Here is a 71,032-nt window from a genome sequence, read left to right as displayed (position 1 = left end):
AACTGCAATAAACATCTGCCATCAAGAAAAGTATCGAGAAAAATCAAAGAAGAACCCACCAAGAGAGAACAAAAATAAGGAGCTCTAAGTATTATATTCTCTATTTCCTTTTCTCTTGTATAAATAGACAAGAGTCACAGGGCGTATATGTCACAGAAAACTCAGAATATACAGACAGATTCTACAGATTGGGGACGTTTTTCCATCCCCCAGGTGCTAGGAACCCCAAGAAAGGAGAGAAGCGAGAAAAAAAAAAAAAGGCTCTCACTAAGGGATTCTCTAAATTAACTGGAATGAAGAGGCACATCAAAAAAATTCCCTATCAATCTCCATGTTCAATACCAGCTTCAGCTTCCCTTAAGTCAGCATCATTCAAATCTAATAAATAGTCACAAAGCTCCAGAAGCTGATCAGCCATTGGAGGAATACCTGGGTTGCGTCTATCATTGTACGCATGGGCATTGAAGGTGATTTGCCATATGTCATGCCTAAATTCTTCGCTTCTTTTATACTCCATCCTCCTCACCTTTTCACGGATTGTGGACAGATCCATCGGTCGGTTTATGATATCAAGGTAGTCAGGAGCATCCTTCTTGGAAACTGGCTTTAAAAAAAGATAGGAAATCTCTTGCTTCTCCTTGAGAGTCTCCACAATGCTTTCCAGGATGTTTGACAAGCCAACCTGAAATAAAATCAAGATGAGCTTTACATGCAAATCTACATTTTCAACCAAGATTAAAGAAAAACACCAACATGAGCAGATAGATTTGCTGCTTTACTAGATTCCAGTCCAAGCAAGATTAAAGATAATGCAAAGCATCCCCAGTAAACTTAACAGCTATCATGCCAATCCAGTCAAAATAATAACAATGTAGAATTAAAGAATTACAAAGATGGAGTACAAGCCTACAACAAGATCACATCACTCTTGTGCATTTGTTTGAGATTGTGTGATTGGCAAGCATCTAAACAAAAAATGGCATTTTTTGACAGAAATGTCAGATGACTAGCAAAATATTGTTTTCAAAGCAAAGCAATTACCCACACCAAAGAACCTCCTTCCGCCCCTCCCCTCCCAAACAAGAAACATCAAAAGAAAATTGCCCAACAAATTTAAGTTAAGATAAACAGTCCTTTTAGCTCTTCAACCAAAGTCAGAGAAAAGTAAAATTACACAAGACTTGATCTTGGAATTTCTCAGCCCATTCCAACCACTCTGTAAACATGTAACGAGACCTTTTGCGCAGTTCCCTAGCCTTACTCCTACTATAAGAATCAAAACTCATAGGCACAAGCTTACACCATTGCACTCTTAGGAATGAATTAAAGCCTAACAAAATAACCCCAGAATAAAAACAACCATACTAACACCTCAACACACACATCCATTGAATGATGGTAGCAAGCTCCAAATCATTGCTCAGGTTTTCACAGGGTGGGGGGAGGAGGGGTGAGGGTGAGAGTCCTATGGATGAAGCAGATTTCAACATCTATAATCATACAAAAAACAAAATATTCCCCAATGTGAGGAAAGGTTATTTAACATCATGGAAAAACTTACCTCTCCTCCTCGTCTGCGCTTTGTTGCTGGGCCATAGCCAGCACTGTATCTTCCGGTATCAGGTCCTGGTTTCCTCTTTGCTGTTCTGTCTGGTATCCTCCTGTCATTTCTTCTGGGAGGAAAATCATCCAGGTAATCATCTCTAATTTCAGGTCTTTTCTTCTTTTTCTTCTTCTTTTTTGCCTTTTCACGTTCTTCTTCTTCTCTCTCCCTGCGGATGGTTTCTTCATATCGTCTTATCTCGGAAAATCTATCCCGCTCTTCCATCGCCCTTTTCTGTTCCTCCAAATACCTTCGGGCTCTTTCTTCTTTTTGTCTGATAGCAAACCTCCTCTTCTCCTCCGCTTCCAACCATCTCTTCTCCTCTCTGTTCTTCTTGCTTGCTGCTTGGTCAGTGAAATATTTGCTTTCTCGCACCCTATGCTTATCAACACTTGTCAATTCAACAATTTTTTTTGTTTTCCGGTACTCAATTCCACTACTTCCTTCCTGACTTACGTCATCCACATTTATAACCTCCTTTGGCCGTTTGATTATGATTTTCTTGCGAGGCTGGTCTCTATCAGACTCTGCTGGTGGCCTTATAACAATGGAAGGCTTTTGAGACTCAACCAGCATATCATCCGGTTTAGTTTTGTTTGAAAAAATAATTTTGTTTACTTTGACAGCAGATTTATGTACTGTTTCAGCATCTGAAGTTACAGGTTTGTCAGAATTCTGTGATGTGGCAGGAGTGAGCTTATCGGGGGGTTTGTCAGTTGTGCCACATTTGACCTTCAGAATTTTTGCCTTTGTACTAGACTTGTCATCCTCGTGGGCTTCAACCACAGCAATTTTGGTTGCACTTTTCTGTATGAGCTTCTTTGTAGAAGTTTTCTGCTGGGGTTGATCTGCCTGATCCAGAATACCAACTTTCCCTAAGTTCTTCTCCGGCTCGTTGTTTTCAGCACGTGTTTCAACATCTTCACCATATTTGGGGCAATTTTTATTAGTCCTCATATGACCAAGCTGATACATGGAATAAAAAGGGGGGAAAATCTCTTAAGATCCAGAACTGTAAGCAAAGTAACAAGATTCATGTATCAGCACAAACCTGGCCACAAGCCCCACAGACAAAACTCTCTCTTGCTGATTTCTTTTCCTTGACAATCTGGTGGCAAACAGAAAAATTTCTACGTTGGTAGCATGTCACTCAAATCTTAGAGACAATGGAGACTCAAACAAGCTTGCTAGTCTTGTAATATTATGCACACGGGGTTAGGAGGGAATGAAACTCATATAAGTACTTATATATGTATGTATATTTCAATAACAATCAGCTCAAATGGAATTTGACTACCAGCATAGTATAAAATGAATGAAACACAGAATTGTTCCCATCACACAGCAACAAGACAGGGACATCCAGTAACAAAGAGAGATACCTTAATTCCATCACCCAATATTTTAACTTTCTTTTTTAGAAGCTCCATCTGTTCCATGTCATTCTTCTTCTTTGCTTTAAGTTTCCCGGATAAGTTCTTTTTAGCTGAAATATTCTCGTCCTGCATCCAAACCAAGGCAAAAGTAAAATTGCTGATTTTCTTGACTTGAATTTGGGGACACATTTGCAATTACTGTCAGTATAATTTGTGTGACTTCAAGATCCATTCATTCCATGGTAAAACTTAATCACATCATCTTGATGATATGACGAATAAAAGCCTAAGAAAGTTTGTCTGCTTAAGCAACCAAAGAATACACAAATTGAGCCACAAAGCAAAATCACGGAAATTGTCCTAGAAAGCTGACTGCTCTACTGTCAACTTTCTGACACATCATCATACAGAACACCATGCATCCTGCAACCTCCACCAGTCAATGTCACTGACTATCTCCTCATTCTAATGAATGCCTGGCCCGGTGGGTTAAAGCCAACAAAAACAAGAGAGCACTCAATCACCATCGTTATTTCCCACAGCCCATGTTTCTGCTTTCCAGAAAAGGAAAAGCGATAACATAAGCCACATTAACTGTGTATCTCTGAATTAGAACAAGTATGTTACTTGTGGTGGAAATGATTGCAAGTGTTTAGCTTAAAAGAGACTCCAGGAAAATATTCAGCCAATAAGACATGAGTTCAAGAAGTCTTGGAGGCCAAAAATAGAAGAAGACTTCTGGTGAAGCTACAAGGCTATAGAGCAAGTTTTGATTCTGGACGCAAGCAGTTAGACTAAACAGAGGTCTGATGTCAAGGGAGGCTAGCTACCAGTTTGGTGACTTGTATCAAACATGTAGCTAGGATACTTAAGCATATAGCCATTTTCACAGCCAGTATTCATGAGTTATGAGAGGTAAGTTGGAAGTTGTTGTAGGTGCATGATATGTGGTATGTAGGAAGACCCTCAAATTTGTCTGGTTGTCCCAAAGAATACCAAACATTTGGATCAAATTGGAAGGACACACAAAAACTTCAAAAAATAAATGAACAATACAAAGAAACTGAACCTCTTTACGATCTCTAGTGGCATTCTCCTTTGCTAGAGGTTGTCCATCTAGTTGTATGTTTCTCTTGATAACATTGTTCGTTTTCTGTATTCGCTCAACATTCTCAACACCAAGCTTCAATTGCGAGACTGAACCCAACCGAACTTGGTCCCCTCCAACTTTAACTTTTTTCTTCTTCTTTCTATCAGCTTCATCATCTGCAGAATCAACTTTATCAATCAGAAATGGGAAAGTTTGTGGTTCAATATTTACATCAGTGAAAAAGACTTGTAACTTCTCATTTGATGCACATTTTCTTTTTACTTTAGAAACTCCAGAAGACAACTTAAAACTACAACCACATGAAATTGTTGAGTAACTTGGACCAACTAAAGTGATTCCTGCTTTGTGTCTATCAGAGGACAGAAACATGTCCAGATATCACAACTGTTCGACAAGTCATCAATTCATGTTACAATTTGCTTGTCAAGGGATTGGACAACTCACAAGGTACAAATATTTCTCTGGGTTTATTCTTCTATTAACTTCTTTTAGTTGGGTTGATTAATTCTAGGAATAATATAAGACCACCAACAAACCAGAAGCATCATATTCTTCCCTGCATTAACCTGTTGATCAAGGTCCTAGAATGAAGCAAAAACATTGATCTATCCAATACAGAGTATAAACATCACTCAGCACATCCAGAACCACACACAGAGAGGGACCCTGCAAAACTGACTCAGAAATTAAAGGACAACGACAAGATGAAACCATTTATATCCTTATTGTACTGAATGTATTTGGTCATCGAGGCATTCCATATAAACTCACCACCACTTTGAGTAAATAATCGTACTGAAGAGCTGTCTAAAATCTTACATCTGTATTTTATATGACCAGCAGCTATTAAGCTGCAAGAAGAATGATAACTAGAAACAGTAAAAGTGATTATTACATACCATCCATAAGCATTCTGCACAACTCAGCTGCTTCAGCAGCCTCATCTTCAATTTCCTCCTCTGCCTGTGCTTGGAAAGGTCGCCTTCTCATCTTAATCCCCTTAACCCCATCAATGATATCATTCTTGGAAACATTATTACCATCTTCACCATCTTCACACTCTTCTGCATCCAGAAGATTTTCCAAATCCCCAGCAAAGGAATCTAGGTCACTGTTGGCTTCAGAGTCACTTTCGTTTTCTTCACCCTCAACAGCAGAAAGACTTTGAACTTGTCGATCCCATATTTCCTGACATTTTTCCCTCGTCTGCTGCTGCAGCTGCATAAACGACATTCTTTGGCCACGAGCATACTTGCTGATTGTTGTTGGATCTACCTTGACCCCTGATGCAGCTTGCTCACTTGAAAGCTTGCGAATCATAGCAATTCGATGCCACCTAGTCTGCTTAGCTATTTGCTCCTCTGGTACATTGAATTTGAGGAGAACCTACAATATGCATGCCAACATCATCTCATGTACATCAAAATAAATAACCCTTTGTTTAGGGACAGAAGACAAAAACATGCAATGTGTCAGTATTACATGCAAGACTTATGGTTCTAGGATTGCATTTATGAGTTTTTTTTTTTTTTAAATCAATGTGTATGCTGGTTTTATGTCAGAAATATAAAAGAGTCAAATACCATGCAATGCCCGGCACAAGCACATCTTTATGGTAGTCCAATAGTATGAGAACAATATGAACAAAGGAGAATTAGGAAATTTCACCTTTTCCATGTTTGTTTCCTTGAACATTTAAAGAAAAAGTCCAACTTAAGTTTAACAATGTCTCTATGTACTTTTGATCAAATCAAATGGCTAACCAAACAAGAAAATGTTGATTAAGTTAAGTTTTTAATATCAAAGAAACTAATCAGAATCAAATTCAGCCTTGTACAAGTAGCTAGAAATGTCTCTTTTCAGTGCTCAACCAATTCACCACAGACACGCTTCGTTTTCAAATCAGTAAGAAATTGAGAAAATTTTTAATTTCTTGTAGATTTGAGGTGCATAAATAATGAGAACATTTCATAGTTAGTTCACTCATTGGTTATCAGCAAAGATCATTCTTGGCGAAAAATCAACACACCTCTCGTGCAGCTTCCATGCTCAATCTGCGTAGATCGGCATCGGTACCGGTTACTGTTGAACCTTTACCAACAACTGCCTTTTTCTTCACCATTGTATTTGATACAGGTGCCTTAGGAGTATTACGAACAAAACTGAAACCTAGCCCACGTCCAGATGGATCACCAACACCTGTAATTTCCAAACGTTCAATATTTTCCCTGTCCTGCATCAACAGCAGACATGGGAAAATTCAGTGAAGTCATAGTGCCGAGATTAAGTACCTAAAAAGGTCATTGAAAACAACTTTTGGGTCATATTTCATAGCAACAAGAACTGGAATCCTCCCAATGGATACCATACATAATTTATAAGGTCACTTGTACATCTGTCATATTGTAAAAGATAGCATCTTTAGAAAAAGTACATGACGTATGGATATCATTACCTGATTTGTGCAGGCAACAAAGTTGCTACTCAAGTTCCATGGTGTTATTTGCAGCTCCCTTTCAATATGAGATGCAGCAGCTAACGCAATAGCTTCATCTGGAAGCTGATTCATTGCAGACGACAGGCCTGTTGGTGAAGTTAACCTAGTAATTCCCAACCGCTTGAGCCTGTACAAGCCAGCTTGCATGCTTTCATAGGCACAAACCTATTCTCAGACAAGTGAAAAGGATGCAATTGTTTAAGGACAAAGAATTAGGAACAAAGAGGAAGGTAGAAGGTTAACTACGAAAAAAAGAATTGATGCAGCCTATTAGCGGAAAACAGAATTTTCCCCTATTTTGGTCTTCTATAAGCACCCCTGTTCAATAATATTATCATTTGTTGAAATTGATTAGGTTTGCTTCCAACAAGCAGTCATTTTGGTGAAGGTAAATGAATTCCTCCAACATATGAAGAAAACCCATTTCCATCCAGCTTTTCTATTTCATGCACCACAAGAAGTTACCATCTGGAGAAATGAAAGAAGACGGATATATCCATTCTGTCTTGCAGTGGTTTTAAGTCGAATCACAGCATGCTAGCTTGGACAAAACCATATAATATTTACCTTTGAAATTAGAGTGAAAGAAGAACAGGGACATCCTTAAAGTAGAGAGAAGGGAGATTGTTCATTAGCAACTGCTCTTATAATCCGATGACCAGCAAGTGGAAACCAGATTGTAGCAAAATTCTCAATAGTCTTAGATGCTTTTTACTACAATACCCACTCAAGTTCTATGAAATGGACACTTGACTGGCTGAAAACAAGTTAAATACAAACTTAATTTCTCGACTCTGGTCATTGCAGAATGTCAAGGGGGTGACTTTTCATGCTCGCCTCCAACTATTTTCGTAAAAATCACAAGCAGCATTAGAAGCCTATTTCCAGACCAACCGCATCAAGGCACACATTCAAAAGCCAAAAGAGGATGCCCCAAACATCAGTTGAGCTGGCTATCCGAATGTTACAAATAAGTAAATAAAAGTCAAAAGTAATTGTAAATTCTATCCTAGCAGATAAATATTGGAATCTAGCAAAGCTCAATTTACTTCATGTTCAAGAGTGACTCTAATAACACCAGTACAGGTAAAGGAGGAAAAACAAACTCAATAAACAATATATTGCTTCAGGCAAATACGATTAAATCAAATTTTAGAAAATCATGTTTATACAGCTTTTCAGTCAATACATCAGCAGATGTGATGGATAGCCTTCCAGGAGAAGCGCTAAAACATCCCAAACTTCAACATGTCCCACTCTTAAATGGACGTTGAACTTCACGATGTTTTCAGACAAAATACCATCAATTTAAAAATATAAAGCTCAAAACAAACATATGATCCACCCATCACACTCAACTGGGGCAAACCATTGATCCGAAAACTCAAAAATATCTGTGACAAAACACTCTTGATCACATGCTCAATACATACATGCAGATCGTATGTTGTATCCTACATGTATAAAGGAAGAGGAATATGGATAAAATTTGTTAACTAAGAGCTTACATTCTCTGGTGTCACCATCCTCCTTAGTTCCTCCTCCAAAGGAATGCGGAAATTGCGCCTCATAGCCCAAAGAAGCTGTCCATTTGATCCTCTCTGGTAGATTGCAAATTGAGGTTAACTATTTGCACATACACGACCACAAAAGATTAAGAAGAAAAGAAAATAATTCAATGACATATAGCAGCGTCAGTGTGAGCTTCTCCATGCAGTAACGCACTTAGCAATATATTTACCAAAAAATTCTCATTATAGAAAGGTCATATTTTTTCTATTAAAAGAGGATAAATATACCCATGATAGAGAAGATGCTGTCAACAAATTTCTAGGCCTAATGATGCCTAATTCAATTGGTACTTGTTACTAATGAATGAAGAAGTTCGAATTCTGAATCAGTTAGCTATCACATAACCTACACAATAGACCATACATGGGATAGATGTACAATTCACAACTTTCAAAAAGTAAGTAATACAGAGAGTATTGCTAGAGATTAATATCATAGAAGCTGAGTCTTTTAATCACTAACAGTCCAAAGCAAATGACTTAGTTAAGTTACTTCATTCTTACAATCAAGTTCTTTCCCTTTGTCAACAAAAGGACACCAGTTTAAAACCTATAATCCTCAAAAACCGGTACGCTATTCCCTTGTTTCCTTGAATTTATAAACCTGAACGTCTCTTTTAACTTCTTTTTTCTATTTTCACTCTTCTTTAATGAGCAGAGTCGGGGGAGTGGGATTGACGTTGAGGTTGTCGGATTGGTAACCAAATAATTCGATTAGTTCCGTAAACTAGATTCAAAGGTATAATACCTGCAAATCAGCACAATGTTTTAGCCTTTTCCGAAGAAATGCTTCTGATAGGCTGGGAAACTGTGCAGACAACTCATCAGCGCGTATAGAAGGCCGTAACCCACGCTTCTCAGCAGCAGAAAACTCACGGTACATATACACCATCAACCTGTTCATAATGTATGTTTGAACACTTTTTGATCCAGGGGACATTACCTCGATGTGAGGCTCCTACATAGTTGACATGAAACAAGATAAAATTAAGAATTGAAGTTTTGCTATGATTTTTTAGGTGAAACAAGAAATAGAATTCAAAATGTGCACAACAGAGGTTATTCCCAAACTTAACTTCACTTCTAGCTGTATTGTTCCCTCAGACATATATCAAGCTTTAATAATAAGATAGTCAGATTACAATAACAAAATGAATATAGATGCAATGAATACTTCTCCAGATCACAAAAGCTACAGAAAACAACCCCAAAGTCAATAAAAGAAAATTTCTGGTTTTTCCTTCAACTCATTTAACCATTACGAAAGCCATCAGAAAGCTGCAGCTGAAGACAAAGATGCTGAAATCAAAAGCAAGACAAGTAAGACCACCTAAGCAACTTCTAAATCAAGTACTGCACAGAGAAATGATATGAAGTGTGTGACTAATTAAGCTCCAAAGAATTTGTTCTCCAGAAAACAAAATCTGTAGAACTTTAAGACACCTGAAGAGAAAAACAAAACTGATAAAGGCAGAAAAAATCCTTTATCATGCACTTTCTTTTTCTTTTTTCTTTTCTTTTTCCACAACTATACTTATGCTACTACTTTCATTTCTTTGCCACTAGACCATATACATTCCTTTCCCCACTCTTCCCTTCATTCAAACCCAACTTGCTCTATCTATGCAAGTACTATGCAGGAATTTAATGATTAGCATTGACCTTGAAGTTGCAGTTTTCTATCCTCTGATTCTTTTGAATCAATAAATTTATATCATTCAGAGCCATATACAGAATTTTCACATCTTTTAAGTATTCATTAGCTACAAACAACCAATTTTCGTAGCAGAAAGAATAACAGGAGTTTCTTCTGTACTCCTCTCTCAAAATGGGTGAGACCAGCCTTCAAACCTCTCGTCAACCATGTGCAAGAATAGTTATTCTAACATGCAAACAAAAATTTAAATATGTAGTGGAGGAAGAGGGAACATGAAAGGCAACTCTGTGTGTGTGTGCGCGTGTGTGAGAGAGAGAGAGATATTCCATGTATACAGAGACAAGCAGATCAAACAATTTTCGCACGAGCATGTACCTATGCCTGTCATCAAGCAACAAATCCAAGGTAACACAATAGATTTGGTTGAAATGTAACCTTTCCGAGATATTTAAAGAAAAATAAAAGATAAAGAAAATCTTTTAACCTGTTGTCCAACAACATCAATCCTGTCAATTCGTCTTATTGAAAGTTTTCCTTTTGCAGTTCGGACCAATAGAAAATCAGCTGATGACACCTTATGCTGATATATAGGTGCTCGATACATATTGGTTTCGAGAGATGATTGACTGCAACCAGGTTTTATGTCCCCAAGAAAAGGGGATTTATCAGCAGGATCTAGGATTAAAACACTCCCCAATCCGTTATTCCCATTTCGCATTAAGTTCCCTGTTTGATCACCAGGGGCAGACTTTTGGTAGTAAGTGCACAGTCTTGCACCCATTCCCACATTTCCCAGGAGTAAAGGTCTTTCTTCACAGTATCTGCCAGTAACACACCAAAGAAAGAACATCAGAGAGATGCAATTATTTACAGAATTTTATGACATGTCAAACATTTATTGCAAGACACGTACTCTAGAGGTTTCAGCAGAGCCAAATTTTACAACTGTTAAAGAACACCCCCACCCCAACTTCTCTCCATGCTCAGACCAAAAAAAAGAAAGATAAAATAGTAAACCATTTCACAATGACAAGCCTATATTTAATAGAAATAGTAAACCCTCTCCCTGTCAAGGATCCCTATGTAAGGGTTTGACAAGTCTCCATTTTGCGACTTAAACACATCCCATCAGCACAAGCACGAGAAATAGACCTCTGGAGGGCTCCAAGCAATAAATTTGTTTCAAAGATGAACCCATCAAATAAGGACAGAAAAATGAATGCTCAATCTTTCAATCTTTCCTTCACTCTTAAGTTCTTCACAATGAATGCTTAATAGCAATGCATGTGGCAGAACATGTTTAGAGTTCAAAAACTCCACATTTCCAATTTGGTGTGCTACATTTACATGTTATGAAACTTATTCTTAAGTTCCAATAGAAGAATCACGTGAATAACATACTTAACCATCTTCATATAAGAACCTTGGGAAAACGATGTATTAACTCTGAAACAACCAAGACATGGCACCAATACCTGCATTACTAGTTCTTCCTCCTCCATGACAATTTTATATGCTTAAACCATAAAAAAACAAACCATCACAATTACTCTACAAAGTCTTATAGTGTTTACTAACAGAATGTTAGACAAGGAGGTGGCAACATTTAATATAACGCAAACAGCAACATAATCATTGATTCAGCACCTCAGATATACTTTTCACTATTGTAAACGTGAAACAAAATTACAGTCAAGGTGAAGACGTATTCTGCCCCACAGTTCCAATAAACAATACTTTATTGTGACCCAGATCTTCACATCTAACAAATCACAAGCTGATCTAATTACATGGAATAGAATTAATCTTGACTGAGATTGTTGGACTATCTTTTGTATTCATAAGGGACTGGTGTATAGATGATAAGCAAGAACTTTTAAGACTTACTCCATCAGAAAGACATGACCATCCTTTACTGAAAGATCGGACTTCTTCTTAAATGCCCCAGGAGGACGCAAAGACTTGTTCTCACCAGGGATTTTTTGTGCCCTGGGTAGTAAATGGATTTTTGTACGAACAAGGTGCAACAAGGAGTTTGGTCGCACATTTTGTGCAGCAAGAGTCTTGTGGTCTTCTAGCTCCTTTCCAGAATAAACCACTTTAACTGGCTCAGACAATTTAAAATCTACAAGCAAGAGATAAAACAATATTTCCATATTCTATAGCAAACGAAGAACAACTAGAATTTAACAACGAAATTTAGTAACACCAGAAGCATAATAAAAGTGAGACCTAGCTTCTTTGAAGCTTTAGCTTTAACTGAAGAGATGGTCTCCTCGCCATCCACATGAAGTTTACATCCTTTGCCTCCCAAACTCTTTAATATGACCTTCATAGGTCCTTGCGTAGACAGCTTCTCTTGTTCTTTCAGTGCCACCTCATTATCATGAGGATACCATAAAGCTTTTGGTCGATGGAAATTAGCAATATCTTTACTGAAGGTACATCAAAAAATTCACAATAAGCAGTAGCAGACTAACACGCACTCAAAGCCCTAATACGAATAGGAAACAGAGCATCCTATGCAAGTAGAAGACAAAAATAACCTCACATACTGGATAAGAGATGACATTTTAACCAAAAAAACAACATGAACTAAGACAATAAGTTCAAAAGAAGATTAGAACAGGAAAAGTAGACAAGTAAGAAAACTGACAAAGGGTCAAGATTGGAACTTAATAAGACGATCAACTTGCTGAATAAACAGCCAAGCCTCAAGCATAAAAATTTACACATGTTAAACAAAGTAAAACAGACCATCTATGGTAAAAGAACTACAAAAAGAATATGGCACTCAACCCTTACTTGCTTAGCTTAACTTTCATCGTCTGCAGCTTAAGTGTTGGAATTGAATGCAGAACTTTGAGACCATGAGCTGTACGCTTCTTCATATGTGATTTCACCTGCTGGGAAGATTTCCTATTTGAGTAAAATTTGTCATTTGAGATGTTAAACCTACCTCCTGAAAGACCTCCATGACTATGTAGCTCGACAGAGTCACCAGTACTAGGCTTGACTGAACGGGTTATAATCATAGCACCAGCATGAAGCCTAAGATGCTTACTGTCCTTATTATCTTGAATTTCAAAAAGCATTTGTTCATCTCGGAAATCTAATATCAGCTTCGGCTTTGAAATGGGCTGATTTGAATCCCAAATTATATTGTCCAACCAAGATCCTTCCTGCAGATCTCCGTTCTCTAACATGAGCCTATTAAAACGGCTTATGACACCATTACCTAGAACTTTTTCAGAGCCTCCTTCATGTCCAAGGTCAGTATTATTTGGATCATCTTGATCAAATCGAGACTCTAACCTTAAAAGTTGAGGATGATACATTCTTTCACAGTAAGGCAGTTTTGAAGGTTCAGAAAGACTTCCTGAACCAAAGGGCTCTGGTGATATGGAAAAACCATGACGAAAAGGATGTTCATGTTCACAACGTTCTCTTTCAAGATCTGACACCAGAGGGTGAGTATCGGCCTCGAAATTCTTATCACCCAGTACGTCAGAATCAGGTCCAGACATCTCACAACTCTCTTCAATACAGGAACTCTGTGCGGGAGAATTATCCCAAATTATCCTATCCTCCCAGTTTAGTTGATCAAGAGGGTAAAACTTTGGACAAATAGGTGAGTTCCACTCTGGAGGAAGCATCACTGGCAAATCTTCTTTAAATGGTTCAGAACTCTGACAAGAATCTTTTCTACACTGGTCAACTTCTGCATCAATTTTACCATCTTCCTGGATAACACCAAACTTCCCCGATCCTAAATCATCGTCCATAAATGTTAAAACATTGTGTTGAGCCACTTGGGCTTGTCTCGTACCAGACACATCTAAGCCGGATCCCTTCAAGAATGTTTCCTCATCTTCTTCAACATTTTCTGGAGTATCCATAGTCTTGAATTTATCTGAAAACATTCAACATGAGGAAAGGACCAATGGCTAAACTGGAAGTCCATAAAGAGATGCATAAGGTGAATAAGCGCAAGTGATTAATATATTACTGCCATAAAATTTATTAGCAGCAATATACTCGAAACATTCAGGTACAGAAAATATATACCTCTAGGAACAGGATATTTGCGCTCCCTTTTGTCAGACTTCTTTAAAGGCTCATAAAGGCCAAAAATTTCTGAAAAACGTAGAATCACCAATCCATCTTCAACACAAAGAATAGGCAGCAGAGTTGAATCGTTGCCCCCAGATGGCTCCTCTAAGCCCACTGGCACCTCCTGATAAATTAGTATCAACTAAGAATGAGGAATATGGCATACTAATAAAAAGATAATTAACAGTAAAGTCTTAGAAAAAATTAAACAGACTGACAACAATAAGCTTAGAAATCTGAAAGCAACTAACACCACTAAGGTCAAAACCAATCATGACTTCTGATTCTTTATTGGCAAAAGACGTATGTTAATTCTAACAATTCTACCAATACCATCAGCTCACAAAGCTTTAAATAAAAAGAAAATGTCATACTAATTATCCTCACAGGAGAACAAGGTGTAAAAGACAGTTTTAGCACTAAAGAACATGTCAAGAGTTTGTGTTCCTATCAAATTTAAATACAAGAGGTTTTTCAAAAAAAAAAGAAAAAGAAAAAACTCTATTGGGAACAAGTTGGGGCATATAATACAAACCTCCTCAGAATCTACAATATCAGCGGTCAAGAATTCAGATTCAAGCGCATCTTCAAATGCATCCCCAGATGAAGCATCTTCATCAATCTTTTCCCCTTGAGAAAGGAGGTTAAGACGATCATAAAACATATACTATGGGTAAACCATTTCATAGTTAGGCACTATATCTTTCCAAAAAAACTCCTCATTAGAACCATCAGACTTGAAAAGAGAATATAAATTAGTGCTAAAGGTAAGAACCCAGGATAATAGATCCATACATGCTATTTATACAGCAATCCCAACCCCATATGATCTACGATTAGGACTCTCAATTACCTGATTCAGACGCACATGAAGATTAAAACTGAAAAGAAAAACTCAAAATGACACCTGTGCGTACAAAAAAATTAATCTGCGCTTAAGAGTCGAGTCTGTTTTCTTAAGACTTTACTCCATGTTTACCCTTCAGTAAGTGCAACATTGACACAGATTAAACAACTGCAGAACTGCTATGAAATTTAAATGAAAGGGAAAAGCCACATAGCTTTATGATAACATCTTCTGCTCTTAATATAAAAATATCATGGCTGACCAAATATATGGTATATCAATGCTAATATAAGAAATCCATGGTGCATACTACTTCAAAGGTATGACTACTCTTGGTTTATTCAAGGTCTTAGTCATCAACTCCCATTGCATCCTGCTAATATTCATCCACCACATAAACTATTACCAACAAATAAGGAAATTAATATAAGGTGGCAGTAGCCTGTTTTTTCCGGGCTGATTGTTGATGAGCTAAATGATTTTAAGCAGAATTCAACACCATATCTGACAATTTTCCTGTAGCTTTACTCTCTCTCTCTCTCTCTCTCTCTCTCTATATACACACACACACACACACACACACACCTGTTTCTCTCTTCGTGTAATACCCTTGTAAACATGATAGTACTCAGGTCCCCTCTCTCCCTCTCTCTCTGTGGAACGCACTTGTACTCATGATACTGTTCAGGTTAACAGACTAACCATGGAAAAAGATTAAATCACAGTGAGTTTCCTCTCCAATGAAGCAGCTTAAGGATTCAAAAGCCACTGAATAGGCAAAGATACATCAACAACAGGGGACCCAGAGATAGAGAAATAGCTAAAACATGATATCTACACCCAAGTTCAATAATAATGGCAACAAGAACAGATTTAGGAAGTTCTACAAAAGAAGGAAATGTTGCAAAAGTTATCTTTGTTTCAGTCTAAGAAGCATCCGTAGGTGAATGTTCAAGAGTCAGCCAGGGGTGGAAGTCTATTGGTTCCTCATGGGTGGATCCATTGGTCAGCCACATAGCAACAGCTCTAGGGGACCGCCTTGGCCACCAGTTGATAAAATAAGGCTGACTAGTTGGTAGACCATTTTACTGTAAATACTGGTGTAGGCCTCTTAATTTGGCATGCCCTGAATAACAAAATTTTCAAATGAGTACCTTCCTCAGTCTCAGGTGAGTCGAATGATCTCTTCTTCCCTTCTCCCTTAGTTCTCTCCCTTCCTACTTTCTAAAACACTCTTCTTGGCTACAATTTTGACCACCAAACAACTATCTAAACTCTGCAACCCTTCTAATTTCTAGGCAACGTACTTTAGCACTTAAAACACTCTAGCACTAAAAGTCACAGGCACAAATTTCCAGAAAAAGGACTTCCATGACACTCTAAGAAAGAAAACATTTGACATTAAAATTTCAGAAAAGTATTAATGCAGAAAACTGGACAAACCAAATTACAGAGACGTGTCAAGAATGTAGCAGAAAATATGCATAGATTACTAATCAAACACTATTGTTGCGGCTTACTATAGGAAAATTTAAATTAACTACCAACTTCAATACTAGCTTGTTCCTAACACTAGAAAGCTTCTAGACTTAAGTCTATAGCATGAAAGGAGTTGTATCATCAACATGGCATTAATGAACAGAAGCTGACCAAAAACTCTTGTTAAGATTGACGAATTTTAAATAGACTCCATTTCTAGGCACATATTAACATATGTGCCTGCACTATCCACACCCCCAAAGAATATCACACTGCATACACCCATCCGTCCTCCGGACATTAACTTTCTATATACAGCACATTGTCTTCAACCAGGTGATGCTCCATCATGACACTAGTTTTTTTTTTTTTAAGTTTTTGGCTCAAGAACTGAAAAGCTGAAATGAAATGCCAATTTATGGGTATTGGTACCTTAAGCAACACAAGGGTGCTGCGGAAGTAATACAATAGGAAAGTACATGATTACCTCATAACCAGAGAGTTCAAAAAGCTGAAAAGCACTCGGCCAAGAGGGAGTCATCAACACTACTACAGTACAAGAATCAAATATCTATATCCACTCACAACAACTTCTTGTGCTTCTACCACTGAAGGAAGACATACTACTGAGCACTAAACCCATACCTGGCAACTTTATTAGCAAACTTAAAGTTCCTTTTTTAGCCATTAATCCACCAACTACATACTCAAAAAAGACTACATGCAGGGCCTTCGTAGATGAATAAAGAGAAACAGCTAAGCATTTAGTTTCTAAGCCCCCGAAACAAAACCTGGGACAAATTAGACTCTAATATTCACATTCCGACATCAAGAAAAAAGACAATCTAAACTATAAATAACTAAAAGACAGCATAAAGGCATATCCAAATCCTTTAAATGCAACACTCAAAAATTGATAGATTGACAATGATTCATAATTAAACCTGCTGAAAGTATGGATTTCACTTCAATATTGCTTTCGGCCACCTCGTCCTTCTTTTCTGATTCATCATCCTCGTCATAATTTTCATCATCAAAGACAGAATTGATATTCCCCAAAGTACTCATTGATATTTCTTTAGAAAAATAGTCCTTTCTTGGCAACAAAAAATCCTCTTCTGTAGCTGCTTGGACCTCCGGCCCTTCATATTGCTCCTCAATATCTTCATAATCAACAGCATCTTCTGCCTTTTTATCATAGTCTAGTTCTCGCAAACAAGAAGAACAGGAAAAAGCACTAATCAGAATCCATCACACTCAGAAATGAAATATTGTGCTCACCACAGTAATCAAACCCAAATTGGCTACCAATGGAGTTATGAAATAGTTATCTAAGATACATGCAGCAGATTACAAGAATATTATTATAACCCAAGTGCATTTCAGCTTGGAAGCTATCATACATATATCTACCAAATGAAATTTTACTTTTATAAAATCCTTGAATTAATACAGAAGAAAAACCTTATGGAAAAACACCTGATCCACAACAAAGCAGAAAATGCATGAGACAAAAAATTAAATTAAAAAATGATGATGACAAGCTTTAGATACTCTGGAAATCAAAAGTGAAAGACAAACCCCAAGAACTTAAGGGGATGAGGATTTTGCAGTTAATTGGTCAACCTCTTTCTTCTGCTTTTGGTAGATCTGAGACATAATTTTGGACTAAAATTGACAATTGGAGTTGAAAAGATTTTTGACTTTTCCCTTTTCAATTTCTCTTTTTTTTTTGGTTGGGGGGGTGGTGGTGGGGGTGGGGAGAACAGGGGTTGGTTCTAACTTCATATATTGCCACCAGTGACCTTATGAATTAGAATTACTAGCTCTGTTCCCTGATAAATTAAATGGACAAACATTGCAGGAGTACCAAAATTCATTAACCAGTATTTCCTGGGGCAGAAAATCACCTTGTTCAGCAGCATCAGAAGGTGTTTGTGGTGTTTTCACTGACAACTGGTATTCAGGGAAAAGGGAAAAAATGGCATCATCAGATAGATGTGCATTATATAACATAGGTTTTCTCACTTCAAAGTAAGAGCCTCAACATACATCTATATCTGTCAGGGATGGACCAAGCTTGTCTGCCAGAGCTCCAAGATGCTCCTTTGCCTCCTGAAAAGTCAGTATCCTTGAAGTCACTGTAAGTGAATACCAACACAGAAAGAAGTTTAAAAAAAAAAAATTTAAAAAGAAGAAAGGTCAAGATTGACTTACACCAGGCATATGTTCAAGTATATTTACATGACCTGATCATTTTTTATACACCCAGGTTTTACAAAATCCAAAATTAAACTACCTGGTACCCGTATGAGCTTTACATTTACAATAATTTGAATTTCACAAAGCACTTCACTCATGTGATCAGAAAATTGCTCTCATCCTCCTCTTAGAATGGTATCTTTAGGCATGCTTATGGTAACTTCATCTTGACCGAAAAACCTCTCAATTAGCGTGAGATGTGTTCTCATACAAGGACTTTAATTTGATCAATTGTCTTTTATTTTTGCTATTTTTCACATTCTGTTGTCTGCTTGAATGAAAAGTACTTCAATGCGAATCAGGATACCCTCTTTTCTTTTCTGAAAAGCGGAAATAATCTTTTAATATTAATAAAATTATACTTATAAAAAATGTTGTGAATTATATTCATGTCTAGACTTGTTTGATCCTATTAATTGATACAGGCTCCAACAGTTGTCTTCATTTTTGTGATACAGTTAAGTAAGCAAAGAGTGATTTTGGAAACAAAAGAATGTAGCTACAAGGGGGTCATTTCAATAAATTAACTATAGAAAACTACCACAATAGTAACAGAGGGGCTTCTAGATAATAGTTTCAGAAATTAAAAGGGTGTTCGTGCCACTTTTCGAAACCTCAAGGGTGTAAATGATCTTTACAGTACTAAAGAGTGCAGACAAAAAAGGAATGACTTGAAAGATAAATAGTTCCGTAGACCAAGTAGATCTCAGGCTTTGTGTGTGTGTGTGTGTGTGTGTGTGTTGGGGGGGGGTGATCATCAAGATTTTATTCCTCTTACACTGTATCACATAAAAAAGTTTAGTATGTTTAAACTTATTCCATTTATATTCCGACAGGAAGGAGAGAGGAAAAAAGCTTTGGTTGGTTTTGGAGATCATTGAAAAAAGATTTCAGTTAGAAAACAGGAACTCAAGATACATGGATAGCAACCATGTACATGAAGCCACCATATCAGATCCAAGGAAATGTAACGATAACACATGAGTCAGATATTCACATAAGCACAACTGACAATTTTATATTGCAAGAGATACAAAGTCTGAAGAACATGCTTCATAAAAAAGTTATAGATGGAAATTCCTGAAGCAAAAATCTTCTATAAATAAGAAGAAAAAAAGAATATCACCAACAAAGTATAAAGTACAAGGGACCCGAATCGCTTATTAATTCTCCAGAAACTAAAACATGGACTCAAACTTTCCCAGAAAGCAAAATTTTGTTTAAATTGAACCAATATGGATGAACTAAAACATTGCTATTTCTAATGCACAACAACAAGCTAAGTTGAACCCATGACATGACATTCACTCGAAAGGGACCAATTTCAACCAGTAAATTCCAGAGAAAATTGTTTAGGTTCAGCATGCCTCTACCCTTAGCATAGCTCTGAATTGATGTTTTAATAAATGATTGTTTCTACAGCAAGCCAGAACTGTAACTCTGAGTTGTTCAAGTTACTTCCCCAAGCAGTTATTACCACAACTTAGTCACAGAGCATATTAGTGCCAGATTAGTCCATGCCAATGCCTTTTCCTGACAACTGGAATACCCAATGGACTAATGCATCACAATGCCCAGAAGAAAATACAGAAAAGAAGTGAAGCTTCCAATACTCACTATGAATAGCAACTAGCAAGACATAAAGCTAGAGGGAACTTCACAACTTATAAAACACCAAGAGCTCAAGTAGAGAAGTTGATTTGCACGAAACTAAAAAAATATTAGATTTATGCTGCAGCAAGATGTCTGAGTTTCCCCTTTAATGCACAATGCATTAATATAGATTCCAGAAAATCACCTCGAAGGTAAAGTATCCACAGTTTGTAGCAAATTTCATTATAATTACATATATTACTATATGTAAATTAGACAAAGAAGTTGTTTGTTCAAACACAAGTACATTCCTGATAGAAAGAGACTCAGTAAAGGTCTACTACAAAAGAAAATTGGAAAACAGAACATAAATGAATATACAGAACAGATGACTTAAGTAAATTACCTCATCAAGGTAGTCAACATCAAGATCACCGGAGTTGTCAACATTTCCAAACATGAAACCCAAAAGATGGTTGCCCCCACCACCATCCTCAAATTCGTCCTCATCATCTGCCAAACCAGTATTTGGCTCATTGAGCTAGAAAATCTTACAAATAGGACAACTATAAGAAACATCAGTTTATGCAAGTGTTATCTGTGCTATATCCATTGCCCTTACATCAAAATTTAATTCACAGATGAAAAACAAAGCCCGTGTTGAGTTCACTCAAGATAGTCACCATCATTATCTATCCGTAATGCTTCATATTCCCCGCAAGGAATATCAATTGTTTTGTAGAGGTTTCTAACATACAATGCTGTAATTGTCGAAAGACCAAGACCTACCAAATATTATTGGGATGGAGAACTACCTCTGGCCCTAGATTGCCACACCTCTTAGTACAGGAAAACCAACTCAAAGCAAATACATGGTTGACTCAAGTCTAGGTAAGCTTGCATACCCGTAACTGTCAAATATTCCAAGACAAATCATTCATTGTTACTCTTCATCTTGATGAGGCTTCATTTAAACCCATATTGAGCCTCTACCTCTTTATGAAGCCCCAGTATGACAACAATTCATTAAACACGAAGAAACACCTCAATTGTCATGAATTATCAGCCAACAATGACAATTCTTCCTGTAGGCCTCCCTACTATCAAACCCATGGGATTCATCAATTTCAGCCATTTTGTCATCATTTTAGACATAAAAACTTCATTACAAAATAATACTTGTTTTCCATCTCATTCATATCAAGAATTTGCTTTGCATCACAAATAACATCAACACAACCAAACCCAAACCATACTAAATAAGCAGTATTGCATTCCGCAGCAAAGCAGAATGTACACCTTGCTTCTTAATTTACATTTATTCATTTCCATCAAAGAATATGCTTTTCATTGACGAAAAACTCACTTTTCCTAACTATATTAATCTTCCCTTCCTCAAAGATCAATTAGTCAAAAAAATTAAAGAATTAAGAAAGCAGGACTCCTATTGTCATGAACTTTAAGTTGAGGACAGCAAATATAAAATTTTTTCCAGTGTATGGCCAAGAGCAAAAAGTTTAAATCTCATCATCAGCAACAAAACAATATAGGTCACACAATTTTGGAAATTAAAGTATTAAACTTTTGAATCTCCTCCAAAATGCATGTCTTGCAGGAAACTTACACATCCAATTAAACAAAGACGGCCAGAATCATGAAAAAGTTACATCCTTGTGAAGCAATTCATTAACTGTAATCAAAGTTAATTTATCAGTTTCAGAATTTTCCCCAGTAGATTCCTTCAACTTTTTATCTTTTCAATATAAGGATATTTATATGTCAAAATAACTACTTGGAGTCCTCGACATCAATCTCCTCTTCCAATCTACTCTATTTAGGGGCGTGTTCATATACAGTAAAAGTTTATCATGTCATATTTAGTTACCCAAAAGACATGTTCTTTTGGTCCACCTCTTCTTCACCTTGACTTCTGCTACCCAATCAACTCATCCTCACTGAGCATCATCCGGGCACCTTCGCAAAGCTAAAACCTACTCAATTCCATCTTAGTTTTCCTTCTCAATATCCTAACTTTACATTTTCCTAGTCAGCACTTCCAATCTCCAATCCTGTTTTCTTTCTATCTGTTTCATTTTCAAAAATCTATGTTGCAGTCCTAAATACCTCTTACTTATACAAAGAGGACATTATTCCCCAATTGACAAACAGCTCAAATTACACTCAACATTCTAATACCAAAAACCAAAAAAAAAAAAAGAAGAAAAGACAGAATACTGCACATATAAATAAGAATTTTTTTCTAGAAAAAAAAAAGACATAAGAGAAAAAGAGGTACTATAATTACCATCATCACGGTCATCAGGGCCGTCATGGGATGTGCCACCAGCCTCATATACCATCTCGAATTCGTTAATCTGCATTCCAAAAGATACAGACTTTACATTCAGGAAGGGGGGAAAAAATCAGCCCCAATCATAGCAACGCTTTATCATCCCAACTCAACCTACCTAGAAATAAAGGAGCAGAAGCACCAAGCAGATATATCATATAAGTGCTGTCACAGCTGACAAAAAGGTCTTCAATGGAGGATCAGAGCTCGAAATTAAACTCCCTTCAACCAACTAAAATTCTTGGAGTCCCCCACCGTAGAAAGAACTGAATACAGAATAAAAGGCATGTGCAAAGATTGAGACTTGGTGGGTTCTTGTGGAATAGGATCTTGGATTATGTGAATACAGATTTCTTTGTATGGGTTTTTTTTCCCCCTTTTTTGGGATATATATAAGCTTGGAAGTTCGGAGTGTAAAGTATCGGGGAAAATAAATAAATAAACTTAAGGCGGTTTTGGGACAACCAGGCTGGACGACGGACGCTGGAGCTAGGCTATATATACACAGCAAATATATTGGGTGAGCCCAGTCCATGAACCCGCTTATAGACCCTGTGGTACTTAAATAGCCACATCAGCGTAGCCTTTTTCTCCGCAATTAATTTACAATTTTTATTAGCAAGCAAATCCGATAAACTCAGGTTTGCCATATCTGGGTTTGACCACTTGTCGTTGAAGTGATGGAGGCGAAAAGAAAGAGAAGATTAAGGTGACGTTTGTTAAGAGGGTTTCGAAATGGAGAATTGAAATAAATTTCGTAATTATTGTTTAGATTACTAGTATCAAAATTAGGATTTTGAAATCATATTTAAAAATTTGGAATTCTCCAATTCTCTAGCAATCTGGAGGGTTTTGAACAAAGTCTGATTCCTACCTGATTTATCAAAAACTAGGAATGACAATTAGGACATCCATCACGTGGGGGGCTAATGCGGCGGGGGGAAATCTTTTTGCCCGGTTTAGAAACGGGGACCACCCCGTCACCCATTAAAAAAATTAGTTTGTAATTATATATAATATACATATTATAATTATAATTATATATTTTATTATAATATTAATAAAATTATATAATATATTTATATTTATATTTATAATTACTATATACATTAATTAAATATAATTATAATTATATAAACTATATTATAAATATCTTAATATTATACTAATAATTATTATATAATATATAATTATAATTATAATATATGTGTATGTAATAATATATTATAATTATAATTATATTTAATATATAGTATACATTATAATTATATATTATATATTATATAATTATAATTATAATTATATATATTTATATTTATATTATAATATTAGTATAATTATATTTAATTATATATGTAATATTTAATTTAATAAGTTGCAAACTTGTAATAATGATATTATTGGTTGTATGTATTATATAATGTATATTAGTATATATAATATAATTGATATTATCTATTATACTAATAATTATATATATTTACTAATAAAATAATTAATTAGCTGTACTAAATTTACTAATACATTTAATTAGTGAAAATTTCTTATATCCCATTTCGAAAGAACCAACGAATCAAACATCAATTATAGTAATGATACACATTTATAGTACTGAACCAAACAAATGTATTGGAATGACTGATTTTATTTCAAATCCATAATGAATGATTCCAAATCCGAATTTGATTCCATGATGCAAACCAAACGCCACCTAAGGAGGACTGAATTTGTGGTGGTGGTGGAAGGGTGGGTAGGGTAACCGGAGCTTTGCCGGCTAGGCCTGAGAGGAGATAGAGTGGCGAATAACTTGGGAAGAATTTGGTTCGTGTGGAGATCACAATTAGAAGCCAGAATGAGGTACGGTAGGGTGGTGCCACATCACATCATTCGGCTGTGTCAGAGATCGGTTTTGTGTATTGACCTTCGAAAAGTCCACCCTTCAAAGTTCAAATGGCTTCCTGTAAGATTGGGAAATAGTGTTTGGATAGTAAAAATATTTCAAATAATATTTCACTTGCATCATAAATACATTTTTCAATCCATCTTTTTATATTTTTAATTATCTTTTTATCTCACATACATCACATCACAAAAAAGTGCTACAGTAATTATTTCAAATAATACTCTATCCAAACAATGGATTAATACAAAAGCTAATACAAAAAGATTAATACGAAATTGGATTAATACAAAAAGTTCGGTGACTTCTACGAAATTGGATTAATACAAAAGCTAGTACTTATTTGTTATTATTTTTTATAACTCAACTCTCGAACAAGATTATTTCCTCCTTATGAAAACTCTCAAACCTCGCAAAATTTCAAATTTATTTTTGCTCCCTCTTGAGAACAAGATTCAAACTTATTCAAAAATGATTTAAGAAGTGATACAGGTAAAAGCGATCATTTTAGTGATAGCACGAGCAGAGACGGATAACATATTGGATCCTTGATGGTGTTGAAATTCTAATGGAACACAAGGACCACTTTTTTTTTTTTTTTTTTTTTGGCAGCTTGGCTCCCTAGCGGAAAAGGTATACATAGGTTTTTTTTGCAGACACAATAAATGTTAATCTACACCTACTTCTACTCTATACTAAAAGGAATGAGTGAATTCAATGGGGTGAATGGGAAATCAGAGTGGACTGAACCGCCACCAAACCAGACGAATGCAAAGTATACATAGGTTTTTTTTTTCCGGACACAATAAATATTATTTTACACTAAAGGGAAGGGATAAACTCAAAGGGGTGAATGGAGAATCGGAGAGTACTAAATCGTCACCAAATCAGACGAATGCCTTTGCATCCAATAAAATTTTTAAGAAATCCTAGATTAAAATGCAAACCAAATGAATTCGATCCCTTGACTTATACCAAAGAGAGTTTTAAAACCCTCCTAATGACCAACTATTCCTGAAGTATTGAGATGGGTAGTCTAGGCGAAAAGTTGGGATCCGCTTTGATAGCGATGGACAGCGAGCCCTCTCTCATTCTCCCTGCGTCAAGAGTTACCTCCTCTTTTCACGTGGCTAATAGACACCATAAGGTCTACTAGTGGGATTTTGCACCGGCTTCATCCAAGTTTTTGCCATACGGAAATTAGTTGAAAGCTGCAATTCTTTAATCGGCAGAGCGAGCTCTTTTTTTATGAAAAGACGAAATTATCCTTGAGTAAGGAGATCTGTAGGTGCTCAAATTTCTTTGTTATCCCGCCCTTAGTAGGATGTTCATCGGCCACTAAACGGTTCGGTTTTTTTAACAAGATCAATATTCAATCACCGTCTAAAGTCTAAACTTTTATTTGGATATTGGTAGTTGGATTTCGCCCGAAGAATCGGTATTTCGGTAAAATATGCGAAGGTTTAGATTGGTTTTCTAATAGAGATTAGTTAAGTATATTTGATGTGTAATTAACAATATAAAAGTTATTAATATGTTAATTAATACCTTTTTAAGGTCACATATTTGTTTATAAGTATAAATTATAACTTATAACATTTTGACTAATACATTAATATATTAATATGTAATATGATATATTAGTAGGCATGAAATATATAAAATATTTAATTAAAATATAAAATTAGACAATTTGATCACTAATTGAGAATTCGAGAATCGAATTTCAATATCCATTCCCAAAATTTTTTTTATCAAAATTTAAGGTTGGATCTTATTCAATTTTCTCGAATTCCGTTTTACCGACATCCGATCTCCGATCTAAATTAGATCCGCCAGTTATTCTATTTATTTTCCGAAGTGTGAACATCTATCCCTCAGTTAATCACTTACCCATGGTTTGAGGGTTTGGGGATGGGGCGGATGAGCGAAATTGGAGTACTATTCATGACACTGCGTTGTCCAAATTTCTCCCTGTTGCCAATTAACTTTTTCATGCACTGGGGTTGGATTTCATTAAAGGAAACAAGATAATATTTTGTCTCGTCCAATGAAGTGCTATAATGGGATAGGAATTTACTTTAGCAATATCAACGGTCCTATTTATATTCAGGTTGGAAATATTTCTGATGAACTTGTGATCAGATTCATCAAAAGTTTTCAAACCTATTGAATAGAATTTTGAGACGTATCAAAATGAGATGATGGTGTTCTAGTGACCCGTTTTCTTGGCCTCCTGACCTGTATATGTATTGTCTTCCCAATGAGATTTTGCATGCCACTGTAATTTTTGGTTCATATACTAGCATACGGCTTTGAGTAAAATGGCCAGTATTTGTGTGTGTGTGTTTTTTTTAAGGTACTATACGTGTTGTTATTAATTGACATGTTCTGAGTTACAATGCAGTTAAACAATGATCACCATACGACTGAATCCATCATTGGAGTCTTACTAATTCACTTGCAGAATGTTTGAAAACATACAGACACTGATCATTCAGAAAGATTGATCAGATTTTTCAGCCTTCACCAAATTTTATTGAGAATAAGACGGCACCAGCAATTCTTTGAGGTACAATTCTTTGACTTGTGACGTTTCGTGTCCATCCTTGCCCACTGAATACTAATACACTCGAGAGATTTCCTCTCTATGCTTGAGTCATCTTGTGCAGGGGGGGAGTTAAAAATATGTGGTTTGGCAATTTTTTATATAACTTCCCGTAGTTTCAAAAGCTATACATAAGTCCTCATAATTTGGACTAAGGTATCAAAGTGACAGAAAGAATTCTTTGTAACGGAATCCAAGGAAATATCGAGAATATCTTTGTTTAAAAACTAAGGGCCTATCTGGCAAATAAATTTTTGGCAAAGTTTGTCTGCTACAAGTTTTTTAACAATTTTAATTACAGTAAACTATATATTTCAAAATATCCAAAAATTTACATCCAAAAAACTCATTTGTCATACGAGGCCTAAAATAGTTGAAGTGACCAAAATATATAAACGTAATATGTATGACATTTTAACGCCTTATGATTTTGTATTTTACTATATAATCCCTTTATCGTTTATTGCTTTACCACATAACTCCTTATGATTTTTAAAATATATACATAACCCCCTGTAGTTAATTAATAATTTTCAACTTTAAAGAGGAGCACTTTTGACATTTTAGTTGATTCCATTGTGAAATGCAAATTCCGTCACTTTAACGCTGTAGTTTAAATTATGAGGAGGTTATATATAGTTTTTCAAATCACAAAAGGGTTATGCAAAAAAATGCTAACCACAGGGGAATAAAGTATATTTTACCCAAAAATAAATTTTAGTGAAGGTGAACTTAGCATGTTAAATTATATAGATCATAAAACTATCAAAACGATATAGTATAACCATAAATATACAAACACTGTACCATTGTTCTTGAAGTGTCTTCATATTCAAATATTCTAATACTATTTTATAACTTTGTAATTTTCAAAATTTTGAAATAATTCCCTAAAAAAACCTTTTGAAATAACTAATCTAGAATTTTTTTTAATTTTAATGGAGAAAAAATATATTATCAAGAATTTCTAATTTGGTTTAAAAATAAAGTTGAATCTTTATTGCTTGATTTTGATCGAGTGTGAGAGATTAAATAATTTATTTATTTGTTTTCAAGTGGGTTGACTTGTAGGGAAAAAAAAGTAACAAATAAAGAAGCACATCGGATAAATATTTTGTTAGGAAGTAATGCAGATTATTCTAAAAGAGTGGGGGCAAAGTTTAAATTTAGGGCAAATTACATTTTAGCCTCCTGTGATTTTCGCAAAAACCACATAACCCCCCATGATTCAAAAAGCTATACATAAACTCCCTGTGATTTGGGTTGAACTGTCAAATAGACGGAAAACATGAATCGTGACGATTCGTGGGCAAAACGCGCTGATTGTACTGATAGCAGTCAGAAACATTCCCATATTACCCCTAAAAACATTTCCATATTACCCCTAAAAGCTTCTTCTTTTTTGCGGGCTTGATATTGAATCCTCATGTTTGCAATTCTGGGAGAGTTTGTTCTGAGCTTGAGACCCCCGGCCCCGGTGATGACGGACTCACCAAAATTGTTGCCACCGGAGGACTTTGAATAATCATATTCTGGGAGAGTTTTTATTGTTAGATTACTGTCAGTTTGCAATTCTGGGAGAGTTTTTATTGTTGCCGCCGGAAGTCCTCATATTACTCCTACTCCCCGAGCATTATTACTCCTACTCCTAAGAATGTCATCCTTGGCCACTTTGACGGACAAAGACCGGTACTCACTTCCCTTCAGCCTACAACTTGGCTCATAATCCCCTTCTTCTCTCTCCTTGCTGATGTTGCTGCGGGGTGGCTTATTAGTCATAATTGGAGGGAGATCGAGTATTTCAGAAACTTCAATGCTGAAACCCCCGAGCTTAGCAGCCGAACAAGGCTCACTAACATTTTTTATCAATTCTGGTTGGTTCAAGAGAGCCTTGTTTTCGACTGATTTGCACAGACAAGAAGCTGACCCTGAGACCATGCCCTGGACAGTTGTTTCGGCAGGGGTGCCGCGGGTAGAGCAAAATTCAAAATGCTCAAGTGCATCACTGATTTATTAAAGTCTGAAGCCCGATAGTTTCTGTTCAAAATACTCAAGTGCATCTTATATGCTAAACTGATGTAAAAAAACTTACCAGATGCAACAATAGCTTTCATGAAACTCTTTCACTGCTGCTTTTTGATCTTCAATGGTAAATCTACGGTTTTAATTTTGTGGGTTAAATTTTCTCTCCTTCATTCGGGGTCATGTTTTTTCTCTCTCTTTCTCACGACAAAGACCAGAACAAGGGAGAATCTGACTTCATCTGCTTCCTTTTTGTATTTATATTAGGGTAATTTGGACATTTTGCCCAGGAATCGTCATGATTCGTGCTTTCCGTCTATTTGACAGTTCAACCCAAACCACAGGGAGTTTATGTATAGCTTTTTGAATCATGGGGGGGTTATGTGGCTTTTGCGAAAACCACAGGAGGTTAAAATGTAATTTGCCCTTAAATTTACATATGTAATTAATAGATTTTAGCCCCCCCCCCCCAAAACAACTGTAGCTCCATCTCTCGTGTCCTATTTTAAATGCCTCCTAGGTGGTTGATCCAAGATGAATCAATTAAGAAAGTTGGTGCAAGTTTAATACATTTGATACAGTGTAACTCCTCCTTTCCTTCTTGCAAATTGCTATCGTTTGGTCATGTAACTCTGCTTGGGCGTGGAAAGAGGATGAACCACATCCAGCTGCCCTTTTAAACTATTTTGTTAACTTCTGTGAAACTCCTGTGGCTGTGGCTGTGACTGCGTTCTTATTCTAGTTTGTCTGCTAGAAATAACCCATATTATCGATGCAGAAAGCTGCCAAGAGAGAAGCATAAACCAGAAAACACAATATATGCTCTTATGCCCTCGCGGAAAAGCTCATACGACTGTAAACTAAATAGGTACCTAGACCCGAAACTGACAAAGGTGGGCAAGCAGAGAATACGTAAGAATAAAATATACAAAAGGAATCGATACAAAAATTCATAAATTTGAATAAAAATGTTTCCACGGTTAAGATCAATTTGGTGTCTTTTTTTTTTTTTTAAACAAATGTGCACTTCCAAAAGCTTTTCGTGTATAAAGGAGCTGGAATGATGTCAAAGTTGATGTTTTTAACTTTTACGGCGGAAGACAGATGGTATGAAATAGTTGTCGGTTCCAATTAAAGCTCTAGAGGTTAAACCTGTCTGTAACTCAATAAATATTTCAGTGAAAATGTTACCTTCCACTGGAAGGAACTTTTCTCAGGTTGGAGACTGCCGTTCAGTTTTTCTGGAATAAAGATATCAATGAGAATTTCTTTCATATAGCCCTTAACATCTACACAGCTCCTCCGAAACAAAGTTGTTGGTCATCTAGTGCAGACTGCAGAGTAATCCACATTACTGATTAACATGATTCAAGTGATCTATTATATGAGAAAAAAGTTGATCCACACATTTTATAAACAAACAACCCCAAGACGAGAAAGCAGTCTAAGTTTAGGGATATTGATGCATAAACTTCGCACTTGAATGGAAGCTAAACAAAGATATGATTTCAAATTTAGTCTGCTTCTGAATGATATCGAAGCAACACCTAAGAATTCAGCAAAGCATAGTGACAACCCTTCATCAGGGACTTGCCTACATCATGACAAAATATGCAAGAAAACTGATATAGCCTTCATGCTAAAATTGAGCTACGTACACAACATGGAAACGTGAGAAGTCCAATAGTACTTCTGCAAATTGATTTCAAGGGCTAATAGTGGAAGTAGCAGCTGGAGGAGGTGGGAAAACTGGACTTGGAAAGTATGGAACAGTTGGAATTCCGGGTTGGATCACCGGGCTTGGGAAGTATGGAACGATTGGATTTCCGGGTTGGATTACTGGGCTTGGAAAGTATGGAACGATTGGATTTCCTGGTGCAGGAATAACTGGACTTGGAACGTATGGAATAGGGGGAATTCCGGGTGGGATCACTGGAGTTGGAAAGTATGGAACAATTGGATTTCCTGGTGAAGTCACTGGATTTGGATAGTATGGAAGTATTGGATTTCCGGGCTGGGAAGTGACGGTTCTGGCATGGGACGGACCATGTTCTGTCAAACCCCCTCCCATTAATTTTGGAAAGGGAAATTTTGATCTTCGGGGTGAATCTGAACCTGGAGATGGTGATAACAGAAGGCGACGGTGTGTCAAAGCTTGGCCGTTGCCAGCAACAGATCCAACAATGAGAAGGAAGATCACCAACAACTTGTGGTAAGAAGCCATTCTTGGTTAAGAAATTGATGATCAACGAGTTTTCAAATTCAAATTTGTGCTATTGGAAGTAGTAGTATCAGTTGCGATTAACACTACAACTTGGATGGTATTTTGAAGACCTGGTGGTCTATGCTGCATTTATATGGGTAGGGTAGCAAGGCATGTGAAAGTGGAACCATATGATATGAGGCAAAAAGTCAGAGCAGCGGGGTTTGAAATCAAAGCTGTGCTATTAAAAGTTGCAGTGGGGACTGCGGGACGGATCTACCTTGCAATGGTTATGGTGTTGGGAGGGAACTATGCAAGAAAATGCCTCTTGGCATGAACGGTGATTATATGGCCACAGTAGCAACTTGTAAAGCGTAGCGCCCTTAAGAGGTCTGCATGGGTTGGCCTGCTAATCGGGTCAATTGCGTTACTAGGTCAAAAACGGAGAGTGAATCAGTAGTTGCTGTAATAATGCCTAAAATACTTTGAAAGTTGAGAGCTCAAGACAGCAAATGACTCTCAAAAGGATAGGATCTAAACATCGCAAAAGCATTAGCTCACAAGACTGCGAATAAAATTCATCGACAGTGAAAATGTCTCAATTCCGATGAGCATCCCAACTTCTGCAATAGTTTAAGAATCCCCTCAATTCTCATTGACTGAGTAATGTACTCAGGAAATTTCAGATTTCGAATTAAGTGATGCGAAATGTGGGCTCTGCTACCGTTGTGGACATTTATAACCTGTTGTCTCCTTTAGAAATAATTCTCTTTTTTCTTTTTTCGTTAAATAGTCTTCTGCTTTCTTAATATTTATGGAATGTGAACATTGCATGTTCTAGTGGGCTCGATGCCGAAATCATTTGATACCAATCATCTTAATGTTGTTGTTTCCTTCCACTGGTCATCCAGTTTTTGTTTGCTATGTAGCAAAGCACAGAAAATGTCTTATTGCCTACACGCTCAGGCATGTTGCTGTCGATAAGCACATTTTAAGTGACAATGCACTGTCGTTAAATCTTGATTTCGTGAATTCCACAAGCCAAACAACCAGAAAATGGGAATAATATAGGATTCAGAATCCTTTATTACTAAAACTTACACCCTTATGCAAAGGTAATCCATTCAGCAACTGAAACCATAATAAACATGACGAGAAACATCCAATAAACAACAGTCTACTTATTGTTATTGAAGCACATACAGTCCAGGACTCGCTTCATCATTCTGAAACTTGTGCCAGGCAAAGTGGCATAGTTCTCCTGCTACAAGCTGAGCAAGCAACAGGCACACAAGATAACGTTAAAATGGGACTTTCAAGGGCTGGTACTGCTGCTGGTGGTAGTAGCTGCAGGTGGTAGCAATGGACTTGGAAAGAATGGAGTAATTGGAATTCCGGGGAAGGGAGGGCTAGGGAGCGGAAAAGTTGGTGGTAGTGGGACAGTTGGTGTTGGGAGGAGTGGTGAAACCGGGTAAGTTGGAATTTTTGGAAAACCTGGTGCATTTGGAACTGGTAGTAATAGAAGGCGACGGGATGAAAATGCTTCATTGTAGCCGGGGAACCAGACAACAATGAGAAACATGAACACGAACAACTTGCAAGACGCCATTGCTGGTTGAAAAATGGTGGTATTCTTTTGCTAATCTAAGTAGTAGTGAATATGTTAGCAACTTGGATTGGGTGATGGCATTGGCTTTGCCCTGTGATGCCCTTATATAGGCATAGTTGCCAGGCAATGATCGAACCAGATATGCTTCACAAATTGAATTCTTCCTCGTGCTTTGATGAAATGCCGTCAATGTGGTTGTTTGCTGAACTATGAATGAAGAAGTAACATGGTATTCGATTTAATACAGGGAAGCATAAAAATGTGTTCAGATACAAAAAAGATAGCAACGGGGAAGCCAGGAAAGAGATCTTCATGAAGACGACTCCATCTGCAATTAGTTGTCCTGCTGCCTCACGGGTTGACGTTTATTTCATCTCTGTCCTGATAGCCTTTTCTTTTTTCTTTTTTTTCTTTTTGTAATTGGTTAGGACAATGGGGGGCATATATTTTCTGTTCCTGGGAGTGAAGGGGATGATCCATCATGCACAACCATCATGCAAACCTTCATTCTATATTATCATGCAACCAAACAAAAGGGTCAATACGTTTGAGCGGTAGGATACAACAAAATTTCATCATCCACTCTAGTTCATTAATATCCCATAATCCGCAAAGATTTGTTATAGGCTTTAAATCATACTAACGTAACTTATTAACACCATATTTTAACTCATTCATATCAAGGAGTAACGTTGTATATAAAATAAAATTGAAACCTGTGAGGCCTCATCCATCCCCATCCTTTGGCACTCTTTTAGGCACAGCAGTTAAGGGATGTAGAAACTCATCTGCAAATTGCAACCCTTTATAGGTAGGGAAATCATTCAACTTGAGGCGGTGACAACACGGCTTGATTTTGGTCAAAATTTATGTGATAGACCGGATTGTGCCTTCAATTGGCCTCTAAAGTTGAAGGTTCAACCGCACAGTATGTCCTCCCAAACCCGTAAACTCAATAACATCTTGAATTACGTACAAAAACAATTGAGTAACTAACTTATTTTACATGAGTTGCCAGCCACTAAACAAAGCATAAGATGTAATTTTGGGAGTTGGATGGAGGTTCAAACCTTTTTTTTTTTTATATTAGATGACAACAGTTAGTTTAACCTAGAGGTGGCAATTTGTCCCAAGTCCCAATGGGTTACCCATGCCCATGGGGACTTTGGGCGGGATGGGTATTGGATTTTGATATTGGATTTAAAATGGGACAAATCCCAATTGTACCCATTAATTGATGGGAATACTTGGGAAATACTTGGGGTACCCATTGGGCTCAAATAACAAGGGCTCTGTTTGGTTTAACTATTTTTGGGGGGTATTTTTGAAATATTTTATTATAGCAGTGTATATGAAAAATTTTTACTATAAAATTTTTTTGAAATATTTGATATACTAATATGGATGGGATGTTTTTTGAGTTATTGTATATTACTGTAACATTGTATTTGAAAAACTTATTTTTTGAAAAAATAGCCAATCCAAACGGAGTCTTAGATTCAAAAATTATCTTTAACAATTTTTATAGTCATACTAGAGAATATAATCTAGTAGTTTTCCTAGTCATTATCCACAAGAATTTTCAACATTTCAGTCAATTTAGACCTGTCATCTTTGGACAATGATGAGAATAAATATTCAATACCTTAAGTACCTTGGCCATCTTGATATATGTTGGAATATGACTGTATATCTATTTTTTCCTTTATTTGTTAATCCAATTTTTGATGGGAATCCTGAGTATAAAGCACTTGCATGTTTATTTAATAAAATTTAAAAAAATTTAATAAATCAAAAATATTAAAATTATATAAAAAATAAAAATGAATTAAAGGAAAAAAATATGTAGAAAATAGATTTGGGTATTGGGCGGGATCAATCTAAACCCATCCCAAAGTGATCCCGCCCAACTTAGTCCCAAAATACATATGGGTAAGATTGGGCCCAAACCCATATGACCCGGTTCCATCACAAACCCAAGCAAATCCCGCCCATCCCGCCCATTTTGCCACTTCTAGTTTAACCTATTTCTACTCTACTCTAACCTACAATTGGGAAAGGCCCAACAAATCTTAGATAAATCAATAGGATTGAACTACCATCGAATCAGACGGATTTAAACTTATTTGAGTTAGTGCAGTTGTTTAGTTTAGATGTCGGTATAGCACTAAAAGTTACATGAAAATATTGACTGAAATCTAGAAAAAGAAAAGATTGATGTTAGGGGCGGTTCGTCTTGTGAAGTATTTTAAAGCTACAAAATGAATTTAATGCATTAAAGTACAATTTAAATGCTGCTCTACCCCAATTAAATGTAAGGGACTAATTTCACTTTGTAACACCGAACTTATTCTATTTTTTCACTTTGCATCATAAACTTTAATTTTAGACACTTTGCATCTTAAAATTTTAAATTTCTCTCAATTGATTTCAATTACTGCTACTATTAACAAGATAAAAAACGGTGTAAATAGATGACAATGCATCATTTTATTTTAATTGCAATCTCTTTACTCCTTTTGAACATTTTTAGTATATTATCATTGATTTGTATGGTTGTATATTTCGTTAATTTTGCTCACAATATTATTGATTGACTCAAATAAAATAAAATAAAAAACTTAAGAGTTGAGGGTGTAAACTGTAAGGTGTTTAAAATATTAGAAAATAAAAAAGTGATATAAGTTTAAGAGTTGCAAAGTAGAATTAGCTTGGTGCATTGAAATCGTTCGGCCGTCACCGACAATAATTAAATCGGGCCCAATTTAACAACGTTTGTCGCACACGACACAGTCTCAAGTCTCAACAACCGAAATGGAATGTATGCAGGTAGTCATAACAGATTGGAATCTTTGCAGGAAGTAATTGAACGCAAGCAAGCAATCGAATGCAAACAGGTTTTGGCTTGAAATTTGACAAGTTAGAAGAAACTTGATCATTAATTAAGAAGCAAGATTTTACATATATTAACTAGTATTTTTAACCCATCTATACAGAATTTTTTTTAATAGTAGAGAATTTGTCCAAGAATGAATAATTCAAGAAAAAATATCAATAAATTAAAAAATTAATATATTCTAAGTGTTCAATTATCGTATGAATTTTTAAGAAGTTGCATATATTCTGTCATAATATTCATCAAATAAGACAGAGATCGAAAAAATTGACAAATATTCTTTTGGATGATCATAAAAAATAATTTTACAAAAATTATATGCCTAGAAGTACATGGTTGTATTCCGTTACTATATTATAATAGATGCAAAAATCTATTTTCTCATGAACAAATCTTTAGTTTTCAACAACTTTAATAAATTAACCATTGTAACAATTAAAATTACATTAAGTAAGTTACTACATATGAATAAAAAAAGAATAATTGAAATTTATTAAGGAATATAAAAGTTGTTAGAAGAGAGGAAAACTGAAAACATCATTAATTAGAGAAGAGTTGGATACAAAAATAGATAAAACCCAAGTATCCAAAGGTCAATTATGCATGCTGCATAGGAGATAGAAAATGTTTAATTGATTCATGTATACATAGATTTCCATAATCTCAATTTCAAAATGATATTGCTAATTATAGGTTTTTTTTTTTTAACAACCATACAGTCGATTCAAATACTAGATTCATAGCTCAACATTCATGGAGGCCATGATTTTCTGCCCTTTTTTTTGGGATAGATTTAGAAAGGAGCGGAAAGAATGGGTAATGCTCCAAGAAGAGGTTTGAGAACATGGTTCAAAGACGCGGTCGCGATCATGTCTCGGATCGTTCCACACCGGTTTCGATATATTGGTCACCGCGAAACGTAAATTTTTGAAATATTTAATATTTTTAAAATTGTAAAAAAAAATATGATAAACAAAAATAATAAAAATTCAAGTTGATTCGAGGCGATTCGATCGTTTCTATCTGTCTCCGAAACGTCTCGGCCGAGTTTTCTGTAATTCGACCGATTTCTCGACAATCCATTATCTCGAAGTCATTTCATCCCGATATCGAAACGGAACCATGTAACTGAGAAAGTATTCTGAAAGGAAAATGCCACATAAAAGGCTAAATATGGAGGTTAAGAATTCAAGTCGAGATGGATAATAATCACGTAGACAGAGTACAACCAGGATCATAACAGTCCAATTGCGATGATCACTAGAGAGATAATCAGGGAACATTTAACTAAGGAAATTTTTTTTTAAAAAAAAGGTAGCATTATAACCCAACATTAAAAATACAGCATGTCTTGGAAGCAGTAGAGACGATGACGACAAGGGTAGCTAGTATATATGTAATCCAAGAAAAGGTAGTTTCAGTTTGGCGGACATGAGGTTGAGTCGTAGTTTGATGTGGCTGAGATAGATAGTTAGGGCGAGTTAGGCAGAAAAGGCAAGGTTGGGAGGGTGGCGGGGAATGTGGGAATTGGAAGCGGATTAGCAGGGAACTGAGGCAGTGGGATTGTTGGAATCTGGGGGACTGGGAAAACTATAGGTACAGATGGTGTCTCAGGATCGGTATCATCGCTATCAGGGGCGCTAGGCGCTTCATCAACTGGAACACCTGGTGCTGTTGCCTCCAAAAGATGGCGTGCATCGGCTAGGATTGATGCCATGTTACTACTTAATGCCAGGGTGATCAGCAGGAAAGAAAATGCTAACAATGGAGATCTGATCACTTGGGCTTCCATCTTTCCTGGCGAATTATGGTTACTGTTTTTTTGTCCGAGAGTTGAATGTTGGAGCAAGAAGCTAAGAGGTGGATTTTTATAGATAGGAATGCGGGAAATTGGAGGTGTAATTGGCGGAGTTGGTAGGAAGATTGTCTCTTGTTTGTTCAACCCCTCTTCTCATCTGTCTTTACTCGCTCTTTACTACTAACATGGGAATTAAAGTAGTACCATTTAATGGATTTCCGTTTCCCTTCTTAACATATCTCGTTTAAATCGATTAAGTGCTTGATATATATCTTCTTTCTTTCACTCTTTTAAGTTTATAGCCTGCTTGATTCATTACTTAATGCATTTATCTCTGTGATTCTAATGCTTAGTTTGTGACTAATTAATTAAAGTTAGTAGCAGTAGACCACAGACTAGCCTTCAGTTTGTCCCTCAGCTTGTGGAGTCAATTCTAGATCAGTTTATGAATGCTAATAAACGACGAGCCTAATTTACTGTTCTCGAATTCTCTAGCCAATTCAAAATACCTGTACAACATAACCAAAAATCAAAGTGAGATTGGCCACAGCATAAAAGAGGAACCTCAGGCCTGAAACTTAAGTCCATTTTCAGCTGATAAATTGAGACTGGTTCTGTATTTCCCAAAAGAAACTAACTTTGTTTTAGTATCAGATATGATATGATATGATGCACATAAACTTTTCTGACATTTGACCTACTGGGCACTCAGCGTTATAAACTTCAATGATGACTTCAAAGGAGTCTGATACTTCCCTATATAATCGGCAATAAGCTCGGAATTTTGATAAGTTGAATGGTATGGCTTTGCATTCCACAGGATTATCATTCTTTGCCTGGAATTAATCAACAGCCATGACAGGTTGATGTGAGAACTGAGTTTTGGTTTGTGTAGTGAGGAGTTATTCAACTTCTTTAACATTGACTGCATCTTCATTCATAATATATATATATATCGTTCTTTGTTTGTTTGAAGATCTTGAGTCATCTTTACTTTTAAGTTTTAATGCTATTATTCTTCTGGTTCTTGGAAGTACTGCTTCATTCTATGGTCAATAATTAGGCAAAATGGAGTTATGAGAAACTATTTTTAACTGAGAAGTACGTAAGAAAGTACAAATATGTAATTCCACTGGAAACAAGGAGTGACACTCCGATATGACAACAGCTACAGATGAATGAACCGTGAGATCACGGTATACAACATGACTGGACTCCAACACACATCAAACGCAATGGAAATATCAATTCAGAAGAAAAGTGCTAATGAATAATAATAATAATAAAAACTAGTGTATCCAGCTGGGCTAGAACGGACTTCATGGAGTGGTGGTCTCAGGCTTTTTAGGCACCTCTGGCTTGGGCAAAGTTGGTAGCTCGGGTTTAGGCAATGCTGGAATCTCTGGCTTCGGCACATTTGGCAGCTCAGGTTTTGGCAATTCAGGAATCTCATGCTTTGGAACGGTTGGGAGCTCGGGTTTTGGCAATTCTGGAACCTCATGCTTTGGAACGGTTGGCAGCTCAGGTTTTGGCAATTCTGGAACCTCAGGCTTTGGCACGGTTGGCAGGTCGGGTTTTGGCAATGCTGGAATCTCAGGCTTTGGAACGGTTGGCAGCTCAGGTTTAGGCAGTGTTGGTATCTCAGGCATTGGCAAGGTAGGAATCTCAGGCAACCCTGTATCAAGAAGGCGACGCGCTTCAGCTTGGAAACAGTTGCTGCTCATGGATGATACAGCAACAAGCATGGCGAACACAAGAGATGCACGGTGGAAACCAGCCATCCTTGGAAGGGATTAAGCAAATATTGATGATATAGAAGGTAGATCGAACACACAGGTTGAAGAAAGTGCTTTAGGCTTTTTTGTCTTGTTTGCGAGTGCATGGAAGAATCTATCTGTATTGTGCTTTATATAGATGCGAGAAGTGGAAAGCAGGAAGGTTATTTCGCTTTGGTTGGTGGGGAAGTTGTCTCGTTGTCAGTTAGTTCAACTTCTCAACCATACATACATCTCTGAAAATGTCTTGACGCCTCCAAAGAAAAAACGAATAATAGTGGTTCAACCTACAATGTCTAATTGCTCGCTCATCTGCTAGATTGCTGATTAGTTACGTACGTGTATTCCAAGTATAAGATAATATAACGCATACCAAAATGTCTTTGACGTATCGTTTGATGACAGCTCAGTTCCTCCTCAAGTTTAATAATCAATGGTTCATGCAGGTTGGTGAACCTCACAGAAATGCAGCGCGATCGATGTGTAGCATGCACCTGGAGATTCATCAGCTAATTTTTTGTCAAACGTATTTCCCCTCGTGAATATGGTTTTCTATTCCTTGTTTCGTCTTCATATTTGTTCAAAGAGAGCCTTGCCGTTTTGTCTATTCCTTGTTTAATTACTATGGAAAGTTTCATTGGGGTATTGACAAGTTGAGACATTAATTTTACTTCCGCTACGTAATTTTTTGTGCTAACATGGATGGTATGCGGGGGGAATCATAAGTCAGAGGTCTCAGATTCGAGGCATCCCATCTAAAAATAAAATGAAATAAAGATGGTGCTTTATTGCTTAGATACATACACCCATCAATACCGAATCGGTGCCAATCATTCATGTTTAAATGAATTGCAGTAACAGTCGAAGGATGGTATTGATTTTAAGTGTCAGGGCTCCTTTTTTTTGGGAGTAATCCCATTCCTAAAACTCTTATTACAAAAGTTTATCCGGCTCCCTAAGTTACTTTTTGCTTACTTTCTTTTTTCTTTCAGTTTCATTTTTAGTGGCAAAAAGTTGTGTGGGAAGAAGTTGTTTGTTTTCAATTGGTGAGGAAAAGAGGATCTCAAGAAGTATAAGGTTGCATTCTTGTTTCTCGTTTTCCTTTTACCCTGTCATGACAGCGAGTATCACAAGGCAATTTCTCTATGCCTGATTGGTCTGCACTCCTAACATTCTAGTTACCATATTGTTGCCGGTTTGTGAGTTCATTTGTGAGGTAGATTCAAGTTAACAGTCACCGATGCGAAAATCTTCATAAATGGGATAAACAAATTGTCACCTTAATGATGTGAAATCTCAACGATTACAATTAACATTTTCACAATGTTTGGCTCAAGAAAATGCAAGAAAAAAAAAATTCAGCCACAACAATCTTCATTGATAGGAAAATGAAGCTCAAAACTTCAAGAGATGTCATCACATTTTATTACATCATTCATCATCAACAACAACAACTACAGCTTATAATACTACCGCCACATAGGAGGAGGAAAAGAAAATACAAAAATTGGACATGTACTACAAGATTGGGCTTAGCACCAAAATTCCCGATCCTTAATGGAATATTCACCATCTTCTTTCGACTCACTACCCTTGTAATTAAGGCTCCATTTCTCAAATGTACAGTCAACGAAATCATAGTAGCCCCCGTGAACTGAAAGCTTACCGTTTGCCACCTTTTCTTCTATCCACGGATAAGTGAGCAGGTTCAACAAAGATTGGTTGATAGATACCTAAAAATGGAATACTGATTTCTTTAACATTCAATGACTAAAGTAAATTCATACAACCAAAGAACAAGTAGTTGTTGCAGCCATTTATGCTCAAGGAGGATAACTACACTTGCTGTTCAGAAAACTTGGCAACAAAAGGTTGAATATGCCATATTCATCTTGATGAGGTTAAATACATCTCCATACTGAGATTTCATGAGAATAAAACTTGAATTGGCACGTAGAAACATACTTGAAGGTAATTCCAAAGTACATATTTTCTCATCCTTTCGAGAAGTAACTTGCCAAACTTTCAGTAACGTTTGATGAATAGACAAGTATTGATTACCATTAAACTAAACGTAGAAGCAAAAATCTAGAAGATAAAACCATGAAAAAGCTTGATGGTTAAAAGCAAAGGAACAAAGCCAATCAGAAAGGTAGTCTTTTCTCTATAGTTTGGAGTAAAGCTTTGTGGGTATTCATATTCTCCATAGAAATGCATATTTCAGTTATGTGAAATGCAAACATGGATTTGCTTGAACAAGGTGACACACTAAAAAGTGAAAATATGTGAATAAGAAGTAGCACCTTCTCACAGTGTCTGCACTGCTGATCGAAGTTGAGGTCGGAAGCAGTAGCAGTAGCCTTAGTGCTTAATTTTGCAGGCTTTCCAATTCGTACCCAATTTTCTATGAAGCTACTGAAAGAAAAATATGAGATGAATGAGGAGCTTCTGTCCTCTACTGCAAACTAGACATATTGACACGACAAAGAGTACCTAGAATTTTTGTTATCCTCCATGCTCATCAAGGCTCGAATGCCTCCACAGCAGCTGTGACCAACAACTAATATATTCTCAACCTGCAGAATTTTATAGAAATTTTAGATTAGTAGAAAGAGGAAATAGTATATTTGCATGACTACCTTCTGAGAGATGAAATCTTTAGCTTACTTCAAGAGAATTAACAGAAAATTCAAGGGCAGCATTGGTTTCTGAAGGTCCATTCTGCAGAAGAACAGTAAACACATTGAGAATCTCATGGAATGCAAAGGCTCATCCTCATTTCAATTTAGTCATGCTTCTCAGGCAGAAAGTGCAAGGGGCCCAAAAAAGAAGCAAATGCATCATTTATAAGACCTCATATGGAGGAACCAGATTGGCTACATTTCGGACGATAAATGCTTCTCCTGGTTGAAAACCAAGGATGCTTGAAGGACACACTCGTGAATCTGCACAGGCAATCACCATGAACTATTTCCAAATTTGTCAGTTCATAAGAACCTACTCACTGCTCCTGTAACTAAGCAAATTGTGACAAAATATCATATGAATAAGTACCTTAGGTTTTTGAACCTTGGCAAGACTCTGAAAATGTTCCAAGTTCTCCCTGTCCCACAAAAATATAAAGAAATCCTTATCAAGAGTGCAAAACTTTAATCTGCTAAACAGAGTAGGCAGTAATTATAAAGCTTACAGGTATTTATCCTTTTTGAAAGTTAGGAATCGACGCTTCATCTCTTTGAAAAGTTCAGATTCATTGTCCATTATTTGAACACACTTCTGCTCGTTATTAATGATCTCCTGAGTCAGGCCCTGAGATTCCCTCAAGGCCTTCACTTGCAAAGCTGAATTGCCCCTGTAGATGTAGAAGGAGGACGAAAAAGAAGCCTTTCTCAATCACTACCAACCAATTTACAGCTGGTAATGCAGATAATTCAAGGCAAAAAAAAGACATGCTTATCTCTTGGGATCAATTGTCGAATGTGGCATGTCTTTAATCTTAAAGTGTAGGAATTTCCTATATATGAGAGACCAAGCAAGAAACATTAGAAACTTCTTGGGCTGATTTGGACATGATAGATTCATGAATTTAAGCCCTGAGGTTGAAAATCAGATAGCTTTACAAAGGGAAAGAAGGATACAAGCAATAAATACCGTATCAATAATCAAAACTAATCTTCATGGAAGAAAAAATCTTAGAAAAAAGATTTTGTCAATAATGGAAAACAAGTTAAGGATCAGTTTCCAAATAAGAAAAAAACAAGGGTGGTAAAAACGAAAGTCCTTCTCTTTGCTTTCTTTTGCCACATATTGACAAAGCCAATTAAACGCTAAAACAGAACAAGATCACGATTGCAAATGGCCCACAATCTAATGGCCTAACCTTTACGAAGTTGTTAAATATTCTAAATTTTATGTCCATTTACAAGTTAGATCATGAACCTCTAACAGTCAAAATTAGAAATCACCAACAAGCCACTCGTCAAATGACACTTGCTACAACCTAATTTGGACTAGGATAGGATCTACGACGCAGAGCTCACAAAAATTAGCATCTTGATCGGTTGGTAGCAAGTAGCAACTACAATAAAAAAGAACTAAAAAAATAAGAAAAAGAAAAAACTCATTTAGTCTTAAGCAATTCAAGAGAATAAAAATTGGAACTTTGAAGAGACTTACTTGAAAGCATCCATTAATCTCGGATGGGCCTGCTTAGTTTCCGAGAATCTCAACTGGGAACAAGAAATCTGCTTCACAGATTAGAACAAGACAGCAATCAAAGAAAACGAATGAGGACCATATACTGAACAAATAAAAGATACTCATTTACAAATACTAAATCATTTATGCATTAAATCTCAATATACAGAGGAGAGATAGTGATCTACTTTAATTTTTCTTGGAGAAGTGCTGGGGAAGTTGCTGGAGGAGGAAGTAGCAGTAGTCACAGAGGTGGATTGTGGGACTGGTAGAGCCATTAGATCTAGCTCTTTCAGGGGGCTCAAGGGTCTTCTGGCTCTAGTTCTATATTGGGAAATGAAGGAAATGATAAAGGGAATTCTTTCTTGGTCGCTACAATTTTAGCAAATGTGCAGAAGAATGGGTTTAGATGCGTATTTATGGAGGCACTCATACATTGTGCAGACATGAGAGTCAGTTTGTACTTTGTGTAAAGTTTGTCTGGCGGATCGAAGGACACCTGTTCTCTCCAAGAAAGACGGAGAAATCTATGTTGTTTCTTTTCTTAAGTGACTGCTACACGCCTGCCGCATCTATCCCTGCTTGGTACGTGGTAACTTGGGTTTTCATCCGTCTCTTCATCTTTCATGTTTGTGGCAAACCAGACTGTGCTAGACAAGGTACAAGCTCAGAGGCGTACTGTACAAGTTGTACCTTTCTTACTAATTATAGAAGCCTCTCCTTAGTCAAAGGATACCCCTTTTTCTTTTTCTTTTTTTTTTTTTTTAAACAGATTGATTTGTTTAAATTGCTAGTATTTTATGTTAGGGATAATTTCAGAAATCTCCCTTGAGGTTTCTTATTATTTTACTTGGTTCCCTTGACGTTTTAAAAATTACACTTACCTCCCTTGATTTGACACTTTGATAACCAAACTTTAGAATAGAGTAAAAAATTTAATGAATACCCTAAAATGCCCTTATTTCACAAAGTTCAATTTTTGTTCTTCAAAACAAAAAGAGTGTCAATTTTTTCATGCCAATATTTGTTATTTAATAATCAACTATTACAATAAATCTTTTGCTAAAATAGGATATTTTTCATAGTGCTTTATTAGGAATATAAATTCTTTTTAAGATAGAAAAAAAGTGCTAATTTGTTTCTTTTAAAGTTTATGGACTATTTTTTTAATAAAGTTTATGGACTAGTTTATTGATGGAACTATCATAATTTAGTAGTGATTTTGGGCTATCTGTTTTTAATCATTGTTGACTTATCCTTGATTTTGATACCAAAAAAAAAAAAGAGTTACAAAAAAATTGAATGATATTAAAAATTATCAAAAACATATCACTAGTTTAATTTGAATAGATATTATGGACAACATTGATATTTCTTCTATACTTCTAATGAAATATAAAAGAAATGAATAAGAAAGAAAAATGTAAAAAAATTATAAAATCTATCCTTTGCATAAATATGGTAGCAAGAGAGTTTTATTAAAAATATTAAGGTTAGTATTGTCATTTTAAATGTATAAAGGAGGTAGGTGTAATTTTCAAAACTTTAGGGAAGACAAGTGAAATTATTAAAAACCTCAGGGGAGGTTTCTGCAATTATCCCTTCATGTTAATCACAAGAATCATGATAGGAGTACCTTTACGGGCGGGAGTGGATTTTCCGTTGATTGCTGCCAGGTTCGGTGGATAAGTCCAAGAACGACAGAGAGAACAAATTTGTGGGGCACAGTCCATTCCATCTTATGTGGATTTCCCTTGCTTCCGAACGATGTTTCTCTTGGGCTTTACCTCCTCTTATGGAAATGGAGATACATGTTTCTGAAAATTAACTTATAATAATATAATTAACCAAATTGCTCGGTAGAAAATGAATTTCCTACGCTAAATGAAAAGAAGAAATACGTTTTATAATCTCAAAAGGCAAGGAGAAAAAACTAGTCTTACGTCTGCGCAGCCTCACAAGTCAGGAGGCAAAAAATATTTTGTCTTGTTTGGACAAGTACCTGGCGCAAAGACGAATTTTTTAATGAATGAAGCGGTGAAAAACAGTACTCTGCAATCATCTCGATATCCCTGAGATAATTATTTTTTCAAGGCTCTGAAGGTCCCAAAATTCATCTCATTTTCTTGGTTCAACCTTGTTAGGAGTACTTCACCCCAATTGCTTGAATGTTCCCTTTCACCTCCAACTCAACCATGAACAAAGTAGGCACATCACCATAAATAAAGTCACATTTATGGCGCAAAGATGAAGTTTTGAATGAGTGAGAAGTCAAAACTATTCTGAAGATAATTATAATTTCTAGGTTCCGAAGGTCCTAATTCTCAGCTCATTTTCTTAAATGAGCTTAAATGTTCCCTTTCATCTCCAACATCACTCTAGTTGCTTAATTGTTTCCCCTTCATCTCCAACTAAACCATGAATAAGATAGGCACATCACCATGCTTAGAAATACAAAACCTTCCTTGGCTGCTTTTGTCTCCGGCAATCAACATGGTTCATGATTTTACCCAGAAAGGCATCCTTCTGCAACAGTTTGGGAATAAATGTTTACCACTTTATGACTTCGGAATATGCTCCTTCAGCATGAAACACTGATTGACGTATCAAAAGTTTCAACTTCGTCCCCGATTCTTGAGAACGGATAAAACCTAAGTCGTGGAAAATGCCAACGAGAAGATAGCTATAACCTCTACAGATGGTAGAGTATAAACGAAAGAGAAATTTATGATCAAAATACTCAAGCACAAGGAAAAGACAAGGACCGTCTGAGAAGTTGTACTTGCTAATAAGATCACTGACAAATAATTTACTCAATAAATTGTTGTCAAACAGCAGTAGCAAGCTTGTCACCATGCAGTATTAATCCTATATGGTTCAACAAGTATGCTCCAACCTCCAGATTCCACACGTGCAGTGTTTCCATAGGAAAGAAATATAGCGGCACGTAAGACATGCTATGTAGTTTGCAGCTCAGCAGTAAGAAAATGACAGATTCAACAACAGCTAATAAGAACTCATTTCAATACATGAGAGAAGCAAAAGTAACCATCGAGTTAGCAGATTTCAGATGGCCTATGTCAGGTTTACGATCCAATGCCTTCATGACTATAGCTAGGTGCAGTAGGGGCCTGACAAATTTCACTCTTTGTTTGCCAAAATATGGTTCTCAAATGAAGCAGGGCAAAACATGATGAAAATGAAGCAAAAGAGAGTGGGCCAAGAAAAAGAGGAGAGGAACTCCATTTCCCTTCTCAAATTGGTTTGGTTCTCGCTGCTTCGCTGATAGCTACTGTTTCACAATTTCCTCTACTAAGTTGATTCATGAAAGCAAGAAGAAAATGAAAGTGCAGTTGCAAGAGTAAATCAATCACTGGCATTCATATGAACAGCACAATCAAGTGAAAGAAACTATCTTGTATATGCAAAAATAATTGATATTATACCGCAAAGAAGGTGAAATACCATCTCCATCATACACAACACCAACAGATCCCTGCAAGAAAACACTCAGAGACAACTACAACAATGATAATATGGTGCCATGCCTTTATCATTCAAATAAACAGAAAAAAGACTAGAGAAGTGCATACCAGCAATAGGCAGACATCTAGAAATTTGCAGATAGCAAACCACAGGTTAAAAAGCCCCCCTTAAATCCCTTTGGGCTCTGAAGAATGCGTATTGCAATCTGTTGACCACAAGCCAAATGTAAAGATAGAAAAGAATAAGATTCAGGAAAGCACGTAGTGGAGGAACTTCACCTTATTGCAACATCAACTGTAGAAAAGAGTTTTCATTACAGACAAGGACATTTATCTTCAGCAAAAGAGTGTGTTCGGATAGAGTATTATTTGAAAAGGACAATTTGCAGGATGGGAAGACATTATCAAGTCTATAATAATTTCAGTGATGCATACACAGAAGAGAATTTCATAGCTAGGTAGACGATAATAGAACAAACTACCTTTACCTTTTATCATTACATCCTCTCATTGTTGTGTAGTCCTACGTGACATGCGTCAACCAGAGACCAGAAGCCCTTTGACTGCAAGGTTGAGAATTTTATTCTCTCAAAGGTTTACGAGATATTGTGGGGTCATCTGAAACAGAGAGAGAGTAGGTGCAATATCCATGACAAAAATGAGTTAAGGGGCTTGAGAAATGATTCACAGATCCTTCCATTCCATTTTCACATCTTAATAGCAGAATTCAAGGTGCAAAAGAAAATCAATTAGAACATTTGAAGAACATAACATATTAATATTGCATTTTTGCATATCGAAAACCAAGCACGTAAAATGGCAACTTGCCGAGGCAAAATTTTAAAACTAAATAAAAACGAAAATAGTTCTTAATCATTAAACAGCTCGATTCTGAAGCTGTAAACCGTACCATAAAAAGCATCCTGCTGCTGAATGTACATTCAATTAGACTACACAAGAAAAATAAAGGGAAATGCCCAAGTTGCTCTACATCATTAAGTTCTACAGGCATTAAAAAAACAAAAAAGTAGCTAAAACTACAACAGGATAGATCCAAATTTCACTAAGCAGCCTTGACCTTATCATCACCTACAACGTTGAGTATTGGAAGAGTGCTTAGGAACTCATCCAGACCCTCAAAAAAACCACTCCCCTCAATGATATCCTCCTCCCCACGGCCTGTTCCATTTCCTTGGACCACCCTTGGTGCAGGCTCTTCAACCTCATTATTAAATTCCACATTCAAGTCTAACTTCCCAAAGTCCTTTGCAACTCTCGCAGAATGCCTCCTTCCACTAGTAGCAGCCACTTTCTTACTTGACTCTGCAGAGGGTGCATTAGGCACTTCAACACCCTCTTGAACAACCAAGCCTTCTCGCACATTCTCACTCTCCCCTTTAGGATTCTTCCCCTTGTCAACCTTTGGTGGTCTGCCTCTGCGACCAGGTGTTCCTGTTCCTTTATTTTTGACAACCTTCATTTTCTTCTCGCCTTTTGCTTTCTTCTTCCTCATTTCAGTTCGCCAATCATCATCAGATTCCTCACTTGGATCCGAATATTCCAAAAACACATCCTCATCATCTACATAAACTCTTGGACCTGAACTCTTCTTTTTACTACCCACATTCCCACTCCTCGGTCCCGCAGCATTATTTTTCCCATTATTCACATTCCAATTCCCAGCATTCCCACTGCTTCCCATCCCTTTTGGACAAGTAAACATAGGCGAAAATGGAGTCCATTTTCCACCCTTCCCCCTGTTCCTCTCCAAAATCTCCATGGAAACCCCCAATGGCATTAATCCCCAACAACAAAAGTATGCATCCTGGCCATCAACAATGGGGGGTGGTGATGGAAGCTCCACCCCTTGAAACGCCTTCCTACAATTCTGACATTTCAAGGTACAATCCGCATAAACACTAGGATACTCGTACATATAATAACAATAAGGACATGCTGTCCAGAAACTCAATGCCCCACCATCTGATGATCCATCCTTTCCCCTCTCCTCCTCTCTTCGATTAACGTCACTATTATTACCAACGTCAACATCATCATCAGGAACATTATTGTTATCATTAGTATTACTAGCGTTGCCAATACTACTAGAAAAATCATGGGTTGCATTGTTACCCATCAAATTATCTTTCCTCTGCTGCTGCTCGGGCTGGGGCTGGGGCTGGGGCTGAGGTGGAAGCTGGGCCTGGGGTTGAGGCGGGGGCTGGGGTTGCCTCCCTTGCTCTCTACTCAGATTCTGCTGCGGCAAATTTTGACTGATGGGTTGTCGAGTCAGATTTTGCGGGAGTAAAATCTGACTCCGGGTTGGTTCTCTAACCGTCCCATGTTGGGGCTGGGTGGGCTGCATCACTTGTTCTCGATTGCTCATTGCATGCTGAGGCATCACCTGAAAATTTATCTCAAATGGCTGATAGTTAACTTGTTCCCTAGGGCTGGCCGGATTAAACCCAGGAGGGACAGGACTCATCGGGTTGACTCTGAGGTGAGCCATCAGCTCGCTATCGTACATGTTCTTTCTAGAGGGGTTAGATAATACTTGCCAGGCATTAACCACAAGTGTGAAGGCTTGATCGGCAAAGGGGAGCTTATTCTTCTGCGGGTTTAAAAGAAGTGCGAGCTTCCGGTACTGACCGGCGATGAGCTCGGCGTCGCGGGACTGCTGAGGGGTGAGCTGCAGCACAGAATACCAGTCGTGGAGGTTGTTGATCCGCTTATCTCCGGAGAGGAGGGTGTCGGCGACGGCGATTATTTGGTCCGCGTACAAAAGGGTCGGGTCGGATTCTCTTGCCCGGGCGGCGAATGATTTGCTACCCACGAGGTCACGTCCAGCTAAAAGCTTCTCGGCTATAGATAACCACCGTAGAGCTTCCGCTCTGGTGGTGGCGCTGCTGCTGCTGCTGGTGGCGGCCGTGGTGGTGAAAAATGGAAGCTCCATTTTTATTGTATTTTATTTTTGTTTTTGTTTTGTTTTGTTCTGGGGAAGTGAAGAGCACTACTGATAGACTTCTGCTGAGCATAAAGTGGGTAGTGTGATTTTTCGGGCGGACAAGAAAGTACACGTGTTTTATAAGGAAAGGATTTTAAAATAATTTTCTTGGGTAGGGATAAAGGGGGAGTTTTGTAATTTGATAAGGGTGATCAAATGTGTGTAAAATGTGCTTTAATTGGGGTGTAGATTCTGACAGCGGTAACCGGTACACCCGACATTTAGAATTATTTTTCGAAGTTTTTGTAGAAAATAGATTCAATTGTCATTTTTCTAACATCTATGTTACCAAAATATATTGTAATAAGTTAATATATACAAGATAAAAAAATTTTCTAATATTTTTATAATAAAAAATATATTATAATAATTTGATGTATATAAAATAATCGAAAAATGTGTCTATAAAAAACATAAAAAAATTTTTAAGAAAAATTACAATCCAAACTAACTTAAAGCTCCAAGTCAAAAGTCGGAGGAGGTTTTCATGTTGATTTTGCCACCCACACTTCAGCCTTGTTTGGCTGTTTAACAACACGGATGCAGAGAAATTTTTTTCGTTTTTCTTTTGGTAATGGATAATAAATATCGCTTAAAAACTAGTTTCATACTTCCATCAACGAAGAGAAAAGGGCATAATCATGTCATGTCAATTGGTCGAGATCAAATTGGCAACATGTTTGTTTTTATGCAAGTATGATTTAACAAGTCAGAACTTACAGATTGAGTATATATTTTTTGCCAAGTTAGAATTGATGTTGCATCAATATGTGTCTGTTTGGGTTGTAAGCGTAGTTTAACTACGTAATTTGCTGGATAACCATTTTTAAAACCCAAGAAAGAATATAAATATTCTTTTTCAAGGTGAGCTCGAGGCATGAGAAATTAGCAATGTATTTGCACTTTGCTTTGCTCGTCTCATTATGAGTAAAGTTGATAGTATATTTTCTAGTTTCCTTTGAGTTTAAATAGAGAACTTTTTGGCGATAATTTTCCTCTTATACCCAATTGTTTCATTATAAGAGGGGAAAAAAACCAACATTTTGTTAATAGATGAATCTTTCTTTAGATTGAAAGTTCATACACTCGGAGATTTAGATATATAACACATGTACAAATTTTGAATTTTAATCCTAAATTTTGCACATATGACGTAACTTTAGATTCATCAGGGTATACATTATTGTCAATATATAAAAGTTTATCTTTTGTTAATTCCATTTTCATTTTTTTCATCCTCCAATGATAAACTCCCAAATGAAGCTTGCCACCACCCGTTTGGTTGGTACTTCGTAATGGTAATGGCAATGAGTATTAAAAAAGCCTTCAATCGCAATGGGTTTTGGCCCAACCCTTTTGTCGGTGCAATGAAAATCTAATGAATTTTTTTGTTATTATTTTTAATATGTAAAATCAATTTTTTTTACTTCACCATAATTTTTGTTTTTACTTCCTAATGGATCTACAACAGCCACTAAATCATCAATTTATTCTTTGCCTAGTTTGAAATATTTTCAATCTCCAATTCATCTCCACCTATTAGTTTTCAATGAAAGCATAAAATCTTTTACAATTTTCATAATCTAAAAAACTACTTCGATCAACATCAACTTCTACCAACAAATTTGATTTTCCATGAATAGTTAATTTTTTTTCTACCATCAATTGAAGGTTTTAAAATCAATCACTCCCAACACCAGCAGAAAAATATACCCCAGCCATCTTTCTAGCTCTTGTTGTTTCATATGAGAGAGAAGGTGGGTTAGCGCGTAATGTAAAACTACAAGAGTTGAGAATCTGGTAGACAAAATTGAATGAAGTTCACAGAGGGAATAGGGAGAGAAATAGATGAGAAAGAGAGAGACATTATTGAGTCAAATGAGATACGATGAAGAAAGAGAGAAAATGGGGCGCGTGTGTCCTTTTTCCTTTTTTTGTGGAATAATTGGTACTCTTTTTTTTTTTTTTTTAAGACGGTAAACCTAATCAATCATACACTAAGGAAAGGAGGTGGATTTAAGGAGGTCCAGCAGTAATCCGAAGGGAACTGAATTACCATCGAATCATACGGGTGCACAGCACACCTGCTCGGATTTTTTTTAGAAACAAGCCACTTAAATGTGGAATTAAGTGGAATAATCGGTAATCGGGAATGGTTTTACTCAGAAATGGTGATAGCAAAATTTTACTAGGTTTTTCACTGTCATTGATTCATCGCCATAGTAGAGTACCAAATGCCATCAATAAGTATCATTAATGGTTATTCCCATTGGGTACCCTCATAACCAATGAACCAAACGGCTTGTCCGTATTCATATTGGATTGCTGCAATTGGTGGTTACTGCTCTCAAAGTCTCCTAGGTATTGAAGCCTCGCGGGGAGTTGGGGGACTAACTGAGTGGGCAGGTCCCCTACCTCACATCCCTTTGCAGAAACTAGCCCAATACATTTGGTCCATCACCACCCAAAGTGTTGAGAAGATTTACTAAAAATATGACAGTGTAGTACTTATGAGAAACTTTTTACTGATGAATCTTTTGTATAAGAGAAAGAAAATGCATGCTCAACAGCGTAAAGGTGATTATAATGATTTAAAAATAGATTAAATTTTTATATATCATTAGATACATGACAATTAATTTGAATTTAAATTTAAAATTTAAATTATATATATACATATATCACGTATATATGTATATATTTTCAGTATATATAAAATTAATTTTAATAATAATAATAATTGTTTTCGGATTACGAACTAATAAGGCCATTTTAATTATACACGAAAGTCTTAAATGGATACATGATCCTATAGTAATTGATCAGTTACAGAGATGCACAGATCTTATAATAAGCTGCCAGCCCAAAAAAAAAAAAAAAGCTGCCAGCCATGGATTCGCCTGTATTCTGAATTTATAATCTCAACAAAAAATAATAATAAAAATAATAATAATAATACTCCCTCCCTCCTATTGAAAGTGTCATGCTTTTCATTTTGAGATGTTCCAAAACATTTATCATGTTAAAAAAGTCAAAACACTTTTTAGTTTCTCTTTTCAATATAACAATTATTTCTAATAATCTTCATATTACCATTCAAATTTAAATTTTGAATTTATAGGAATAAATTTTTTTTTAAAAAAGTATAAACATCACAATTAAATCACTATTTTTAAAAAGTTGAATTCATGAAACATGACTAAATAATTAGGATGGAGGGAGTAATAAATAATCAATGATTATTGGAGGCTCGGGAGTTGATATCTGGACGATGATATCTACATAATGATGCTTTAGATATTTTTAATCCCATTTGAAGACTTGAGCCACCGAACAATGAGTATACTTCCCAATGTTCGCACAGCAATGGGTGTGCAGTGGGCACCAGTCATTCACTCACGTCACCGAGTCTGAAAGGCAGAAGTAGTCACTTCTGCCGCTTCATTGGTTCAGCCTTTCAGCCTTGGTTTCATTTGTAAATGGAAAACCAAAAGTGGCCAACAGATATTGGGGGAGTAACCTTTATAAGGAAACTGCTAACGTTTATGTAGCAACGTTAGTTGGTTCATTTGATAATAGCAAGCCATTTCTTTATGGAAGATGTGAAATCGAATCCCACTATTGAGGTGAGGGCTCGATTCCCACTTTCAATACTGTATTAGTGGATGATAATTTCCGTAAGCCGACTTATGATCTTAGTTACGGGAGACGGGAGACGTGAAGTGTGTTTGGAATGTACATTATTTACACCTTATTTATATACATTTTGACTTGTTTGCATCATTAATATATTTTTTAATCACTTTTTTATCTCACATACATCACATAAAAAAAAGTGTTACAGTATTTTTTTCACAAAATTATTTCAAATAATTTACTATCCAAACACACTCATGATTTGACATTTGACAGTAACTGGGGTCGAACTCATCAATTTTTTTATTTTATCAGTATAAAAAAAATTCCCAATGTCTTCAACAAGAAACTTATACTTAACAGAGACTATAGATCTACAACAATAATAATATGCTTTTATATATACGTAACGTGTAGAAAAATAGTAGTTGTTTTGCAGCACAAACGAAATATACATCCTGCGGACTATCGTTCCACCGTGCTGTAACAAAGCACCTCAGCGACTGACACATTTGCCAGCCTAGATTACCTTATTGCGTCTTTTATTCTTTTGGGTGAAAAGTACTGTACGAGTAGATTGTGACAACTCAAAATTTTTAAATTTTAGACAATGCAGAGCTAAGACCCTATGATTAGTGGGGGGCGATAATCACTTGGGCCAATAAAAATTGACTTAAGTTTTAATTATTGTTATAGAAAAGAGAAAAAAAAAGGATAAAGGTTATATTAATCTTGTTGTGCTTAGTTTTTCAAAAAAAATTTCAAATTCTTCTTTGTTCAATAGGTATTTTTTTCCTTTCAACTGGGACAGTGAAAAACTTCAGTATTTCCAGGGCGCAATATGACAGTAAAATAAAATTTTATAAAATCTAGGGGTATAAATATAAATTTAATTGAAAAAAATTATAGAAACTTGTTAACGTATAATTTCTGATTTTTGAACCACTTGGCTCTGCCCCTGATTTTAACATCACAACAAATCCTCTCATTCATACACGAGTAAATATATATATATATATTTATAGAGAGAGAGAGAGCATAACCAAAAGATAGTCTACAATTTCCATCGAAACCTATTTTAGAAGAATAAAAATTATTTAAACTTGTTAGTATAAAAAAAAAATCGTCTTTAAGAGATTTAAAATCCAATCAAATGGAGCCTAAAAACTACTCCGATTTTTGCACTATTATAGTGTTTGGTTCCAACTTAAATTATAGTAGTATTTGGTTCGTGATTGAATTAGGAATGGCCTTGGCTTTGAGAAACAATAATAATTTTCCTAGAATTGATAAGGGCAAGAAAACTGCATTCCATGGCCTAAAATATCAACATCCTACATATTGGACCACCTAGGCAACTTGGATGTTAACGTAACCAGTCACAAGACTCACAACTGGCAAATACATGTAGTTTGACACTTAACTACACAATTAAATCATTAAAGTTTAATATTTGGACCGCTAAATTTTTGTTAGATTCTTTACTTTTAAAACTGATGTAATCTTGACAGTTTACTTACTATTTTTTCTTTTTTTTTTTTTGGGAAAGGGGTGGTGGGGGGTTTAAATCTTGTAGTCTTGACAGTTTGCTTTTTCTTTCTTTCTTGGTTAAATGTACCGAGGGACAATTAAATCAACTTATTAATTAACAGAAATCGTATTTTTCTCTCAAATTAGTGGAGTAGTTTGCTTCTAGCTAGATTTCCCTTTTAACTGAAGCACAAAACAAATAGAGCTTTAAACCTTCTATACTCTAGCACTCAAATTGATGCCTTCAAGTGCTTTAGATGAAGACGTCCAAAATTCATGCTGTATATATAATTGAGCCCTACACCATGAATAATTTGCCTCGAAAATACGTGCAGATTAGGAAGGCTATTGATGTCGTTAGGTGCTTTAGTGGAGAGATGGTGACAAGGGAATAGGGCCGATGGAGTATTTCCAGCTAATTTGGAAAGATTCACACATGATTTAGAAGTTTAAAAATAACAAATGGTAAACTGCAAATGAAATGAAGGATGATTCAGTCATTTAATGAAATAAACAGTGGTAAGGTTCTATGAGTATCACCATCGGTTAGGAGTTTGTACTAGATCAATGAATTTTTTGGATGTTTGTCTAAAATTTTACTGTAACTTACTGTAGAAATTACTATAGTTAAAATTTTTGAGAAGCTTTTTGAAATTACTATAGTTAAAATTATTAAAAAACTTGTAACAGACAAACTTCACAAAAAACTTGTTTGCCAAACAGGCTCATATCATCCTCGTAAAAATTTTAATGGCTAAAAGTAGTATAAGATGTTTTTGGTTCATTATCCATATAAGTTCGAGGAATTGAGCAAATGGTTATTAAACTATTCAGACATGTTTTGGTCATTCATCACTTTGTTTAGTCAAAATGACAGCTCAACTAATTCATATGTATATTTTTGACCAAAATGTGTACTTTTTTTTTATAAATTATATGAGCTATGAAACATTGCATGTTTTTTACTATAGTTGAGTCGCTCAAATGTTTTTTTTTTTTTCAGTCAAACGACCATTTTTCACTAATAACAAAAATAGTGCCCGAAAACAGAAAACTTCTTTCACCACTTTGTGACTAGTTGCACGCACCATTTGATATTTAATTTAACTTTGCATGCTTTCGAGTCATTTTGTCTGAAATCCGTATTGGACAATTCGCTAAGAGCCATGAGGGGTACTATAATTTAATTCTATAAATAAAGCCGTATTAATAACACAGCAGTATGTGTCCTTCAAGGTGCTGCCATGAATCCTGTGACACGACATGCTCCAGTGCAGTGTACGGATGGCATGGCACCACCATCACATAACCATTCATGTTTATCTATTTATTTATTTTTCTAAAAAGGACATCTCGAACTGCCTTTTTAAATATCTCACCTCTCTCACAAAGTGCTTAAGTGGAGTATTAGTTAAGGGATTTAGTTGCCAAAAAATAGGTGAGGGTTACGAATGGCTATCAACTTTTTGGGTAGGGGAAAATAAATTGAAAAAGTGTCTAAGTCAAAGGGATCATAAATGAAACATGTGCGTCTAACTGCTAAATTGAATTTAAACTCAGAGCTGTCTAATGAGCAACGGATTCTTTCCATCACTTACATGAAGTTTTTTCGTAAGGATTTTTTTATAAATTCTATCTTTAATACATTAGAATCACATCTAAGTTATCATATAAATGCATACACTAATGTCGTGTTTGATAACCGAATTTAGTACTTAGACCCTATTTAATAACCCAATTCAGCACTTAAATTTAAAGATCTTAACATGTTAATTAACAAAAAATAAAATAATTGAATTAATTAAATGACACTGAATTTTCTAGGCAAAAAGTACTCAAAAAAAAGTAATAAGTTATTCACATATCATTTAAAGTAATATATACTTAAATGTATTGTATTTAGTACATAACAATTCAATCATTTAACGGTTTCAGATTTCAGTTTTTAGATTTTAGTTTTATGAAACACACATTTAAATTTAATGAACTTAAATTTTAACATATTCAGAAGTGTTTCATAACTAAAAATAGAATATATGAATTAATTAAGTGACATTAAATTTTATAAATAAAACTTACTCCAAATAATAAGTAATAATTTATTCATTTATCATAATGTGATTTGCATTTAAATATATCAGATTTAGTTTAACAATTTAGTAACTTAATGCAAATAACTAGGGTTTGCTTCATATGACTCTCCCCCACTTGAACAAGATGAACTAGTTTCCAATATTTTATTCTCAAGATCTTCAATAACTTTTGAGATGATTTATTGACTTTGAACACCACGAACCAGTCTTTGAAAGCTCATCATGCAACTTCTTCGTTTGAGCTCCTGCGACTATGAAACTTTAACCTTGTCCACGTGCTCTTGACCTTCGCCTTCATCATTTATTTTTTTTTCAAACACAATTGTCATTGGCATACCATGCAAACCAATGATTTCTTTGAATAACAAATTAGCAACATGAGATGCATGATCTGTTTTATGATAACGAATAAAATGTGCCATTATGAAAAATCTATCAACCATAATAAAAATACTCAGTATCATTTCTCGTCTTAGATCTAGGCAATCTCAGAATAAAGTTCATAAAAATATTGATCTAAGGTTTTTTAGGAATAGGTAAACATGTATAGAGACCATAGGATTGAATTTTGAACATATTTAAGACATATTTGAGGTAAATGCGTATAATTTAGCTTTGAGACAAACGATGCCCTTAGCCACGACTCTCTCCACGCAATTCATATTTCAATTTTCGCATCAAAGTTATCATTTAAATACAATTTATTGCACTCTTGCATTCCATTCTCGTATTTTTTTTTAAACAACTATACTTTTAATGAGAGCCCAAAGGAAACATGGGAATATAAACTCTTCTCAGATTGTTTTTGTAAAGTCTATTACATGCCATAACTGTGACTTTAAATTGTTGTACAATGAATAGTAAGACGTGAAGAAAAGCATTCACCAACGATTTGATTTCAAAAGGTCAATAAAATGGGCATTTTTTCTGAAAGAATGAAATATAATTTGTAAGATCTGAATTATTTCTTTATTATTTTATTTTATATTGTATAAAAGTACGGTGAGGGCTGCTATATGCTCTCGATTTGGGTAACAACTAAGTTAAAGTTCTTGACCTCACTTCTCATACTTTCTGTTTTTTTTTTTTTTTAATATTCTGTTGGTGACTTAGAATTGCATTATTGCTTGTGCATATAGTTTCACAAAAAATAATCTTGTATCTTGAAAATGATACAGCATACATCTTAATTATATATAAAAGGTACGCTTGCAAACAAGAAATACATCAATAGCTTTATTCCATTTTTTTTTTCTCTACAAAACATTTTTTCTTGACTCCAACAACATTAGTATTGATGGTAGACCTCCAAATAAAGAATGGTTCTTTTAGCAGATGACATGTAATTGACTCCAACATCCTGGAAAAATTACATTAAAAAATAGATAAAATTGACAGTTTGTTTGGCCAAAAGTGGAATACCGGAATCCTCTCAAGGGTCTGTCCAGTTGAGTTAAGCTTCAGACATCAGATTGACAAGGAAAAAATAGAAAGTAAAAGGTAGTACTCCATTCCTCGTCATATTTAGTTTTACTTGTACTAGTTCTCTCTTCTTGTCTTCTCTCACTCTGTCCGCCATTAGTGGAGCTGTATCTGGTGGTGTGGATCCTCCAAAAGCACCACAACCAATATCCTAGAAAGGTAATTTCAAGGAGAATTTTTTTATCCCCATAGCTTTCATGTTTCCACTTCTGTAATTTGGAACATTTTGGGTCTTTTTCATGCTTTCTTGGCCTTTATTCCAAATCTAGTAGGTCTTCTCATATTCCTGCTCCTCCTCCTCCTCTCATCCTCCTTTTTCTCTCTAATCTCTTATCTCTTCCTAGGAGGAAGCTTTGGGGTTGATCTTAATTGGCATTCTTTCTGCAGGTTGGTATTTTTTCCTTCCTTCCTGCCTAATCTAATTAAAATTGGTTTTTAGTCTATTTGGCATCTTCCCTGATTCGAATCCGCATGATTTCATCAACAACTTGTACTTGATAAAAATAGAGTGTATTTCTGTTGATCTTAGTGAGAAGGGGGGATTGGTTGAAGATACTGTTTTGTACTTCCAAGATTTTCTCTTTCTCTATTTTGACTGACATTTATGCAGCCGGAAACCCATAGGTGATCGGACTAGTACGTGTCTTTTTTCCCGTCTTCCTCCTCTCTTCTTGTTGAGTACTTCTTAACAGTTTGTACTAGCTACTACTCACCACTCATGGCTTTTTATGTGCAGGGTTGACGTCCGATCTTTCATCCGAGTCGAGAAAAATGGTCAGGCAAAGAATTCAGATCAAGAGGATTGATAACTTGACAGCTAGACAAGTGACTTTTTCAAAGAGAAGAAGAGGGCTTTTCAAGAAAGCTCAGGAGCTCTCCACACTTTGTGATGCTGAGATAGCCCTCATAGTCTTCTCAGCAACAGGCAAGCTCTTCGAGTATGGTAGCTCAAGGTCATTTTCCTTTCTCCTCCTCATAACTTCTCACCTTTCTCCAACTTGTTACCATTTCCTTCTAGTACTTTATAAATAGTTTGTAAATAACCCAAAAATTTTCAGTTATTGAGGTTACTTTTCCACTTCTAAGCAACTTCAATATGAATCATATGAACCAAATTGCTAGCAAGAATTCACTGGGAGAGGGGATCGAGCATTCGAACTATTTTTTAGGATAGTCTGGTCTGCTGCATGTGGGAGATGGGTAGAAAACAATATGGGAAGCAGTCAACGAAAAGTGTTGTCATTGACTGGTAACTGGTTGGATAATGATACGAAAAGTGTATATATATATATTTATATATAACACATACATGTAGGTTTCATAGTTAGCCGGTTCTCAGAATCTTCCGATACATTGGGGTTCTGTGTGCAAATTGTGCGAAAGAGAAGATTCGCATCTAGTACTAGGGACATGCATACAAGTGTATACATGTATATATATATGTCAATATATGTATATATATGTGTGTGTGCATAGATGTATATACATATATTTGTGTATATATGTATATATGCGGCATGTCAGAGGCTATAAAATTAGACAAAATTATCTACTGGACATGAAGTTCAACTTGTCACATTTGATTCCCTAGTTCCATCATCAATGTTCCATTGAAGCTCTACTCTTTGAGTCATCGATAGGTAAATAAAAACTAGTAATGAACTCTTGATAGCGAATATGTCGGTTGTATTAAATTGATTTTTCTTTTTTTTAGTAATATGTGTTTTGAACTTTGCATAAGAAACCGGTATCCCATCTATATAATAATACACGCAGATAGCTATTAAGTAGTATTTGAATTCATTTGGGTTTGGACATAGTTCTTTACCTTAGACACATTTAGCTTCGATTTAAGCGTATGTCGAACATGTTCGTGGCTGACTCATTTTGGCTCATTTGAGTTTGAGAAATGTTTGATTGTATAATGAACAAATTGAGTTCAAATAAAAATTAGGAACAAACACAAACATAATTTGAAAAATAAGGGAATGTAAATATGAACACTTATATATACCTTGTGTTTTATTCTAAAAAATAAGTATATATAAAATTAGTGTTATTTATTTTCTCAAAAAAACTAACATGTTTACATTCTAAACTATGTATTACTCGAAATTTAGTTTGACTCGTTAAGTTTAATTTGCTGAACTTGAATTCAATATAACAAGTCAAACTCATTCATATATGCATAAATTAAAGAATCGAATTCAAACTATACTTTAAGTTAGTGTAGCAAACAACATTTGTCTTGATTTGATTCGTTAAAAACTCTAGACATATCTAGATGTGATTGTAATTTCCGATGGTCCTTATAAGGACCTTGTTTGGCACCTACTAACCCTTGTTTCCTTGTCTTGAAATTTAGGACCGAGCATATAAAAAACAGAAAGCAAGCTCAACTATCATATTTCATCTTAGAATAACAATTTCTATTAATCTTGACGATGGGAATTTAAGGTCCATCTCTACCTTTGCTAACAAATGCAAATGCTATTCAAAACTAAAGGAAAACGATTAGGATAGTTACGGAAGTGTTGCCCTTCAAGAATCTATTGAATGATAAGTGCTCGGGATATATAGGTTATAAAGCTTAAATATCCAAAACTTGATGGATTGGCATGTAAGTCACATGTTACACAGTGTCATAACTAAACGGACTTGTGGAAAACGAAGGCAAACAAAATGGAGGAGAATAACATGCAACGTCTTTCCCATCTTTTCCTTGTAAAAAAGATCATCAAGAGTTCTTGAACCTATGTCATTAATGAGGATCCATGGCTCTTCTAAGCTTTTAACTAACTCCTTCCTTTTCATTAGGTTGCTAGAATACTTATTACCATGAGTACTGGATTACAAACTCCATGATGCAAAAATGAAATCTATAAGAATGCTTCTGAAGAGGATATATCGACAGAGAACTTACGTGATAGTCTGATTATCTTTAAGTGTGCATAGTGTACTGGACACTAATTTGTTTATTTTAAGTTTTTGCTTCACAAAAAAAAAAAAGGAAGAACAAGAAGAAGAAGAAAAGGAAAGAGAAGAAGAAAAATATGATTCTGTACATGTAGTTCAGCATTTAGAAGCAAAGTCTCATGCTGTATGTGTAGTTTAAGGGTTAATTCTACTTTATACTCTTTAACTATACTTGCATTTCCACTTTGGTCCTTCAATTTTAAAATGGGACACTTTAGATTTATACAATATAAAATTTGTCTCACTTAAATGAAATCATTGATGGAAGGGAGATAAATTTTATATTTTAGGGATTAGAATGAGACAAATTTTATGTTTTGGGAACTCAAGTGGGACAAGTTTAATATTTCGAGTATTAAAGTGAAACACATTTTATACTTTAAGATCTAAAACATTTCACTTTAATATTAGGGATCAACGAGAGAATTTAAATATAATTGAATGATGTAAAATGAAAGTAACTGGTAGTTCAATATATAAGAAGTTCAAGAAAGGGTGAAAAGAATAGGGTTAACACAGGCCTATGCATACAATGACTTTGTATGTCCGGCGTCCGGACAAAGATTCTAAGCGTTATAAAGCACCAAGAAATGAAATCAGTGACAAAATCGATGAATAGAGTGGATAGTGAAAAATCAGGTAAACTATTGTTTTTGGTGCTAGTTTGTATTGTTGAAGAAGTCAGTAAATAGGCACATTAAAGCACGCTAGTTCTAGTCATTTCTGGATTAGGAAATGAAATTTTTAAATGTGCACTATAGTGATTAGCTATTTTTGTCTTTTTTCTTTTTCTTTTTTTTTTTTGGGAGGGGGTTCATTCTTGATCGTGAGCACATCTCTTAGAAACTTATTCGACAAAATTTATGTTTTGGTGACAAATAATCGGAAAATATGTAGTTTTTGTACTATAGTATATATAGTGTTAGACTATTGGTTGCACCAAACATTTTTAGCTTCTATTTCCCTTCTTTTCTTTTAAACTTTGTTTTTCCTTAGCAAGTATATGCAAGCATATATGCATTTAACCATAAAGTTTATCTTATTAGAGAGTTTGGTTATGTAGAATAACGTATTGAATTTAAACTTATGATTCATAACTAGGGTATCATGTTTCATTTCAAGATCTAGGCAAAGTTATCGAGTTTCAACTTATGATTCAAAATTGGGACTCAAAGAAATAGATTATGGATGACCTCTAAATGTGATACTACATTTTAATTTATTTAAAACTATTTTCTTAGCTTTGTCAAAAGACATTTTTTTGGCATATTTATATGGCTCTATGAAGCTCAACTTACAATGAACTTTAGACTAATAATTAACATGATATTTAAAAGCACTCCTTTTACCCGGTTGAGAAGGAGTGGTTGAGAAGGAGTGGCTAAGGTTGAAATTGTAAAAATTAGAAGTTTTAGGTTCAATTCTTTCCTTCCTCATTCTCCAGCTTAATTTTTTTCCATTTTTTTTGGAGGGGGGGAAGGGGAAGAACTTACAAACCCCTCAAAAGAAAAGCAAAACAAAATTTTTTTTTTTTTTTTTTTGGCGTCATCTGGAAGACAAATGGAGATGTTATTTCAATAAATCTAACTCATCCTGAAATGTCTAATTCTTATATGTCAATTGTCTAGACTTCAAGTGTAATCCAATATGTGGGAAGATGAATATGTTTCTATGACAAACCAACCATAAAGCTAACAAACTGTACAACTCCTTTTCTGGATTCTCAAAGTATCAAATTTTACAATTCCGTTCATGTTTTTATTCGTCTCATTAAGTTTTTTAACTTCACGAGTGAAGCTGTGGAATTTTTTTAATTTCAGGCGAAAGTGATGGAACTTTATCACTACAAAAGCTGTGAAAAGTATCTAAATTATACTTAACTTAGTATATGAATACACACAATTATAATTATTGCATACCCTATATTTTGATACTTTCTCAAATTAATACATCTTTTTAAAAAAAATTAAAACTTGATGTCTCTCTTAATGGGTGGTTATTGGTTACCCGTTAGCCAAACTAGAATATAATCAACATTGGTAGAAGAGAAAAACCCATATGTCACCTTGTTGATGTATTACTACCTTTCATTGTATGGGAAATATTTACGAAAATCAGCTGGATGCAGATTGCAAGGTTATATACTCTATAAAGAGAGGCGATACATCATTGCTGGTGACAAATATCAAGATTCGTATAACATCAATCTCCTAGATATGACTCTTTGACCCTTTTTGTAGGCTTCTTGTAAAGCATCACGAGACATATACAACAACCTGATGACATGTTTGCATTTACTTTTAACTTTGTCTAAGTTTGCACACTTTTGTTGATCTTTCTCAATGTTTGGGGAGAGGTATCAGTTAATTCACAAACTTTGGCATACCTAACATGGCTAGTATTCCAATTTATTGACAAAAAAGAGGATGAACTATTGCATAAAGTTGACAAGGAAATTAAGTTCCAGTTATGTCTCTTTTTATTTCCTTGTAAGTTGGTGATTTAATATTTTAAAAATGAAACTGTACACGCTAAACTGATGCAAAGCTACGCACCTAGTTTTTTTGAAATTTGGTAGTTTAATTATATTATAACCTATCATAAGGAATTATTTCATTCTTATTGTTAGTTTAAGCTTAGTGCCCAGAACTCATTATAAGCTTATTTTTTTTCTTCTGAAGTATGATGCAAGTTATTGAAAGGCACCGCCTATGTTCCGAGGACATTGGGAGGCAAGACAAGCATCCACCTCATCTCACGCAGGTAGTAAGTTCTCTAGTATTTTTGTCTAGAAATTAGCCTCTTGTAAGATTTTCAGGAGCGCTCCTGGAAATCTACAAACAACAACAGAAGTTCTTGGTTTTTCCATAATGTTAAATAGCTTCGAGTAAAGACATAAAAGAATTCTGCCATCTCTAATTGAACATAACTCAGTTTTAGCTGCTAATAATATGTGAAAATTAAATGAAAACCAACTAAAAAGGAGTTGAGAAAATACAAGCGAAGGAGAGAAACAAATGAGATATGATAGCATAATTATCATAATTCTCTTCTCGGCTGCATATATTTTTGCTTTAATTCTAATTGGAAAGGACATCTATGTTTCCTTTGTTAGCGGGAGAATCATACCCATGCCATGCTTGCTGAGGAAATCAAGGAGAAAACCGCAGAACTGAGGTACAATATTCTGCCATCAGATACCTTGTAGAGGATGGTTCGTTGTTTTGTGATACTTATGATGCGATCCCACGTGTAACAGGCATCTCAAAGGTGAAGAGCTAGTAGGACTGAGCATGGAAGACTTGGTTAAACTCGAAAAGTTGGTTGAAGCAGGGTTAAGTCGTATTGCCAAAACCAAGGTTCTTGTCATGTTTTGTCTTCTTTCAAGGTCTTTCAATTGTTGCATAGTGTTGATGTACTATATTTTTTGGATTCAGGGTGACAAATTCATGAAAGAAATTGGTATTCTCAAGAAAAAGGCGGGTGACAAATCACCTTACCAGCTGTTTCTATTTGGTTATCTATCAATCATTTTCTGTTATTCTGCATTTCATCGCATAACAATATGGGAAATCTTCAATTTGAGAATCTGGAGATAAAAAAGTGTTATTGGGCTTTCATAGTGTTGAAGATCATCTGTAACCGACAATAATGCTGTAGGAGCAATTTACTTAAGATTCCAATGGAATATAATTTGGTTGACTGCATTTAAATGTGTGTTCTTTGTTGCTAACTTATCTTCGCAAAATGAATTGTAGGAAGCATTATTAAAGGAAGAGAATGCAAAGTTGAGACAAAAAGTGCGTGACACGTGAAAGTTTCCCTTTTCCTTTATTTCTTTGTTTCGCCCCTCTGCATGAGCATGCTGCAATCTTTGCTTTTCTGACTGATAATTGCAGGTAGCAGGCACATCGGAAGACGAAACACCTCTGCTGGAACAAGGGATTTCATCCGAGTCAGTGACCCGCTTAAGCGACCAAGTCGGAAGTTGTCCTCAGGACCTCAACAATTCGGACACATTTCTCCAGCTGGGGTATGTTTGTTTCAAGTCAAACATGGATCGGATAATTTGTTACAAGAATAAAACGAATTACATATATGGAATATAATATGTGAAATCTATCCAACATTTGGATCTTATATCTGGACGACATGCTGCATATCAGTTGAATGGGGGGCATCTCATTCTGTTTGGTTTTGCCACAACAGATGGCTAGTATTTAAGCAAGAAGAACAAAACGAAACTAAAGTAAGATTTCATTTTCAGAATGCATGATTCAAGGCCATGTGATCGTCTGGCAATGACGTGAAAAGAAAAGTGAAACAGCTAGTAAGCTATCACAAGGCAGTCTTTTTAATGCTCCTGGATTGAAGTTTTTCTTTAGTAGCATGGCAACTGCTAGCTATGTAGTGAGATTAGAGTCAGACAAATTCGAATGCACAAATTATTGTATGTGGAAAAAAGGGGAGGTTTGGAGAATTGTTGTTTGTTGGGCGTTAATGATGCGTTGTATGAATAGGTGTTTGCGGTTGCATAAAACAGAGCTAGCATGCATATAAGTACCTTGGCAATCATTTCATAGAGAAACCTGTTTAACTTGGGGTTGAATTTTTGCAGCTTACCATGTCCCAACTGAATTGCAGGGAGGATGAGATTGCGGTCGCAGAAGATCGAATATATAATTTGAGCATAGCTGGGTCTATGATACCCAGAAATTGTAGTTTATGTTGCATTATTTTTTTAAAAAAAAATAACATGCATGTATGTCAGGCATGCAGTTCTCTGAGTACGTAGAGGCCTCCATGCTCTGAAATTTTCTTTGACGAACAAAAATGGCTCTATTAAACATTTCCAGATAGCTGGTATTTGTGTGTGTGTGTGTATATATATTTATATAGGTACAGATGAGGGATGTAATTTATGTTGAATTGCTTTGCAGCTTAAATAGTTTTCTGACAGCGTGATTAATGAAAGAAAAGTACATGTTTTTACACTTGCACTTAATTACCACGAAGAAATAAAGGAGGATGAGTATTAAAAAAGAAAGTTTGTTTATTTATAGATAAAAGGAAAGTTACTGGTTCGTCCATGACAATAATCGTAAAACACGAATGCTCCTGTTGTAATGCATCGTTTGAAAGCTCGCTAAGCACTTCATCGTGTAACTTAACAGATTTTTTTCCTTTTTTTTTTTTTTTATGATAGTCGATGGTGTAGAGAAATGCTTAATTTAATGATTTTTTTTTGAGAGTACGTAGCTTAATGGAAATCGATCATTTGCGTACGCATGGCTTCGCTTTGGAAAATTTCTCGAATTCAGGCCTCTTATTTACAATTTCTCTCGTTTTATCACTTAACTCGACCCTTCACTGACTGAAGTGTGTAACAGTGTAGTTTCCTATTTTGCGAGATAATTTTGGTTCAAATAATTATATACTATTTCTTTTTTTTTTTTTAAAAGATTTCTTACTATATTGGCTTTCAGAATTGTTTAAATAAGAACACACTTCCAATTTTCTAATCAAAATTCAATATGATATCAACTTCTAACAACAGAAACAATTGAAAAGTGTCAAATGTATACTTGGTTGTCCAAACATCTATCAAATGAAGCGGTGACTTGTAGCGAAAAGGCAGGAACGGTCACAGTGCCAATTCCTTTGACCGGCCTTCTAGGATTATTAGTTACAGTTTTCAAATCTCTTATTCTGAGTCCTTGTGATAATTATATTTAATGGCTTATGGCTATAAAGATGATTAGAAGAAAATATGATAATAATTTTACAGTCAGAAAAAACTAAAGAAAATGAATATAAAAGCAAAATAAGACCTTTATTGCATTATAAGCTGACAAGGAAAGGAAAAGCTAATAAAATTTCTAAAAAAAATGAAAATTGTTTTAACTTTTCTCATCAAACCAATCCTTTCTTTTTTATTTTTATATTTTTTTGGTACACGGCTTAAATCGATTCAGAACCATCGGATTCAATTTTGGATTTGATTTTTAATGAATCTGAATCGAATTAAGTCTTTTTTTGCCTTCTGAACCCGATTCCGGTTGTTCGGTTTAGTTTCGGTTTGGGCAAAATCTCCGGTTAAGTACCGGTTCAAACTTGAAACGTGGCCATGTCTGCATGAAGGTACAAGTACGGAAATCAGTGGCAGACCAGCAGATGAATACTCTGCATTCTAGTTAGGCTCCAGCTAAAGACCCGTTCCATCTCTCCCTCTCGATCAGTACTCCCGCGCTCTTCGTTACTTATTACTACCATTATTCTTCTCTATGACATTCCACCCCATCTTTTCAGCTTTCTCACACTAACGATCCCATCATTCCTGTCTCTCTTGATCCATCTCCCTCCTGCATTAATCTTTTAATCTTGCCATTATTAATTGATCCGAAATCAACTTTCCTCTGATCAATCAAGATGGACGAGGAGTATGATGTGATTGTTCTGGGCACCGGCCTCAAAGAATGCATTCTTAGTGGACTTCTCTCTGTTGATGGGCTCAAAGTACGTGCATTACTACTCCCTCTTAGGACAAACATCGTCTATAATTACCCAAGACAATGCATGCGAGTTCTAGTTCTGGTTGCTCACTAATTAATGCGTTATACAACTAAAATAGAACTGTCAGGACAAAAAAATATGTTGGACGCATTTTTAGATGGTTCTAGGATTGAATCTCTATTTCGTGATCTTTTTAATCTATAAATCTGTCAGATCTTAATATTTTCGGATGATTTACACCATTGCTTACATTATTTGTTGTCCCATTTTGGTCTTCTACTCTTCTGTAAGAAAAGATGAGGTGATTTTCCAGTAAGTTTAGAAGTATTATTTGTTTATGCGTGTTTGAGTAAGACCTTAATTGTACCAATGATATATTAAAGGGAAACGCAAATTTCCTCCTCTTCTTCCTTCTGGGGTGGGAATAAAGGCGGTTAATCAAGAATGAAACTTTTTATTTCCATAAACATCTCATTTTATGTAGTTCAAGGATACATGTTCTGGAGAATATTCTTTTCCCATACTTTAGCATGGGAGAAAATAAAAAAAGGGTCTTTTCTGTATTAAGTTGCTTCTAAAACTGCAAATGGAATGTCTATTCTCAAGCCAGAAGCTAAGAATAGTGCGCTAGCCAGTAGTTTTAGGAGGTCTTCAAGGTATAACTCTTAATTCAGTATTACGCTTTGACCCCCTTAGCATTACATTTCACTGAAAATGGTAATCTCTGATTTTTAGCTATGCACATTCCAAACAGGTGTTACACATGGACAAAAATGACTATTATGGAGGAGAGTCCAGCTCCCTTAATTTGAATCAGGTAAAATGGAAGTTGTGTTGAAATTCGTATGCCTGCCTCTAGTGTCTCTCATATTAGCTCCCATATTTCAATGTCAAGTTGAATTGTGATCTTGCTGCACATATAATATCCATCTGATGTACCCTAACTTCTTCTGTTTAATAGCTTTGGAAGCGTTTTAGGGGTGATGAACAGCCTCCAGAAAAATTAGGCACAAGCAAGGAGTACAATGTTGATATGATTCCTAAGGTATACACTGTTCAATTGTCCCACCGACTCTCTTATATATGAATACAGCTTCAGGCTTCGAACAATATGCTGTCCCTGTTTGTCTTCATTCTGCAAAGGGTTTTGATTGATCAAAAAGAAGAATCTGAAAAACATAACACATCTTGACCTCCAAAAGCGTTTTCCTTCCACCAACTGAAGCCAAAAGCAACGAGAAATATTCTACCACTTGAAATTTGAGGATGGGTCCATATATTGAATATTTTTGTAAGCATTTCAGTTTTTAATATCAGGCAGACAGGGCCTACATGATTTGAGAAAGACATGTTGAAGCAGAAATAATATGTCATCAACTGTAGATTTCCCAGTCCTACTGGCTACTGGCAATTTTCCGCGTTGTTTTCCATGTTTTGCTTGTTTGACATGCAACTGATGAAAGTTCTTCCTGTGTCCTTTGGTAGTTCATGATGGCTAATGGAGCTCTTGTTCGCGTACTCATCCATACTAATGTTACCAAATATCTAAACTTTAAAGCTGTAGATGGTAGCTTTGTGTACAACAAGGGGAAGGTATGCAACTCATAACAGCTTGTTTAGCCATAACACTTATCTGATTGTTTACAAAGGTCTTATTCTAGTAATTAAACTTGGATGTCAAAACATTTTTGATCTTTAGATTTATAAAGTGCCAGCAACTGATGTGGAAGCATTGAAGTCTTCGCTGATGGGACTCTTTGAGAAACGTAGACTTCGGAAGTTCTTTATTTTTGTCCAAGACTTTGAGGAGAGTAATCCAAAAACTCATGAAGGGATGGATTTGAACAAAATCACAGCAAGGGAACTTATCTCGTAAATTTCAATCCTTATTTGCTATTTTCTTCATTTTAGCTACTGGCTTAAGCTCATTAGCAAGAATTGCACCATCTCTACATTTTAATGTACATTGATCTTCAACTTTCTTTGCATTATCTGTGAGAAATTTTCAGGTCATTTGATAAAGTATAGGAATTTAAGACTCTGTAGGTTTAGTTGCCCATTGCAAAGCTTTGCTTTGGTAATTTAGTTACCGCAGCCAAAAAAAAAGAAAATGTACCATCTTTTTTTTAAACTATCAAATGCAACTAACTTCCACATCATATATTGCTACAAAGTAATTGTCACGGAACAATGTGGAAGCAAAACATTCTTATTGTACTACCTCATTGATTTTTGATTCTATAAGATCAAAGGAGTTGTTTTTGATCATTCTGTGTCTTCAAGCATAATGAAAAAGGTTCATAACTGCTTTTGCCATTAGGATACCTTTTTTTATCAACTGGTCCTACATACATCCAATGGCTGTGCTTTTCACATTGATGTGCGAATTGAACATTTGATGAACACTTGGGGTAGGGGATTTCCAACTGAAAAGGAAGGCATGTATATTGTAACGAATTTGGTGTTGAAGTAATGGAAAATAATTTCTAGCCTCCCCATGTTGAAAGACTTTAAGGGATAAGGCTCTGTCTTCCCTTCTTACACATTTTAGTGATGTATAGTAAAGCAGAATGCTTTTGAGTTTCATCTCACTAAATGCTTTACCAACAAACTTCTGAGCATAAAACATATTGCAACTTCAGATATGTATTTTTGATCACACTGTTGATGCAGGAAATATGAACTTGAAGATGATACAATTGATTTTATTGGTCATGCCTTGGCACTTCAAATTGATGATGCTTATTTGGACCAGCCAGCCATGGCTTTTGTCAAGAGAGTGAAGGTATCAATTCGCATTCAATCTTTAGCCTTTCTCTCCATGCTCTTTGACATGCTTGAGTGTA

General features: G+C 35.7%; 7 protein-coding genes across 13 annotated transcripts in view; 2 read left to right on the top strand and 5 right to left on the bottom strand.

Moving 5' to 3' along the window:
* Positions 1–66: 66 nt before the first annotated feature.
* Positions 67–22,902, bottom strand: LOC113761303 (transcription initiation factor TFIID subunit 1). The gene is made up of 22 exons (XM_027304236.1): positions 22,578–22,902; positions 22,415–22,484; positions 20,516–20,622; positions 18,307–18,369; positions 18,165–18,210; positions 17,199–17,456; positions 14,464–14,558; positions 13,884–14,052; positions 12,621–13,728; positions 12,048–12,250; positions 11,703–11,940; positions 10,300–10,636; positions 8,907–9,116; positions 8,096–8,188; positions 6,546–6,752; positions 6,120–6,323; positions 4,990–5,476; positions 4,049–4,245; positions 2,986–3,105; positions 2,655–2,711; positions 1,562–2,569; positions 67–682 (listed from the first exon to the last, which is right to left on the bottom strand). Exons 2-22 carry the CDS (start codon positions 22,467–22,469, stop codon positions 323–325), a joined length of 5,622 nt encoding a protein of 1,873 aa, XP_027160037.1. The 5' UTR covers positions 22,470–22,484; positions 22,578–22,902; the 3' UTR covers positions 67–322.
* Positions 22,903–37,168: 14,266 nt separating this feature from the next.
* Positions 37,169–37,489, bottom strand: LOC113759243 (protein PELPK2-like). Its single transcript, XM_027301810.1, has one exon. The coding sequence runs from the start codon at positions 37,487–37,489 to the stop codon at positions 37,169–37,171; it is 321 nt and encodes a 106-aa protein (XP_027157611.1).
* Positions 37,490–38,622: 1,133 nt separating this feature from the next.
* Positions 38,623–39,346, bottom strand: LOC113763919 (protein PELPK1-like). The gene has a single exon (XM_027307914.1). It carries the CDS (start codon positions 39,274–39,276, stop codon positions 38,815–38,817), a length of 462 nt encoding a protein of 153 aa, XP_027163715.1. The 5' UTR covers positions 39,277–39,346; the 3' UTR covers positions 38,623–38,814.
* Positions 39,347–40,618: 1,272 nt separating this feature from the next.
* LOC113761976 (beta carbonic anhydrase 5, chloroplastic) lies at positions 40,619–44,003 on the bottom strand. Of its 3 annotated transcripts, XM_027305193.1 has the most exons (10): positions 43,656–43,686; positions 43,447–43,514; positions 42,724–42,784; positions 42,461–42,622; positions 42,325–42,373; positions 42,124–42,237; positions 41,938–41,991; positions 41,764–41,846; positions 41,574–41,685; positions 40,619–41,003 (listed from the first exon to the last, which is right to left on the bottom strand). In XM_027305193.1, the coding sequence occupies exons 2-10, from the start codon at positions 43,454–43,456 to the stop codon at positions 40,803–40,805; spliced, it is 846 nt and encodes a 281-aa protein (XP_027160994.1). In that variant the 5' UTR covers positions 43,457–43,514; positions 43,656–43,686; the 3' UTR covers positions 40,619–40,802. The 3 variants fall into 3 exon arrangements, with proteins under 3 accessions (XP_027160994.1, XP_027160993.1, XP_027160992.1); XM_027305192.1 differs by lacking the exon at positions 42,724–42,784 and having other exon boundaries at positions 41,574–41,682; positions 43,656–44,003; XM_027305191.1 differs by lacking the exon at positions 42,724–42,784 and having other exon boundaries at positions 43,656–44,002.
* Positions 44,004–47,803: 3,800 nt separating this feature from the next.
* On the bottom strand, positions 47,804–50,014 carry LOC113763361. Its single transcript, XM_027307134.1, has one exon. The coding sequence runs from the start codon at positions 49,903–49,905 to the stop codon at positions 48,016–48,018; it is 1,890 nt and encodes a 629-aa protein (XP_027162935.1). The 5' UTR covers positions 49,906–50,014; the 3' UTR covers positions 47,804–48,015.
* An 8,633-nt stretch (positions 50,015–58,647) lies between these two features.
* On the top strand, positions 58,648–66,665 carry LOC113761507 (MADS-box protein SVP-like). Of its 5 annotated transcripts, XM_027304525.1 has the most exons (11): positions 58,649–58,856; positions 59,042–59,084; positions 59,308–59,333; positions 59,434–59,650; positions 64,355–64,436; positions 64,789–64,850; positions 64,933–65,032; positions 65,111–65,152; positions 65,432–65,473; positions 65,573–65,706; positions 66,318–66,665. In XM_027304525.1, exons 4-11 carry the CDS (start codon positions 59,469–59,471, stop codon positions 66,466–66,468), a joined length of 795 nt encoding a protein of 264 aa, XP_027160326.1. In that variant the 5' UTR covers positions 58,649–58,856; positions 59,042–59,084; positions 59,308–59,333; positions 59,434–59,468; the 3' UTR covers positions 66,469–66,665. The 5 variants fall into 5 exon arrangements, with proteins under 5 accessions (XP_027160327.1, XP_027160326.1, XP_027160324.1 ...); XM_027304523.1 differs by lacking the exon at positions 59,308–59,333; XM_027304527.1 differs by lacking the exon at positions 59,308–59,333 and having other exon boundaries at positions 58,651–58,856; positions 66,292–66,406.
* A 1,437-nt stretch (positions 66,666–68,102) lies between these two features.
* The window catches only part of LOC113763897 (guanosine nucleotide diphosphate dissociation inhibitor At5g09550), a 5,950-nt gene continuing 3,020 nt past the window's right edge, over positions 68,103–71,032 (top strand). Inside the window, exons 1-6 of the mRNA XM_027307883.1 lie at positions 68,103–68,189; positions 68,941–69,003; positions 69,148–69,231; positions 69,672–69,779; positions 69,886–70,058; positions 70,860–70,971. Of these exons, the coding sequence (XP_027163684.1) occupies positions 68,103–68,189; positions 68,941–69,003; positions 69,148–69,231; positions 69,672–69,779; positions 69,886–70,058; positions 70,860–70,971 (627 nt within the window). The remainder of the gene's footprint in view (positions 68,190–68,940; positions 69,004–69,147; positions 69,232–69,671; positions 69,780–69,885; positions 70,059–70,859; positions 70,972–71,032) is intronic.

This window comes from Coffea eugenioides, chromosome 2 (genome assembly GCF_003713205.1).
Source record: "Coffea eugenioides isolate CCC68of chromosome 2, Ceug_1.0, whole genome shotgun sequence".
In the NCBI taxonomy this organism is placed as follows: Eukaryota; Viridiplantae; Streptophyta; class Magnoliopsida; order Gentianales; family Rubiaceae; genus Coffea; species Coffea eugenioides.
The sequence above is the reverse complement of the archived record's forward strand: the minus strand, read 5'-3'. Positions and strand labels throughout refer to the sequence as shown.

Excerpts from the sequence above, each read along its gene's own strand:
- LOC113761303 (XM_027304236.1), bottom strand. The coding sequence starts at position 22,469 with ATGGTATATGAGGCTGGTGGCACATCCCATGACGGCCCTGATGACCGT. Across the intron at positions 11,941-12,047 it reads TAAAGCTTCAAAGAAGCTAG|ATTTTAAATTGTCTGAGCCA; the intron begins GTCTCACTTTTA and ends TCTTGCTTGTAG. Across the intron at positions 10,637-11,702 it reads GGTCATGTCTTTCTGATGGA|ATACTGTGAAGAAAGACCTT; the intron begins GTAAGTCTTAAA and ends TGTTACTGGCAG.
- LOC113761507 (XM_027304524.1), top strand. The coding sequence starts at position 59,469 with ATGGTCAGGCAAAGAATTCAGATCAAGAGGATTGATAACTTGACAGCT. Across the intron at positions 59,651-64,354 it reads TTCGAGTATGGTAGCTCAAG|TATGATGCAAGTTATTGAAA; the intron begins GTCATTTTCCTT and ends TTTCTTCTGAAG. Across the intron at positions 65,033-65,110 it reads GTCGTATTGCCAAAACCAAG|GGTGACAAATTCATGAAAGA; the intron begins GTTCTTGTCATG and ends TTTTGGATTCAG.
- LOC113763919 (XM_027307914.1), bottom strand. The coding sequence starts at position 39,276 with ATGGCTGGTTTCCACCGTGCATCTCTTGTGTTCGCCATGCTTGTTGCT.
- LOC113761976 (XM_027305191.1), bottom strand. The coding sequence starts at position 43,745 with ATGGCTCTACCAGTCCCACAATCCACCTCTGTGACTACTGCTACTTCC. Across the intron at positions 42,623-43,446 it reads AGATTAATGGATGCTTTCAA|GGGCAATTCAGCTTTGCAAG; the intron begins GTAAGTCTCTTC and ends CTACATCTACAG. Across the intron at positions 42,374-42,460 it reads TTCAAAAAGGATAAATACCT|GGAGAACTTGGAACATTTTC; the intron begins GTAAGCTTTATA and ends TTTGTGGGACAG.
- LOC113763361 (XM_027307134.1), bottom strand. The coding sequence starts at position 49,905 with ATGGAGCTTCCATTTTTCACCACCACGGCCGCCACCAGCAGCAGCAGC.
- LOC113759243 (XM_027301810.1), bottom strand. The coding sequence starts at position 37,489 with ATGGAAGCCCAAGTGATCAGATCTCCATTGTTAGCATTTTCTTTCCTG.